This window comes from Juglans regia, chromosome 16 (genome assembly GCF_001411555.2).
Source record: "Juglans regia cultivar Chandler chromosome 16, Walnut 2.0, whole genome shotgun sequence".
Lineage (NCBI taxonomy): Eukaryota > Viridiplantae > Streptophyta > Magnoliopsida > Fagales > Juglandaceae > Juglans > Juglans regia.
The window spans coordinates 5,889,582-5,961,418 of record NC_049916.1 but is presented as its reverse complement, the minus strand read 5'-3'; the positions used below and the strand labels follow the sequence as shown (position 1 = coordinate 5,961,418).

General features: G+C 36.1%; 7 protein-coding genes across 7 annotated transcripts in view; 2 read left to right on the top strand and 5 right to left on the bottom strand.

The window, feature by feature from the left end:
• Positions 1–3,967: 3,967 nt before the first annotated feature.
• Positions 3,968–6,420, bottom strand: LOC109007518 (NAC domain-containing protein 91-like). Its single transcript, XM_018987203.2, has 6 exons — positions 6,117–6,420; positions 5,743–6,020; positions 5,146–5,418; positions 4,748–5,047; positions 4,315–4,647; positions 3,968–4,121 (listed from the first exon to the last, which is right to left on the bottom strand). The coding sequence occupies exons 1-6, from the start codon at positions 6,280–6,282 to the stop codon at positions 3,969–3,971; spliced, it is 1,503 nt and encodes a 500-aa protein (XP_018842748.1). The 5' UTR covers positions 6,283–6,420; the 3' UTR covers position 3,968.
• An 8,397-nt stretch (positions 6,421–14,817) lies between these two features.
• On the bottom strand, positions 14,818–17,518 carry LOC109007516 (NAC domain-containing protein 91-like). Its single transcript, XM_018987202.2, has 6 exons — positions 17,222–17,518; positions 16,823–17,100; positions 16,223–16,495; positions 15,840–16,124; positions 15,401–15,733; positions 14,818–15,206 (listed from the first exon to the last, which is right to left on the bottom strand). Exons 1-6 carry the CDS (start codon positions 17,448–17,450, stop codon positions 15,054–15,056), a joined length of 1,551 nt encoding a protein of 516 aa, XP_018842747.1. The 5' UTR covers positions 17,451–17,518; the 3' UTR covers positions 14,818–15,053.
• A 4,772-nt stretch (positions 17,519–22,290) lies between these two features.
• Positions 22,291–26,649, bottom strand: LOC109007515 (NAC domain-containing protein 62-like). Its single transcript, XM_018987201.2, has 7 exons — positions 26,224–26,649; positions 25,404–25,681; positions 24,544–24,840; positions 24,098–24,424; positions 23,516–23,902; positions 22,930–23,316; positions 22,291–22,844 (listed from the first exon to the last, which is right to left on the bottom strand). The coding sequence occupies exons 1-7, from the start codon at positions 26,387–26,389 to the stop codon at positions 22,545–22,547; spliced, it is 2,142 nt and encodes a 713-aa protein (XP_018842746.1). The 5' UTR covers positions 26,390–26,649; the 3' UTR covers positions 22,291–22,544.
• Positions 26,650–44,578: 17,929 nt separating this feature from the next.
• Positions 44,579–46,741, bottom strand: LOC109007450 (WAT1-related protein At5g64700-like). Its single transcript, XM_018987122.1, has 7 exons — positions 46,548–46,741; positions 46,327–46,395; positions 45,829–45,945; positions 45,449–45,686; positions 45,118–45,276; positions 44,820–44,971; positions 44,579–44,717 (listed from the first exon to the last, which is right to left on the bottom strand). The coding sequence occupies exons 1-7, from the start codon at positions 46,739–46,741 to the stop codon at positions 44,579–44,581; spliced, it is 1,068 nt and encodes a 355-aa protein (XP_018842667.1).
• Positions 46,742–58,868: 12,127 nt separating this feature from the next.
• LOC109007514 (stomatin-like protein 2, mitochondrial) lies at positions 58,869–64,516 on the top strand. The gene is made up of 9 exons (XM_018987200.2): positions 58,869–59,308; positions 59,405–59,648; positions 59,802–59,951; positions 61,716–61,773; positions 61,868–61,960; positions 62,156–62,254; positions 62,748–62,839; positions 63,636–63,695; positions 63,828–64,516. Exons 1-9 carry the CDS (start codon positions 59,082–59,084, stop codon positions 64,092–64,094), a joined length of 1,290 nt encoding a protein of 429 aa, XP_018842745.1. The 5' UTR covers positions 58,869–59,081; the 3' UTR covers positions 64,095–64,516.
• A 1,223-nt stretch (positions 64,517–65,739) lies between these two features.
• Positions 65,740–66,873, bottom strand: LOC109007513. The gene has a single exon (XM_018987199.2). The coding sequence runs from the start codon at positions 66,659–66,661 to the stop codon at positions 66,269–66,271; it is 393 nt and encodes a 130-aa protein (XP_018842744.1). The 5' UTR covers positions 66,662–66,873; the 3' UTR covers positions 65,740–66,268.
• A 4,132-nt stretch (positions 66,874–71,005) lies between these two features.
• Positions 71,006–71,837, top strand: part of LOC109007469 (MOG interacting and ectopic P-granules protein 1-like) — a 1,067-nt gene continuing 235 nt past the window's right edge. Inside the window, exons 1-2 of the mRNA XM_018987142.2 lie at positions 71,006–71,253; positions 71,404–71,837. The exon at positions 71,404–71,837 is cut by the window's right edge and continues 235 nt beyond it. Coding sequence (XP_018842687.1) covers positions 71,134–71,253; positions 71,404–71,742 — 459 coding nt within the window. The 5' untranslated portion in view covers positions 71,006–71,133 and the 3' untranslated portion in view covers positions 71,743–71,837. The remainder of the gene's footprint in view (positions 71,254–71,403) is intronic.

Here is a 71,837-nt window from a genome sequence, read left to right as displayed (position 1 = left end):
TAATTTTCAACAAAATCAAAGAAAAGTATGTACCTTTGCAGGTCATTCATCTTTTCTTTCCATTTTCTTTTAACACGTAATATCTCAGAAGTAGAAAGTAGCATGATAGGCTTTGCACTTATCACGGTTTTCTTTTGAACTATATTTATTAACAAGAGCAACTAAATCAAATTCAAAAGGCCTATTTATCACAGTGAGACTATGATGAATAGGTGCAACAGTTGTAGCCATATCCGAAGCTGTTGGAGATAAAGATGAAGTATCTTCTTCTTTATCAGCTTCTTCCTTTACAGACTTATCATTGGATGTCTCAAGATCCTTAGTAGAATAATAAGCAGAAGTAACCTGAGAGGATGTAGAAATTTCATTCAGTTTTAAATCAGGATTAACAGGTTGGGCTGTTTTAACTAAATCCTCTAGAATTTGTTTGAGATTTTGATCTCTTCTTACTGGGTTATCAGAAACAGAACTAGTAAAAGAAGATCTAAATCCAGCAAAAAAATTTCTTCTCAAGCTAGGAGTGCTAGTCTGATCAAAACTGATTTTAACAGTACCATCCAAATATTGTCGAATGTAATCTAAATTACAATCATCTAGAACGGTTTAAACAGGGGGAACTTCATGTGCCAACGTCCATTATTCGGGAAGAGAAATATATTTCCAATAGACCATCTTTGGAACTTGAATGTTTGCATCCGGGGTAGAACTCTGGATTAAAAGACTTTTTCCCGCAGTTGGTTTTGAAATAGTTTTTGGATTTAAATTCATTTTCAAAAGACGATAGTAAATCCGATAAACAAGAGCAAGAGGTTTGCTTCCTTCTAGCATATTATAGCCAGAAGTTAAAATATTCAAAGTTAAAGCTTTGATAATATTCTTATCATCAAAAGCAAGAGTTAAATCAGAAAAACAGTCAAAATGAACAGGACCTCCAAATAAAGAGGATTGAATCATCCCGAGAATACTAGTTTCAAACTTGTTGAATCTAGCATCTCTCAAACAAAGTAGAACATATGCATTGATGTCTTTCCTTGTTAGAGGCTTGACAACAACTTGAACAAAACTAATATGCAAGTATTTGTAACATTTTACTAAAAAATCTTGGATTAATTTTTTAGTAAACAGGTAACATTTTTCTTAAGATTTTGAAATGGCATAGATTTGTTCAACCGTTCTAACATTAAAAGCTGTGTTGAAAGCAGATTGAATCCAAGAGGTTCGATAGATAGAATTTGAACTAATTTTTAGAATATTCCATTGGTTGAAATCACTTAAAGCAATTTCTTCAAAGGAATAATCTTCTTCATTAACTATGTCAGATGGTACATACGACTTGGAACTAATAGTTGAATTAAATCTAAACATTATACTCATTTTGTCACTAGTCAACACAGACCTTCACACTTCAATGCCCTAATTACGGACATACTTGCTATTAGCCTTATACCAATTGCCCAAACGCTCTCTTGGCAAACGAGTCTTATTTAGGTTCTAGACTCCACAAGAATGGGATGTAAACAAGACAAAGTAAAAATTCATGGTTTGGGTTGAAAGATAACAAAATCAATGAAATGAAGAGAAGTAATTCGATCTACCAGAAGCCAAGGTTCTAGCTGTAATACCGAAAAGATAGCAGAATTGAAAAAGATATAAAGAAAAGCAGTAGAGTATGCACAGTTAAGAGCAGGCGGTAAAACCGACCATATGCATGTATGCAGAATGCAGAAAATAGATAGATACAAATGTAATTAAAATATAATTACAAAATTACAATTGTAAAATCACTTACAGAAGAGCAGGTGGAAGAGATAGAAGATATGTGGAAGAAGAGAAGAAAGGTGAATCAGAGAGAATTAGGAAAGAAGGAAGGTCTTAGAATTAAGCATGTCCTGCTTTGAACCAGAGATGCCCCTTTTACAGATGAAGGGGTCGCCTTTTTACAATAATTGCAACAGTAAAAGAGTCTGTGAGTGAATAGTAAATGAAACTGTTCATTCACGTGAAAGTAAAAAATCATGATGTCTTCAGATAGCTTACTCAGCATGTCTCGCGGGAGCATCTGTCTTGACATAAAGCAATGGGCATCTTGACCAAAGAGGACATCTGTCTTCTTTTGTCTTGTAGCCTCAGCGGAGGATCATTCATCTTCAGATAATCTAGGAGTATCTTCAGAATCATGTCAAAATATATTACCATAAGGATCAGCAACAGAGCCTTCAGATGATGCTTCTGATCTTTCCTCGTCAGAATCATGACCAAAGACATTACTGTATGAAGCCTCTGATGATGCATCTGAATTCTTTTCTTCTTCAGATTCATTACTCAGAGATTTAGACAGTAATTTCTTTAAAATATTGATTAAATCCTTCTTATTAAGTCCTTCAAGAATATCTGTCTTCTTTTTAGACTTAGGGTGCGTTTGGAACATAAACTACTCTCAATTCATCTCAACTCATCATTACAACTTTTTCAAATCCCAACACAAAATATAATAAACAATTCAACTTTTTCAAATCTCAAAATAATAATAATATTAAAAAATAATATTTTAATAATATTTTATCATCTCAACTCAACTCAACTCAACTCACTTCAACATCCAAACTCACCCTTAGAGGATTTCTTCGAGGATGAGCTGGAGGCCTTTAGGAGATGGTATCTTTGGCAGAAATGCAAAGCATAATGAAATTTGCAAGAGTGTCGGTCCAAAGTTGGTCCGACAATTTTTGTAAAATGTTGGTAAGCTGCAAAAAGCTCACCAGGGAAGTTTTCAGGAATTAAACCATACTGGTTCCACCATTGGAGAAACCAAAGAGGAAAAGTTCCTTTAAATTTGATATCAAATTTAATGAACCAGGAGTGGTTCATATCTTGGGTTTGGAAGAACACGAAGCGCTTCCAAGCATCAATATAATCAAAATAAGTAAAAGCAATGTCTGTTTTGGCGAGTCTTTTGGGAGTATGAGGGTTTGTTCCCCATTCTTCTTCTGAAATGACTCGATGAAGATAGGCACTGTGGAAAATGAGTTTGGTGGTATCAACCTTGTCATAAATAGGTTTGATGTCCAAGGAATTTGTGAGAAGCAAAATACTGGAATAAAATTGGAGATTCTTGGAAGAATCTTCTGGAATCCAATGAAAATTAGGAGGAAAATAAGAACAAATTTTGAAATTATCTGTATATATTGTCCTGTTAGGCTCAATATGAAACAGATAGGAAACAAAAGGTTTTTCCAAATACTCAGATTTTCCTTTTGGGAGGAAATATTGAGTAGTGACAATAGATTTTTCCTTTGATGCAATTGCTTTTGCATAGGGATCAAAGGTGGCAGAAATCGTAGACGCAAAAGTCGGCGGTTGGACAAGTTTACCAAGTGGTTGAAACCTGTTGGCAATGTCTAGTGCTGTGGAGATAGTACTAGTGATTGGGGTGGTTCCAGACTCATTCTTGATGAGTTTGGATCTGATAATCATTTAATATGGTAATGAGTTTCAGAACCAGATTCTTTTACAAGATTCTGGTACAATCTCAACATGACCATAAAACTTGAGGGTCTTCCTCAAAGTTTCAAGACAGAATAACCATTTAGTAGGTAAACAGTTTCTTTTTCTGGTTATAAGCCATGGATAGAACTTGAATGTAATACGGAGAAATTGAAATTGGCCAATAATGCATTAGGTTCGTGAAAAAGTAATTGTAGTCATGGACAAATTGGCTGGGGTATTTTGTGGAGTCTGAGACGTGTTTTGGTACGAGGTTTGTGTTTAATAACTTCCAGATTTCCGAAGGAGGGAAATGCTGGTTCAGCAGAAAACATTTTTGAATCAAAGGAAGTATTCCCTTGGAATCAAGGATTGATGCTAAAAAGCATAATTGGCATTGGTTTAAAGGTACTGGAATTGGTTTAGAAACTGAGCAAATTAGTGATGAGTATTCCATATGTTAATACTCATCTTCCAAAGAATTATTAATACCAATAATTCATTGGAGTCAAATCAGATCCTATGATCTGATTTGAAGGCCCAGACCCTTCCATTGATGATATAGGTTCTGGATTTAAAAACCCTAATGAAGACTTTCTTTTGTTGACATCTTCAGAATCTTCATATGTCGGCTCAAGCTGTTGTACACAGGAACAATGCAATATTAGCTATCAAAAGACCAATAACTCTAAAAATAAAAGATTCAAGTTGAAGCCATTGCTCAAGTTAAAATGTATCAACTCACGGCATTCAAGCTGATACAACACACAAAATTTCTTCGCTAAACTTGCAAAACCTATTAATAAAAGGTACCTGAGAGCTTGAACTTACCAGTAAGTCCTCGATTTCCATATCTGACCCACTGCATGATCCATCGTCCCTACTAGAGACTGTGCTTTTCCCAGTCTCACAGCCAAAAGTGAGATTCTTTTGACTGCCAGACATATTGGGAATATAAGGGTACCCATTCAGATCATATTGTAAACACACCCCACCATGACTGTTGTTCAAGTCATTGGTGACAGCGTCTGATATGCAAAAAGGATCTGACTCTTTGTGCATATCCGAGGGTGAAGAGGGGAAGAACTGGAAGGGTAAGTTCCAATCTATTGTCCCTTGTGAGATATCGGACATAGCCAAGCCATCCTCCGATTGCAAGCCACCCTTGATGTTAGGAACAAAAACAAAAACAAATGAGACAAGGAACTTAACTGACCTTGAAATATGGAACATTTTACTTTTAAGCAGGAACTCAATTCCTTACCTCACTAGCTGTTGCTCCTGCCATTTGATTTTTTGCGGCATAAACATTATCACTAATCAGGTTACACTCAGCATATGCAAGGGCGTTGGAAATTATCCCATCATAATTGTCTTCAGGATAACATAATTTGAGGTAATTGTCAGCTTCAGCTGGCTCAGACTCTGCTTCTTTAAGAGAAGATTTAGCTGTTGCAGGGGATGAAACAGCAGGGTTATTGGAGGACGAAATTAATGAGGACAATGGTTCACAATCTAATGGATTCAGGACCCTTCGTATTTCTTCTTCTAGCTGCAAATCATCCTGATAGAATAAACACAAGTGAATAAGATAATTAGTTAATTAATTTTTCAAAGAAACTTAAACAACTTTTTAAAGCTGAAAATCAAATCCATTCTCACCTTAGTAAGTATAACTTCTGCGAAACAAGCACTATAATTGTTGTCATCACTCTCAACAAGTGCTGTAGTGTCAGATATTGTCCCATGAGAATTCTCATAATTAGAACATTCATTGATTGTTCGATTATCCTCAGCTTGCACTTCCGATGCTGAAGCCACAGCTAGATCAGACTCTCCTTCTTTAAGACCAGAGGCAGGTCTAGCATCATTGAAGTTTGGACCTTTGCTACTCTTTTTTTGTTTATCAAATAAACGACACAGGACAAAGGGATTCTGCATAAAGTTAGTCAAAAGAGATGAATCAAGGGAACGTGACAGCATCAGCTGATCAAATACTTAAAATGCGATGCTACAAAGCTGCAAGATGACAATATGCAAATTTGTGTATAATAAGAATGGTTAGAGATCTGAAAATTACCAATTAAGCATATTAAGAAACCACAATAAGAATTTAACAAATAGATTCCACCTGATTTGGGTGGCAGAATGATCTTAGATAAACGCAAAAAGAAACATACACAAAATATCACAAACCAGCCTGTGAAACAAAAGCTACCAGCAAAGAAACATGGCAAAAGGGAAGACCAAAAAACCAACCTGACCAGGGTTCGTGCCGTTGAGTTCCTTCTGGGTTGTCTGGTACTCATGCATTACCCAAGGGGTTCTTATCCCGGTAGGACTACGCCCTAGGTAGAACACCAGAGTCTTTTTCATTCCGATCAAAGTCGAGCCAGACATGATTCTCCGATCTTTACCGGTGGACTTCCAGTACCCAGTTTCGGTTGACCTGTTCGATCGATTCCCAGTCCGATGCTTCTGTTCCGGTGGCGAGAAGAAGAACCACTCCCGATCCTTGGACACTATGCCAGACATATCTACACTCGAAGAAATTAACCAGAATAAGCACAAAGTTTTGAGGCCCAAAGTAAGCAAAACGAAGAGAGAATCTTATAATTGCATATTACAATTACCCGGCAAATCCCAGGGCTCCCATTTACAGAACTGAACTTCGCGAATGAAGTAAATATCTTCATGATTCTTCCCATTAATCTTTGAACTCAAGTAGTAGTCGATGAGCTCCTGTTCCGTTGGACTGAATCGGAACCCTCGAGGCAGTTTCAGAGACAAAGCATCCATCACCCCCACACACGCACACACGCACACACGGGAGAACGTTTAACGGAGAAAACCATAAACTATCCAGAGAGATTAGGAAACAGCAGGAAAGCTCTCTGGAGGAAAAGCGAGTGAGGAAGCTTGGAGGGAGAGTTGTGAATAGCGACAGCATGCAGTTGGTCCAATTTTATACAAGCCAATCTAACTTCTTGACGAAGTTTGCATTTTAGTCCTCCAAGTTTATACTTCTTTTATCAAAATGGTTCTTGCAACACTTTTGTTAACTTTCTTTTACTTCTCAAGCGTGGACTGATTTGGATGATGAGATGGGATTAAATAATATATGAATTGAATAAAATATTATTATAATATTATTTTTTAATATTATTATTATAAAATTTAAAAAAATTAAATTATTTATTATATTTTATATAAAATTTTAAAAAAATTATAATAATAAAATTAAATGAGATGAGTTGAGAATATTTCTTTATCTATAGTGCCTAAATATTCTTTCCTTAAAGCTGGAAAGTGTGGAATTGCAATATTGTTTTCCTTTTATTTGTTTTAAACTAAATTATTTATCAAAACAATATACTGCCTAAACTATCAATTTACATTCCTGGTCATATTAAAAAAAAATTATAATATTCCCTCTTTTTTTCCCTTTAAAAATATGAAATTATTGCTTCAAAATTATAAAAAGAAAGAAGAAAATTGCCTTTTAGTAGATTTAAAAAAATAAATTTTGAATAAACATATTAGTTTGGGATGTGATTTTCAAAATTAATTAATAATTTAAATAATGCATTTGTTGAAGACTTTACAAACTAAACTTTCATCTCATCATAATTACGTCACATTTTCTATCAACTTTTAAATTTTAAGAATATAAAAGATGATTTAAAAGTAATAAAAACTATCATATTTACATATTCCCTCGAGAAATAATTTATACAATTTTAAGAGAATTTAAAACACATAAAAAATCATTTATAATAATTAAACCTTTTTTTTTTTTTTTTATTAAAAGTGCTACAATGATGAGTGCGGAAGACTGAGGACTGAAGTTGGCTTCCGTACAGGATTGACCTGAGGTCAACATACATAATAATGCATTACAACATGCATATGGTTTTAAAGAGAAAAACTATTCTGTCGCCTCAATGGCACTGCTCATATACTGTTCAGAAAATTTTTATTTTTTTATTTTTTTTACTTAGTAATTAAGGAATTGATTTTAAGTGTATTGTTGTAATTTTTTATTTTTTAAAAATATTTAAATATATTAAAAAAATGTGAATAGAAAAAAAAAAAAAAAAAAAACTCAAATGTAAGGTGCAGTCAAGTAGAGCGGGCTACTCTGTACGGCAGAGTAGCCCGACTCCGTTTTAAAACAGTACGTACTTGGGTCCCTCAATGTCCACCCTAATTTCCTAAGGCTAAGCTATCTTCCCCTGTTGGGCCAACTTCATTCTCAATGTTGATTGCCAGATTGGTTCTTTTCCACGACGTCGTTTTGCTTTCTAATTCTACAACCTTTCTTTTCGCAACTTGCCAACCTGAGATTCTGAGAATTACTTTTTATTTGTTTTTTTTTTTAATCTTTTGTCCATAACTAATGATTTACTAGATGGCACATTACTAGTCTGATACAAGAAGAAGACAGTAGACCAACATGGCAATTCACAGGATTCTATAGACATCCCAACACTGGGAAGAGGAGTAGTGGCAACTATTGAAGATGCTAAAACCACCTTGTCCCATGGCTTGGTTGTGCTATGGGGACTTTAATGAGATCCTTCATCAAAAGGAAAAAATGGGTGGAGCAAGTAGACCATACAAACAGATTGAGGAGTTCAGGCAAGCTGTTGATTTTTGTGGCCTTAATGACATACACTCACATGGGCAGAGGTTCACATGGTTGAATAATAGGTGTGGCAGGGACTTCACAAAGGAAAAAATAGATAGAGCCCTCGGTAACAAGGAATGGAATGACCTCTATAATCATGGCTCGTGCACTGCCTTTGCTGCCATAAAATCTGATCATTCCCCCCTGCTCATTGATATACATAACACAAGTGATGGAAAAATGAGAAAACGATGGTGTTTTAGATATGAGATGGCATGGGAACTGAAGGAAGATTGCTAGAAGGTTGTAAGTGAGGCATGGAAGAAAGCTAGTACAACAGGCTATGAGGCCAATTTATTGAGGACAAAACTCGGTGTATGTCAAAAAGACCAGCTGGTATGGAAGCAAACAACCAAGCACCAAGAGCAAATGGATATCACACAGGGGCAACAAAGAATTGGTCATCTCCAAAATACTGGCACAGGTGAGCATTTAGCAATTATGAAACAACTTCAAAAGGAAGTGGTATCTGCCATTACAACAAATGACCTCAGGTGGCACCAAAGAGCAAAGCAGCATTGGCTCAAGCGTGGAGACCATAGTTTAGAATTTTGTACCGTACCGTCTGGTACGGTCGAAATTTTTCGTACCGGCCATTCGGCCGATACAGGTACTATATCTATTTCATACCGGCCAAAATACCGGACGTACCGGCCTCAATTTCGGCCGATACCGGCCAATATTTCGGCCAGTTTTTTTTTTTTTTCATACCATGAACTAGCTGGTAACCGAGCCAGCTGGTTTTCACCTCATGATCTGCCAGTTTGGTCTCTCCAAACAAACCGACCTATCGGTTTCAGTTTGGGCCCAAAACCGAACCAATAGGTCGGTTTTTCAGCCTTACCTCAAGTACTCCTGTCACAATGTGACATCTCGTCACGTTCCCGCTATACCATTCTTACACTAACTTCTCAACCATCACAAGCACGACTGCTAGTAACTATGTCACTTCGTGACATTCTCCAGTCATGCTTCTACTGCGCACTCTTATACTTGTTCTGCTACTTCACACATACTCCCAGCCATAAGTCAATTACGGTGACACCTGTCACCTCAGACTACAGGCCACGTCATAACTATCTCGAGACACTGTTCCACAATTCCCAACACTACTCGTCACGTTCTACGCCCATCCATTGCGCAATCATCCTTATCTCTACGACACGCCACACAGTGTATCGCTTCACCTCATGAAGTACACTCCACGTATATTTCCTTCACACACGCTACGACCCATCACCACTACGGCATACGCGTCATATGGTGCACCATTCCACCACATGGAGTACACTCCACGTGTACTCCCTTCACACACGTTACGCCTCACAGAGTACACTCTACGTGTACTCCTTTCACATTACGCTACGCCACATAGAGTACACTCCACGTGTATTCTTCCCAATCCACACAACGCCACATCACCCATACAGTACAGTCCACAACACCACACAGTACAATCCATAACACTTCACAGCACACTTCACATACATAGCACATCACATCTTCATACTACACAACGAACTCCACAATACTAACAGCACAGTCCACAACCTAACCAACCAACAAATAACGAAAATAACGGGGGATATATGGTTATACCATCAACTGGATAACCTGTGCGTTGCTCGCTGATCGTCACACTCAATGACATCGGAAGGGTTGTATGTGGCGGTTAGCCACGTACAGTGGTTGTCCACCATGTAAAGTTGCAGTTTGGGCTTAGAGCTAGGCTAGGGGAGGTCAAGGGAGGCTGAGGGTGGTCTCATGGTGGCTAGGGTGGCGGAGCACGGCAGAGCCGTGGGTTTTCAAGGGGAATCCATGGGTCTCAAGGCATGGAAATGGAGGAGGAGCTTGGCTGGTCGTGGCTAGCCATGGAGGGGCTTAGGGGGTTGCTGGTAGAGCTATGGTGGTGAGGTGGAGGCGGTACAGAGGCCTACGGCGGCGGATCTAAGCCGTGCTTGAGGGAGAGACCGTGAGAGAGTGGGCATACGTGAGGAGTAGATCGGGGCTATGGGTGGCTGGGGTAAGCCGATGGTGGCTAGATGAGGCTCGAGATAGTAGCTGGAAGCCGTGGGTGGCGACGTACGGCAGTGGAAATGGGAGAAGCCCATGCATGAGGGAGAGAGCCCGTGCGTGTGAGGGAGGGCTATGGGCTTCGGGTCAAGGGAGACCCATGGTGGTGCTTAGTGGCCTGGGTGGCCGCGTACGGCGGCGTTAGGCGCTGTGCATGGTGAAGCCATGTGTGAGGGGCTGCGTGCGTGCATGGAAGAGAGTGGTTGCGAGGTGGAAGCTGGGTTTGATGGTGGGAGTTCGCCAGCGTGAGGGGAAGACGCTAGTGGTGGCGGTGAGACTGGGCGGCTCACAGCGGCGCTGGGCTGGGCTCAGGGAGAATTGGGTGATAGGGAAAGGGGCTTCCGTTGGGCTCAAGGGGAGAGGGAGGAGAGAGAGAGGGAAAAGGGAAAGTGAGGGAGAAAGAGAGAGGACTTGAATATTTAATCCAGGCCTTTCATCTTGGGATCTACAAGATGATCTAACGGTAGGAAATTAAAATACTGATTTGAAAATGCCTAAACATTAACTTAACTAAAAGCACTGAGAGGAATTAAAGTAGAATATTATTTAAATTAAACTTTGGTTTATAAAATAAGATTCCTTCATCATTAATAAAATGATGAAGTCTTATTTAATATCTTTAAGAGAATAAAACCATTTAATTAATTAGAGTTTTCAACATAATTTAAATCTCATAATATTTTAAATAGCTGAAATCATTTTAATAAATGATATTAAAATGATTTTCGACGATTATAATATTTTTGGAGCTCTTCAAAAATATTATAATTATCTTATTTAAAATCAAGTTTAGTTCAATAACACTAGAAATACATCATATAAATATTTCCAATGCATTTAAAACACTGGGCGTACTTTAGAAATCACATAGTTTCTTTAGAAACACACCGTCGAGGTTCGGCACGCTAGAGAGAAGGGGCAGACTGTTACATAATTTCCTTTCCCGGAATTTGCTTATGTCAGAAAGAAAGAGCAGGGTATTACATATACATTGTCAAAAGTGGCTATCACCTTAGCAAAGAGATGGAAAGGGAGCTAGAAGGGGAAACATCAGTCAGAGCTATCTATAAACTGGAGCCTGAGACCTCTAGCCATGCTCTATGGGGATGTAATGTTGCTAAGGATGTGTGGAGTCAAGGAATAAAGAAAGTGTAGAAGCTGTCTATACAAAGTGACTTGGTTTTCAATGTATGGTCAGTCCTTGTTAGCACTCTCAACCCAGGGGAACTTGATGAGGTGGTAGTCACAATGAGGGTAGGGGTGTCAAATCGTGTTAACGGGTCGTGTTCGTGTCGTGTCAAGACATGTATATTATACTATATAGGTCAACCCTAACCCGACCCGTTAAGCTTATCGTGTCAAAATCTCAAACCCTAACACGACCCAATAACATAACGGGTCGTGTCGTGTCAACCTGTTTTGACCTATTTATGTAAATGGATTGAAACAAACCCAAAATTAACCTCCTTAATCTAGTTAAGTTTAGCATAATTTTATATAAATGTTAAAATCACAATATCTATACAAAATATAAAACTAACTACAAGTCCAAAATTACAATCTAAACAATAAAAATATCTAAATTAAAATCTCAACAATTTTATTTTTTAGGTATAAGGGTATAATTGTAATTTTAACTTTCTTAACGGGTCATAACAGGTTATAACGGGTCATAACGGGTTGACCCGTTATCAACCCGTTAAGCTATCGTGTCTTAACGGGTCAACCCGTTTTGACCCGAACCCGTTAAGAGTAAACCCTAACCCTCTTTTATCGTGTCGTGTTCGTGTTGGGTTAATGGGTCGTGTGACATATTGACACCCCTAAATGAGGGGAATCTGGTCTAGAAGGAATGATTTTATCCATGGCAAAGAATTCAAACACCCAAATGCTGTCAACCAACAGGTCAAGGCAGACATCAGCTCTCACAGGGAGGCACTCAAAGAGGATCCATGAACTAATCTCAAGGCTCTAGCAGGGGCTCATAGATGGTCAAAACTTGATGTAGGAAGCTTTAACGTTAACTCTAATGCAACTGTTAAATCGAGGGAAGGGAGGATTGGCATTGGAGTACTCATCAAAGATTATCAAGGTTTTGTTATTGGCGCTCTTCGTGCTAACATATTTCTCAAAGGAACCTCTTTTGATGTTGAAGCCTATGGTCTACTATTGGCAGCAGTTTTCTGCAAGGAACTTGGTTTAAAACAATTATGTCTAGAGGGGGACTCAAAACAAGTAGTGGACTCGCTGAAACACTATACTTTTGGTGGCTGTCGTATAGAAGATGCAAGACACATACTTGAATCATATGTTACTTGGTCAATATCGCATGCATATCGAGAGGCTAATATGGCAGCTCACAGCTTAGCAAAAGCTGTTCTTGAATGTCTAGAGGATGTGTTTGATATTGAGCTATGTTCATCTTGTATTCTGTCTCTGGTTGCCTAAGATATCATGTAATTATATCACTCGTTTCTTTTAGAGTTGATGTAAGTGGTGATTATGATTAATGAGATCAGTTTTTCATCAAAAAAAAAAAAATGATTGCATGTAGCAATATTCAATATATTTATATAGATATGTGTACACAAATAAATTAAAGGAAATACCATATTTGGCATTATATATATTCTTATTTTTCCACAGCATTATATAGATGTTCGATAAGAAAAATGATGGTCCATGTTCTTGACAAGGGACAAATACAAAAATAATAATATAAAAGACATATATTATGGGAGTAGTTGGCTATTAAATAGAGCGATTGTGAGACCCTTTTGACACTGTACGGATTTTCGATATTAATAAAGAAAAGAAAAGAAAAGAAAAGAAGGTGGTCCAAATTATTGATGATGATATTTACAGAAGTGCTTATATTACTGATGAGCATAAACTTGGGAATATATTAGCATGCAATGGATATAGCCATTAAATAATCTTCTAACCCATTTCACAAGCTGGAGAGACGGATTTTCAACTAATGAGGAAGGGCCAGTTAGCATCACTGGAGGCAGAGATGTTAGAGAGGAGTAGGTTGCATACCACCATTGATAATATAGCCGGAAGAGTGCTTTGTCCTCAAGCCATGGGACCAGCTGTGCTCTCCATAAGAGAGAAATGTCAGGGTTAAGTTTTAAGCATGGTGATTGAGGTTTGTGAGTGATTATTGGGGCTGGTGGTGGAACTGTTTAATGGAGGTTGAGATTTTGTGGTGGAAGATGAAGCAGAGGGTGTGGTCATTGAGAAGGAAGAAGGAAGTTCTCACCTCTGTTCTGATACCAAATAAGCAGAGCAAATACAGAAATGTGATGAATTCTGCCTACTCAACATGTAGAGCAGAAGTTTATTATTTTTGCATTTCTGTATAACAACTTTACATGCAAATGCTTATCAACCATACAAGAACGGAGATGATTACTGCATAGACAGAGATACAATCCAACACAATCCAATCCATTGGTAATGGTAAATTATCCCAACATAGGCAGAGAATACAATCCAACATAGGCAGAGAATATATCAAAGAAACATCTATCCTTATACATAGCGAGTAGAGAGTATTGTCTTCAACTTGAGACAAGTTTCAGACCCTTCTACGGTTTCCTGAACTCTTGACCAAAAGAAACTGATAAGGTATTCAAAGCCAAACCCTTCTATCTAACACAACATTATTTACAGTCATATGTCTGTTGCTAAAGTACAAACCAACATTTCTTACAAGCAAAATAAAGTAGCTTAAATTACATTCTTTTCCAATTTTCCATGGTTGTAAATCTTCCTGCTCTCTTACGCGGTGGCAGTGATGCTTTCCTCCCCTCGTAGATTTCTGCAGAGAAATACTCCATGAACTCTTGACCAGTAAGCCAGGTAAATCCCAATCCCACAAACAGACCACGCTATCTTGAATTTGCGCGAGTGTGTCGGTAGCATCCAGTTTACTCCGGTTCCAAACGATCATCAGAACCTCTTTTTTCAGGCTCTCATAGGCACTTGATTTGGTGGCTTCCACATATGATTATTGAACCTCATTTTTATTAGGTTTGTATAATCATTTGATAGGGTAACATCCATATGATTATCAGATCCTTAATTTTAATTTTCTGATAATCATTTAATATGGTAATGAGTCTCAGAACCAGATTCTTTTACAAGATTCTGGTATAATCTCAGCATGACCATGAAACTTGAGGGTCTTCCTCAAAGTTCATGACAGAGTAATTACCACTTAGTAGGGAAACAGTTTCTTTTTATGGCTATTAGCCATGGATAGAACTTGAATGTAACAAGGAGAAATTGAAATTGGCCAATAATGCATTGGGTTCGTGAAAAAGTAATTGTAGTCATGGACTACTTGGCTGGGGTATTTTGTGGATGTTTTGGTATGAGGTTTGTGTTTAATAACTTCCAGATTTCCAAAGGAGGGAAATGCTGGTTCAGCAGAAAACATTTTTGAATAAGAGAAAAGATACTTACAACAGTGAATTATGTAACTGCCGTGTAATCGCTTTGAAAAAAATGAATAAAACATGGGACCCACATGAAAAAAATTAATTTTTTAATAGTGGATCCCATTCTTTTTCAAAGCGATTACGCAGTTACGCACTTCACGGTTGTATGTAGAATTACTCTTTGAATAATTTCCAAAGGAACTATTCCCTTGGAATCAAGGATTGATGCTAAAAAGCATAATTGGCATTGGCTTAACAAAATAATAGTAATTTGGTGTTTAGGTACTGGAATTGCTTCAGAAACTGAGCAAATTAGTGATGAGTATTCCATATGTTACTACTCATCCTCCAAAGAATTATTAATACCAATAATTCATTGGAGTCAAATCAGATCCTATGATCTGATTTGAAGGCCCAGACCCTTCCATCGATGATATAGGTTCTGGATTTAAAAACCCTGATGAAGCCTTTCTTTTGTTGACCTCTTCAGAATCTTCAAATGTCGGCTCAAGCTGTTGTACACAGGAACAATACATTATTAGCTATCAAAAGACCAATAACTCTGAAAATAAAAGATTCAAGCTGAAGCCATTGCTCAAGTTAAAATGTATCAACTCACGGCATTCAAGCTGATACAACAACACAAAATTTCTTCGCTAAACTTGCAAAACCAATTAATAAAAGGTACCTGAGAGCTTGAACTTACCAGTAAGTCCTCGATTTCCATATCTGACCCACTGCATGATCCATTGTCCCTACTAGAGACTGCGCTTTTCCCAGTCTCGCAGCCAAAAGTGAGATTCTTTTGACTGCCAGACATAATGGGAATATAAGGGTACCCATTCAGATCATATTGTAAACACACCCCACCATGACTGCTGTTCAAGTCATTGGTGACAGCGTCTGATATGCAAAAAGGATCTGACTCTTTGTGCATATCTGAGGGTGAAGAGGGGAAGAACTGGAAGGGTAAGTTCCAATCTATTGTCCCTTGTGAGAGATCGGACATAGCCAAGCCATCCTCCGATTGCAAGTCACCCTTGATGTTAGGAACAAAAAAAAAAAAAAAAACAAATGAGACAAGGAACTTAACTGACCTTAAAATATGGAACATTTTACTTTTAAGCAGGAACTCGATTCCTTACCTCACAAGGTGTTGCTCCTGCCATTTGATTTTTTGCGGTATAAACATTATCACTAATCTGGTTACATTCAGGATAAAATATTCCATCATAATTGTCTTCATGATAAAATAATTTTAGGTAATCGTCAGCTTCAGCTGGCTCAGACTCTGCTTCTTTAAGAGAAGATTTAGCTGTTGCAGGGGATGAAACAACAGGCTTATTGGAGGACGAAATTAATGAGGACAATGGTTCACAATCTAATGGATTCAGGACCCTTCGTATTTCTTCTTCTAGCTGCAAATCATCCTGATAGAATAAACATAAGTGAATAAGATAATTACTTAATTGATTTTTCAAAGAAACTTAAACAACTTTTAAAAGCTGAAAATCAAATCCATTCTCACCTCAGTAAGGATAAATTCTGCGAAACAAGCACTAGAATTGTTGTCATCACTCTCAACAATTTCTGTAGTGTCAGATATTGTCCCATGAGAATTCTCATAATTAGAATACTCATTGATTGTTCCATTATCCTCAGCTTGCACTTCCGATGCTGAAGCCACAGCTAGATCAGGCTCTGCTTCTTCAAGACCAGTGGCAGGTCTAGCATCATTGAAGTTTGGACCTTTGCTACTCTTTGTTTGTTTATCAAATAAACGACACAGGAGAAAGGGATTCTGCATAAAGTTCGTCAAAAGAGATGAATCAAGGGAACGTAACAGCATCAGCTGATCAAATACTTAAAATGCGATGCTAGAAAGCTGCAAGATGACAATATGCAAATTTGTGTATAATAAGAATGGTTAGAGCTCTGAAAATTACCAATTAAGCATATTAAGAAACCACAATAAGAATTTAACAAATCTAAAGATTCCACCTGATTTGGGTGGCAGAATGATCTTAGATAAACGCAAAAGAAACATACACAAAATATCACAAGCCAGCCTGTGAAACAAAAGCTACCGGCAAAGAAACATGGCAAAAGGGAAGACCAAAAAACCAACCTGACCAGGGTTCGTGCCGTTGAGCTCCTTCTGGGTTGTCCGGTACTCATGCATTACCCAAGGTGTTCTTATCCCGGTAGGACTACGCCCTAGGTAGAACACCAGAGTCTTTTTCATTCCGATCAAAGTCGAGCCAGACATGATTCTTCGATCTTGACCGGTGGACTTCCAGTACCCAGTTTCGGTTGCCCTGTTCGATCGATTCCCAGTCCGATGCTTCAGTTCCTGTGGCGAGAAGAAGAACCACTCCCGATCCTTGGACACTATGCCAGACATATCTACACTCGAAGAAATTAACCAGAATAAGCACAAAGTTTTGAGGGCCAAAGACCCAATGTAAGCAAAACACATAAAAGCAAAACGAAGAGGGAATCTTATAATTGCATATTTTACAATTACCCGGCAAATCCCAGGGCTCCCATTTATAGAACTGAACTTCGCGAATGAAGTAAATATCTTCATGATTCTTTCCATTAATCTTTGAACACAAGTGGTAGTCGATGAGCTCCTGTTCCGTTGGACTGAATCGGAACCCTCGAGGCAGTTTCAGAGACAAAGTATCCATCACCCCCCACACGCACAGCCACACACACGCACACACGGGAGAACGTTTAACGGACAAAACCATAAACTATCCAGAGAGATTAGGAAACAGCAGGAGAGCTCTTTGGAGGAAAAACGAGTGAGGAAGCATGGAGTGAGAGTTGTGAATTGCGACAGCATCCAGTTGGTCCAATTTTATACGAGCCAAGCTAACTTCTTGACGAAGTTTGCATTTTAGTCCTCCAAGTTTAAACTTTTTTTTTATCAAAATGGTTCTTGCAACACTTTTTTTTTTTTTTTTCTTTCTCAGCGCATTGATATTGAGTTTATCAAAAGCTTAATCAAATATAAAATATGATAAAATAATATAAAATATGATAAATTTTATCAAAATAGAACTGCATTAGATTAATCAAAAAGATATGTGAGAAGTTTTGAGATACAGTAAATAGATGAGTTTCTTCAAATTTAAAGGGTTACTATTCACTCATTAAATTTATTTTTTATTCACGTTTAATCTCTAACCATCTTATAATAATAATGTAAGAATCAAATTAAATTATTAATTACCTTATGATTAAAGTAATTGTAAAATATTAAAAAAAAACTATTAAAAAAATATTATTATATTATTATTTTGATGAATTGAATAGCTAATTTAATATTGGATTATGGCTATGGAGATTTTGAATTTATTGAAATCATATATTTTTCATCAGATTTTAGAGATAACTTTGATGAAGCCAATGTCAATGCTGTCAAGCATCTTAAGCCTTATTTATTTTCAGAAAACATTTCATCTCATCTCGTCTAATCATTACAATTTTCCTAACTTTCAATACAAAATAAAATAAACAATTCAACTTTTTCAAATTTCAAAATAAAAATAATATTAAAAAATATATTATAACAAGACTTTATTCAATTTTTTAACAATAATTTCAACTCATCTCATCTCATCTGCGAAAACAATCGAGCCCTTAATGGATTGGTTTGGATGGTGAGATGATATGAGATTAGATGATTTTATATGAATTGAATAAAATATTATTATAATATTATTTTTTAATATTATTATTATTATAAAATTTTAAAAAAATTAAATTATTTATTATATTTTATATGAAAACTTAAAAAAATTGTAATGATGAGATGAATTAAAAATATTTCTGTATCTAAATAGTACCTAAATATTCTTTCCTTAAAGCTGGAAAGTGTGGAAATACAATATTTTTTGTTTCCTTTTAATTTTTTTAAACTAAATTATTTATCAAAACAATATACTGCCTAAACTATCAATTTACATTCCTGGAGATATTAGAAAAAATTATAATAATATTCCCACTTTTTTCCCTTAAAAAATATGAAATTATTGCTTCAAAATATTCCCACCTCTATTTTTTTAGTAGATTTAAAAAAATAAATTTTGAATAAACAAATTAGTTTGGGATGTGATTTTCAAAATTAATTAATAATTTAAATAATGCATTTGTTGAAGGACTTTATAAACTAAACTTTCATCTCAGCATAATTTAATTACGTCATATTTTGTATCAACTTTTAAATTTTAAGAAGATAAAAGATGATTAGGAGACGTTTGGATTCGCAAGTCATCTCAGCTCATCTCAACTCATCTCACTACTATTCAACAACTTTAACTCACAAATCTCACTATTATTCACAACTCATCTCATTATTATTCACAATCTATCTTAGCTCATCTCAGCTCATCTCAAATCATCTCAAATCATCTCAAGTAATAAAAACTATCATATTTACATAATTCTACGAAAATAAAATAGAAGAATAGTAAATATCGTTAGTTTATATTTGCTTCTCGAGAAATAATTTATACAATTTTAAGAGAAAGTTAAATCTCAATAAAATTAAATAAACCATTTTAAATAAAAAAATTAAATTCTAGTTTTTTTTTTATTATTAAAAAAGTTGAGTGTGGAAGACTGACTCTGAGCACTGAAGTTGGCTTCCGTACAGGATTGACCTGAAGTCAACAGACAGAATAATACATTACAACATGCATATCGTTTTAAAACAGTACGTACGTGTGGGTCCCACAATGTCCACCCTCGTTTCCTAAGGCTTAAGCATTGCCAGATTGGTTGTTTTCCACGACGTCGTTTTGCTTTCTGTTTCTACTACCTTTCAACTTGAGATTCTGAGAATTACTTTTTATTTGTTTATTTTCTTGATCAACAAGGGAGCCAAAAGTTCTGTGCATAGTCATACACTTTTGACAAATGCTATCTACATCATAGTTTCTAACCGACAAAAAACATTTATATAAAAATAATTTTATAAATTAACATAATTTAATATGATTTTATGTAAAATATAAAAAATATAAATTATTTAAAGAATTTTTCATAAAATAAGTTCTATCCGATCATGTAAAATAATACGTAAAATAAAAGTTGATATATTAATCTGCTACATGTAGCGGATATTGTTCATCTTTTAAATATTTTTTTTATTATTTACACTTTATTTACTCTCTTATTTCCTTTTACTTTTACATTTCAATACAAATTATTTTTATTATTCTTCATTTAAAACACCTCTATTTTAGTTTTTTCTAAAAAATATCTTGAAAATATTATTTATCCAATTTTCTCATATTTTGATTTTATTTTTAATTTTAATTGGCTTATATATTTTTATTTTGTATGTATAGGACTGAATTATATTACATTGTATATAATAATATGTTGCAAATATAAAAAAAAAAATATTGATATTACAAATTTATTGGTAGAAAGGAAATGTTTAAAAAGAATAAAAAATATATTATTTAAATGATACGAAGAAAAAATAGATATATTAATGTATAATATATTATAAAAATCAGTATGTAAAATAAAAAAAAAATAAAGTTTGATTTTGTATTTTAACAGATAAGATAAAAAAAAAACCATTATAAATGCTCTAATTAGATCTGATAAAAAAAAAAAAAAAAATCAACATACACTATCCTCTTGTCATCTGTTCTCTCTTACCTTTTATTCTAATGGACGGAAATTATGAATTTCTTTTCATTTTTTTTTAATTTTATTTTATTTTGAGAATATGCTAAACAGATCGAAATAGTGCATTGAAAGAGTGTATCGATAGTATATTCTATTTTTACTTTTAAATATTAAAAAAATTCAAATAAAATATATTATCGATATATTCTTTTTATATATATGTAGCAACTCTTTCATTTTATTTTTATATTTGGTTGTGAAAGGGAAGAATGGCAGAAAAGGAAAAGTAGAATACATAGTACCTACCTATTTTTTTAAAGCATTCTTGTTTATTTTTCCTTCCCCCTTTATCATTTTTCTGTTCTTTATTCTTTTCAATTTTCACTGTTTTCAATATATATATATATATATTTTTAATTCTCCCATCTCTTATTGCTTTATTATCAATATTTATTGTTTTTTTTTATATAATATTACAAAACACACTTTCTTCTTACTCTTATATCATTATGTAAAAATGTGACATTTTTATCACCTTTAAAACATCATTTAAAAAAAAAAAAGTAAAAGTTGATGGAGCATACCACTTATAATGTGGTATTAAATAATTAGAGATTATTTATTATATTTTACTTATACATCAATTATCAAATATCAGATTAAGAGATGCTGAGAATATGATAATAAAAATAATGATAAATAGAAATATGTTTTTTTACAAATATTAACAAAATCTAATGAGTTTAAACAAATGATCATAGCCTTGTGACACTATTAAGATTGCATCGTTTGTTTTCATAACTCTTTTCAACTCAACTTATATCATCATTATAATTTTTTTAAATTCTTACATAAAATAAAATAAATAATTTAATTTTTTAAAATTTTAAAATAAAAATAATATTAAATAATATTTTATTTAAGTTTTATAACTTAAATCTCAATTTATTTCATCTGTAAAAACAAATAAAGCAGAACTAGAACACTCACTTTGTTTCAAGAATCATAGCTATAAAGATTTTGTCTACTTTTATGACTATCATTCCCTCTCTCCCCACTTTTAATGATCCTTTATTCTCTCTTCTTCAACCCTTTCCTTCCTCTTTCTTATCACTTATCACTTAATATAAGCCGTACACCACTCATTTTAGCAACACCGCACCCTCAAAAAACTATGTCCTGATCCCATGAATGCCTGTGTCGGTCTTTTTCTTTTCTTTTTTTTTTAACCTTGCCAATGATGCTTTTTCTCTCACAAAAAATTCCGAACATCATGCAAGTAGAACATATTTGCATTATCATGACACAAATCCCAACTGGCTCTAAACATTATTTGCATCCAAGGATTTGAACACTAGACCCGAAGAAAGTACCACCAATACCCAAACCCTTTATCACTTGAATCTGTCTTTTTTAACTGAAAACGCACCTTCTCCCAACATAAACGATGTCTGGCCATGCCCACAGACCATCCAACAATCTCCACCATGAGCAATCTGTAAACATCCCCACAATTGTACCCTTCTTTTGGTTAAGTATCATAATTGTAAAAAAAATTATGAGCCTAACTCATCTTATAAAATCGATTCTATAAGAGAAGATTGCTCATTCCTTATAAACATGTCCAAAACTTCGTCTACAGGTAATGTGTGATTATCCTCAACACCGTCCCTCACGTGGAGACCAGTATTTTTCCAGGTCCTTGTCATGCGCAAGTAATATGGACTCTCATTTGTCCTGTGACAGACTCTGATACTATGAAGAAAATCATAAACCTAACCCATCTCATAAAACTGATTCTACAAAAGAGGATTGATAATTTTTTATAAACATATCTAAGACCTTGTCCACATGCAATGTAAAATTATTCATCAACAAATTGTAGTTAGCCGCACTACATCGACATGTTTAAAAGCACATCCTCATCAAGAAAGCAAAACAACTCTTTGCATGTCCACATGCAAATTAAACTTTAATATCATATAATACCAAGAAAAAAGCCGCGTGTGAAGGTTTATACATATACAAAGATGGACATAGTTTAAGCATACATCAACTTTTTTTTTTCTTTTCTTTTTTTTCCCTCTTTTTTTTTTTTAACTACTAATTACTAATATCAACAAGTCTAACAAACTATCCCGAGATAAGTCTATATAGTTACCCCAGCCCCAGAAAGAAATGTCTCCAAAGTAGCATCAAAATTTAAGACATTTCCATACGCTGGCAAAGATTCCGAACAATACTATAACCACCACTACCCTGAACACCAAAGCAAATGACCAGATTGAGTGACGAAAAGGGGTCTCCGAAAACACAGAAAGGTCATTAATGCCTGCCAAAGTTTTGCCTTTTGACTTCAATAGAAGTGGCTCCTCTTGAGAGATCTTACTAGAATCAGGAAGGACTCTTTGTGGTTCACTAGTAGAACAGACAATAGCAGCAGCAGCAGCAGCAGAACCAGCAGCAGGACCATGCTTTTCTGAAGCCTTTCCCTCCTGCACATCAGCCTTTTAATTAACTTCACAATCCGTGCATATAACATCAGAGATTTACAGTAGTTTCACATAACTAGCTCCTCACCTCTGTAGCAGCAGCTTTTAATTCATGGTCTTCAGGTGTGCTCCACTCTTCAGACATGGGGCCAAATTGAAGTGGCTGCACTTGAAGTTTACACTGCAATCGCAATCTTCTTGGAGCACTTCCCTGTGCAGAGTTTGCAATAGATGGTTGATTCTGTGGTTGGCGAGTCCTTATCCTGATGCCAGTACTAACCTCACCACTAGCACCAAAAGCTGAGAGAGCTCCCTGCTCGATAGACTCAATTTGTGGCAAAGCCACATTTCCCTTGTTCTCTTCAACATCATGCTCGAAGGATACATTACCATAATCCTCTGGCATTGTTCCAACCGGTAAAGAAGCCTCTCTCTTGATGATCTCTTCAGAGCACAGATAATCTTGAGGCTCTAGCTGTCATACACAAATTCATCGTCATTATGGAGAAACAGACTTGGTTAAAAATTACGACACTAAAAATTGTTTTGAATACAAATGTATCCAAATAGAACCACAGCAAATTACGACCTGCATGTTGGCCTTTTAATCAACTTCACAATCCGTGCATATAACATTAGAGATGCACAGTAGTTTCATATAACAAGCTCCTTACCTCAGTAGCAGCTATTTTTAATTCATGGTCTTCTGGTCTGCTCTGATCCTCAGACATGGGGCCGCAATGAAGTGGCTGCACTTGAAGTTTACACTGCAATCGCAATCTTCTTGGAGCACTTCCCTGTGCAGAGTTTGCAATAGGTGGTTGATTCTGCGGTTGGCGAGTCCTTATCCTGATACCAGTACTAACCTCACCACCCGTGCCGCCAGATGAGAAAGCTATCTGCTCAAAAGACTCATTATGTGGCAAAGCCACGTATCCCCTGTTCTCATCAACATCATGCTCAAAAGATGCATTACTGCAATATTCCGGTGTTGCTCCCACCTGTAAAGGAGCCTCTCTCTCGACGAGCTCTTCACAGCATAGAGAACTTTGAAGGTCAAGCTGTCATGCCCAAATTCAATGTTATTATGAAAAAACCAGCTTAGTTTAAGACACTAAAAACCGTTTTGAATACAAATGTATCCAAACAGAACCACAGCAACTCACGGCATGTAGCCATAATTGATACTAATCAAAATATAGTGGATAAAATTGCAAAACCAATTAATAAATTGTATCTTGAGAGCTTCCACTTACCATTGCATTAACCCCGTCTGTATCTGACCCACTGTATGATCCATTGTAATTAACCGGTTCTGTTTTTAGCGGAGTCTGATCTTCATAAGCCAGATTATTAAGCACAGAAGCCAGGAACTCATCCATATGGGCATCTGGCTCACTAGAGCCATGGTGAGACTGCACCCCAGTATAACTATTCTTCAGATCATTGGGGGTAGCATAATATGTGCAAGAAGATCCTAGCCCATATTGCATTGGTGAATGTATCGGGGAGAAGATTTTGTCATCTAGTAGCCCCGGTGGATCATAGAACATGTTAAAGCCTTGCTCCAGCAGATGATCAACCTGATGTAAAAAACATGAGCAAACAGGATTAATACTTAGTTACCCTCACGTCTCATTTCCAAGAAAACAAAACGTACAATTTTTAACACTGCAATTCAGGTTCTCAATTTCTTTCTCACCTCAGAAACCGGTGAGTCTGTAAAATAATTTTCTGCACCATTGTTGCTTTTACAATTGATAGGTGGGACAGTGTCAGACGTTGTTGCATCTGAATTCTCAGCAGGAGAACAGTCAATAATTGCAGGATGGTTTTCAACTTCCCCTCCCACAGATGGAGATGCTATTTCAGACTGTGTATCTGCAGGAGAAGATTTGGCTGCAGTAGGAGTTGAAACAGCTGGTTCCGCTTCATCACCATTTGAACCTTCAAGTCTCTCATCCAATTTCTTGAATAAACGACAGAGGACAAAGGCACTCTGCATAAATTGCATCGACAAACTGAGTTAGGGGAATGTAACTAATTGTCTAGGCAAAATTCTAATTGACTAGTATATGAATGCGTGTCGACAGACAACTAAAAGAACTCTAAAGACGGGAAAAAAAATGCAGGAGGTTGTTCACCAAAGCCATTTGACGTATAGTAGGTGTTTAAGGAAGCACCTTTTATAAAGCCGACTCATAATAAAGGCACACTTAAATTTCAATCAAAAGAATCATACAAAAAATTAAGGAGATAATAATAACAAAGAAAGAAACGGAAAAAAGAAAAAGAAACCAGTGCATGCTTCTTAATTGTCATTTGTTGGCCAAATGCACAAAATCTAGATCCAAACCACGTGCTTCCTTGCAAATTATCTGTTTCACATTTTAAAGGTAAGATGAATCATCCATCCAAGTCACACTAGTGATTGAGTATTCTGAGATCATAAAAAAATTGCATGATACCACTTTTTACGGGACGTGCACTAACAGCCTCCCTCTTAGAAAATAAGAAAACCTCGATTTACTCAAGAAGAAATCTCAATTCAATATCACTAACCTGACCAGGGTTTGTGCCATCAAGCTCCTTCAGAGTAGTACGGTACTCATGCATAACCCAATTGGTCCTTTTTCCGTTAGGAGCACGCCCAGTGTAGAAAACCAAGGTCTTCTTCATTCCGATCAACTTCTTTCTGGATTTGATATTCCGATCCTTGCCAGTTGCCTTCCAGTACCCAGCAACCGTTGCCCTGTTCAATCGACGTCCGTTCGGGTATTTCAGGTCTTGTGGACAGAAGAAGAACCACTCCAGATCCTTTGACTTTACCACCGATAAATCTACCCCAAAGAATGTAAGCACCAAATCAATACCCAGAAAGAGAAAATCAAAGGGAAAAATTATAAACCACTGAATTAATAACCAGTCCTGCAACACCTTAATATACCAAAAACTAGTAAATTGAATTTCATTAAAAAAAAAAAAAAAGACTTAAATTCGTTCATCAAATACAAGTTAAGCTCACATAGCATAATAATGTTGTAGAAAACACTAAATTTGTCGAAATTCAAGGTCCAGAAAGAAAAAATAAATTGTCGGACGAACTGTTGACAAATGACTTAATAACTCTTCGAAATCCCCCACTATTTTTTAAAGTACCAGATTGTTCAGATATGTTACTCACACAAAGGTTCTCACGTAGACAGACAATAATTATGTCTTCACTCCTAAGGAAAAAAGAAAGAATACCAAATTCGATCGATACAGTCTCTTATTCAAGAACTCCAAGACTTTTAACCAACCCAAAAATGAAAATATCAGAAATATTAAAAATAAAAGAACATTGGCGTGCGATCATAGCAACAGAGGACAAGAATTTTACCAGGCAAATCCCAAGGCTCGCATTTGCAAACATCTAACTCACGAATAACCGAAACATCTTCATTGTTCCCATTAATCTTGGACCTCAAGTAGTAATCAACCAGCTCCTCGTCCGTCGGCCGAAATCGGAACCCCAGTGGCAGCGAGTCCAACGAGATCACAGCCATCGCATACGGCGCGCGCTCGCGGAGAGAGAGAGAGAGAGAGAGAGTAGGGGAGGGAAGGAGGGAGAGCAGAAAATGAAAAGCGAGCTCTTTTTTGTAACAAACCACAGGAAAGTGAAAAAGAGGGTATCGGAGGAATCAGAGAGATTCAATTCGGGGTTGGAGCCTGGATGTCGGTCTGGGCCATTGGTCTTTTCTTTTGTGGGTTAAGCAGAGCACTGAACAGAGAGAGAGAGACAGAGGGAGAGTTGGTGACTCTAGCTCGACCCCAGCAGTTTTTATACACACTTGACTGCGTTCGCCGATGGTTCGTATATACCGCGTGAGAATGATTGCCCTCGTAATTACTGATAACTATGATAATGCCGAAGTAGTAAGGGTGGAGGATTGTGTGTCAGAGTGTCGACCTGTAGGGGGTAGAGTGGGAAGGCGTGGCAAGAAAGTTTGCGTATGCGGATTGTCAACAAACAAATGAGATCTCGCCACGTGGTACATGGTGTCTAAAGCAGAAGTGGGGCCCGCCCAGGAAATCAACGCGTCCGAGGTGCCCCGAGTTCGGAGGGGGGCTCAGGGATGAGGATTCTGCTACTCAGCGAATGATATTCCGCCACGTAATAGAGTGGTGTCTGCTATAGTGGTGCGATTTGAGCAGGAATGCGACGCGTCCGAGGTGCCCCGAGTTGGTTTTTCGAGTTACCAAAAAATAAACAGAAAACCGAACGTCGCTCCTCGCTCCCAGTGTCCGTGTGTTTTTTTTATTTTATAATTAATTTATTATTCAATAATTATTATTCATTCTCTTACTCCATACTTAAATTACGTTTAAATATTAAATTAAATTAAATTGAAATGATAAAATATTATTAAAAATATATATATAAAATATCAAGAAAAAAATGTAATTTTTTTTAAAAAAAATCTGAAATATTTACTTAGTGTGAGAAATATGAGTAAATATAACAATGAAAACCATGCGTGCATAGTACGTACATGCATACATATTAATGCATGCTAGTATTAATGGAAGCTTTGAATAATTTTAACAGATTGAGATGATCTGATTCTTTTATTTGTTTTTTAATTAAATTAGATAATTCAATTCGAAAAGAGTACTTGAACAAAGACTCAAATATTTATTTTAGGGTTCATTCATATTCAAACATTATTTTGTTGTTGTGGGGCATTGTTACTTTGCAGTTTGTTCTCTGCTAGTAAATTACACCTATTTTCCTTCCTTCCAAACAGTGTGAACACGCAAAAAGAAAAGTGCTTGTAAAAGAGGTTGAGTCTCGATAAAAAAAAAAAAAAAAAAAAGCAATAAATTAAGAATCTTTTCCGCTTTAAATCAGGTTGGGGAGGACATGAGGGAGGACCCATCTGTACTATGGGGTGGTTTGTTGTCGTTTATGCAAGCTAGCACTTTTCAAGTAATATCTTGGGTCACTGTTGTTATTGTAAAATAAATAAGGTAAAATGAGATGTGTTAAAATAAAAATTAAAAATTAAATAAAATATTATTAAAATATATTTTTTAATATTATTTTTATTTTAAAATTTTAAAATATTAAATTATTTATTTTATTTTATATAAAAAATTTTAAAAAATTATAATAATTAAATGAGATGAGATTTATTAAAAAGATTTATAAAAACAAATGAAGCGATGAGCTTTTCTTCTTTAAACAAAGAAAAGTTAGGCAATTGATTATCCTATTTTCTACTTCAGTACTTATGTGTCACAATTGCATTGGCTAAAATATTATTTAATATGTAAAGTTGGCCTCTAGCTTTTAAGTGCTGCAAGTTGCAATTATTATTCTATCAAATTACCCTAGAAAAAGTTAAAAGTTCATGTAAATAAAAATACCATGTTGGTTAGCCTTTTAAACCCCTTCTCTTTAGCAATTAATTTTTATATAACTTGATTGATTATTTAAAAAAAAATATAGTATCAAGTATGATCACGATGGAGTAGTTGATCAAGATTCCAATGACCCTTGATTTGTCTTTTGGAGGCGAGGGGATATAACCAGCTGATAATTATTATATATGGGTCCCTCCTCCCATTTGAAGAATAATCCATTTTCCACAAAGAGTATATAATCTTCTCCAAATACTGCGATTTGTCATGATGTGATATAACATTCAAGTCATTATAATCTGTTATCAACTCCACTAACAGTCTAACCCTGACCCTTGTTTTGACCAAGAAGTTATATATGGTGCTTGACCTGCATGCATTAAGGGCCCGTTTGTTTTCAGAGATGAGATGAAATGAGATGAGATGAGTTGAGATTAAAGTTAAAAAATTAAATAAAATATTGTTAAAATATATTTTTTAATATTATTGTTGTTTTGGGATTTGAAAAAGTTGAATTGTTTATTTTATTTTGTGTGGAGATTTGAGAAAGTTGTAATGATGAGGTGAGATGAAATGAGATGAGATGAGATGAGATGTTTTTGGAAAACAAACAAGGCTAAGAAGATCATGAGGCTTGCCAAGAGAGTTTCCTAGCTAGCTTATATATATTTATATATATATTAGAAGGTATATTTGATCCCACAATTTTAGTTAAGAGATAAAGTTAAGAAGGAACTCAAACTCCTAATGATGACTCAGATTCTTAAAAGAAAAATACTTCAAAAAACAAATTAGATTCTATCACTCTAAGGAAATAACCTCTATAAATAACCTACAGGAAGTAACAAATTAATTTTTCACTTGATTTATTGGTTACTTTATATACTTGCTCTCATGTTGCTATACTGACTTTGGCATCGAAGTGTCTCCAGAACAATTAGTGTTACCCTTTTATTCGTTACAGGTCATCTATGTGGTTGGTGGTGTGGAACATATCCTTTACATATACATACATACATATATATATATATATATATATGTTGTTGTTGTTGTAGTAATTTGAAGCAGGCCACAGCCTTGGGATGTGTATTATAATTGACTATTTTGTAGTGTTTTGCTAGTAGAGATTCCACACCACCAACACACGTGGATCATATACATCTAGAATAAGCTGGGGGGGGGGCATATAACTTGATATAATCGAGTATTTCATGTGAACGTGGTACTGGCCAGCCAGCGCACAGGACCCATGCATGCATGCATATGCCAACATGAATAATGGTACTGGGTGGGGTAATGGGGCTGATTTGAGAAATCTAAGGCTAAAACTGCCAAGGATTTCAAAGATGTTGCAAGCGCCTGTGGCTGAAGATCATCAAATATTGGTAGGGTTGAGTCGGTATGTGACGCACACTGATCATGACGTACGCTCGGCCAAGGTGATGCGTGAGTTTCATGCGCTAGTATATCAATTGGTGTTGCTACTAGCATCTTCAAAATCATTGGTTTATATATATAAATATATATATATATTCAAAATCACATCTTTTAAAAACTAATTTTACATATTAAAAAAAAACTCTAATGTGACTGCATGTAGCACCAATTACTATCTTAATAATTTACCCAGTGTGTGTGAGTTACTCCTATTTGTCGGATATGCTATAACCTACGAAATACTAGTCAATTTGAAACTTCCCACCAATCACTTGTTAAACGCTAGCTATTTCATCTAGAACATGGGATTTAATGCCCATGAGGATAAGGAAAAACTATCTCAAAGAGCTCTTCGTATTCTTTCATCTATCATCATTTTTCTTTTCATTTTATTACTCCTACCTACCTTCACCCCTCTCTATCTTAATTACCTACGTCTCACTTCTACAACACCACCTCTACTACTATTACCATTATCAACCTTCAAATTCATAACTTCCATAGCTCTCAAGCAAACTCAAGATGTGATCCTATACAGATTTTATACAATCATATCATCACAAAATTACACAAATTTTACACAATTATATAATCAAAAATTACACAAATTCAAATTTTCTATTTTCTATTTCCACTGCCAAATTACACAGAATTAAACTCAGAGACAGAGAAGACGAAAGGAGAAGAGGGTTTGGGTTTACCGTGTCTTCAGAAGAGAGAGAGGACGTGTTGACCCTAGTCCCCTGCGGAGGTGGTTGGGGAAGCCGTGTGGCGTACTACTAGCACCCGGGGGGGGATTGGGTGAGGACCGTGAGGTCCACAGCATGTTGAGACTCGGGAGCCAAAGAGAGAGATGAGAGTTGGGCGGCTAGGGTTTTTTGAAGGAAAAGGGAAAAGGGAAAAGGGTGGCTAACTGGGTGAGGAAAATGGAAAAGGGTGACTGACTGGGTGAGGTCGCACCGGGGGGGTGGAGCTTGCTTTGGGTGACATCGCGACAAGGGGAGAGAGAGAGAGAGACAGAGATGAGAGTATTGGGAGAGGGGGAGAAAGGAAGAAGGGAAAAACCCAGGGTTTTAATTTTATTAGCTTTTACGGTAGGTTATTATTGCCGCAAAAGCTAATAACCTTGACGCAAGAACTAATAACCCACGATAAAAAAAGTATTACTGGTAAATTTATTTGCGGTGACAAAAAATTGCCGCAAATACGTTCTTTCCGCCGCAAAATTTTTTTCTCCACAAAATTTTACTCGCCAGCATAATCTCGTGGTAAAAGACTTTCTTTTTTTTTTTTTTCTACGGACAGCTTTCGTCTCATCCGCTAATTATTTACCACCATAGTATATCTTGGGAAAAAAGTTAGTGAAAATAGACCATATTTCTTGTAGTGGGCCTTGATAAGGTCATTCACATTAATGATAAAGTTATCGAATGTTGAAGGGTCCTTTAAAAGAGATTGCAAAAGTGATAGGTAGAGTTAAAAAAAAAAAAAAAATTATAAGTATTTGTTAGTACTTTTTCTTAACACACCTTCTGTTGTATAGTCCACATAATATTTAAAATTTTGGTATTAATTTAATTGCCATATTAAATTGTTTAATAACTTTTTCATAATAAATACCTAGCTAAAACGATAATTTTCATACTAACTTATAAGTAACTAATAGATAAGCCCTTTAGTGTCACATAGTTATATATATATATACACTCGACCATGAATATATTTTTTCATATATAAGAGTCAATTAATCTATTGAATTTTTAAAAGGTACTTTCTATGTCAAAATATATTTTTTCTCACCATAAAATTATATTGTAAAAAAAAAAAGCTTTTTCGGATGGATCATGAATTAATATTTGGAAAAAAAACAATATAAGTACTCGACCATGAATTTTAAATCTGTACACATAGAATTAGAAGAAGATCACATATATAAAAGACAAAAATGCAATAAATTGTCTTAATTTGGAAGTTAGTAGTACAACGTATATTTGAATACTATGTGTAAACTCAAAGAAACTAATCCTACAAAACAATATCGATCGGTTGTACGTAGTTGTTTTGTTGTTTAAATACGTGCATAGTGTACATCACCATCAAAATTGAAAATGAAGCCCAAATATCTTTGCATCATCCATTTGCTTTGCATATGAAACAATCTTGTTAAACTGTGTTTAGTAACCACCAATTTCAATCCACACTGTGTGCCTGTAAAAGAGATGAATGTGGTTGGTCCAGTGTGTCCGCGACACTTCCGATGTCAAAGTCAGAATATATTTAGTGCTGGAGAGAACACAAGAAGAGTAGAGAATGAGTTCGGAGTGATTTAGCTTTTCCATTACCGGCTTCAGGCTATTTATATCCTCCTCGTTAGAGTCTTGTCTACTTAGACTGCTATACTACAACATTACATGCGATAATCACTTGTCGGCAATAGGTTCTTTTGTGGGGATTCCATGTTCGCACTCCATGTTGGCGCATTTAATGTAGCATGACTTATCTTGCATTACTTGGGCTGGGGCCTTCTCCTCGCGATATTGGGCTATATTTTATCTGCACAATCCCAAGATCAAAGACGCTACGGACATAAGCCCGGTCATATGAGGGGAGACATATCCCTTCCAGTTACCTTGCTAATTTTTACAATGTGAGCGGTGTGAATTATCCTTTTTGTCCCGCGACGTTTCCATACCCTCACATTCATGGCCCACACAAGCTCGCACTCCTACGCCTAGGGTAACATGCAACGATTCATCTTCCATGTCCCATCGTGCAGCGAGAGTTATGGGCCTTGTTCCTAGCGCCCCCACCTTGTTTGATACATGTCATCCATCCATTAGAAGTCGTCCAATTAGTTTAGAAGACCTATTTATATCCCTGACCCAGGCTAGCAATCTTTCCCTTTTTGCATCATCTTTTCTTCCTACCCACTCACTCTTCAATGACACTCAAACCCTAGGGAATAGCCCCCAAACATTATTCTCATGTATCCTCCCTAGAATCACATTTGCCACGTCCTGAAGCTCCCCTTCAAGATTTGGGATGCACGTCCCACAATGCTTCACAGTATTTTGATGGGTACCACTGGACTACACCCACCTCTCACTTAGACCTGAACGCCATTCGCAACTTGTTTGGGATATCAACCTACATACTCCAGAGGTGTCGGAACCCATTCAAGGTGTCGTGGACTCGAAGGGGTTTATCGAGAAGGTGGCCTTGTATCCCATGATGTTCTCGAACGGGTTGCAACTTCCTTTCTGCCGCCCCGTTCAAGATGTTCTGGATTTCATCGGGTAGCCCTGTCGCAATCGCAACTTCATCACAATGCTTGGAGGATACTGATGTCTTGCTGCATTGTTTGGCACAGGGTGTTGTGCAATAGGGGTGAAGAATATCTTGACCTAACAGCTAAAGAGTTTTTCCATACCCACTAGATATAGGGTGGTGAGGGCAGCGTGTGTAGTTTCAGGTCCCGACCTAAGTTTAGGGTGGCCCGCCTTGAACAACGATTTTCTCGTATCAATACTTCATACCACCATTTATAATTAACCATATAGTATGTAACCTAATTACTTATGCCTATATATTGAATATACTTCATAGCTATTTTATAATTTGTACAATAGTTAGTCAGTAAGATTTAATAATTTCATATACTAGTATGTAGGAGTCTTATATGAAATGTTGGAAATGTTGATATATAATATCATATTATATATGTATTGGTAATTTATGTAGACATATAATATATGGTTATTATGGATAAATATCAACTAGTTACATATTAATTATTTATAAACTTTTACAATTTTCTAATTCAATAAAAATTCTACTTGTTAGTTGTAAAACTTCCAATAATTTTTATTTTTTTATTTATCTAATCTCTTAATTATTAAATTTTATTCAGAAACTGAAAAATAAACAATTATGGCTCAAGTCAGCTTGGCTCGAGCACGTTTTTGGATCAGTTCGAGTTCAAGTTTAAGTTCAAGTTGAAAACTTAGCTCACCAAGTTGAGTTCGAACAAAGACTAGATAAGAATCTCGAGCTCGAGCTCAAGCACAAGTTTTTTGAGTCGAGCCGAGTTCGGAAATCCAAAGATTGACTTGGCTCGACTCGATTACAATCCTCATTTGTTAGGGTTGTATGTCTATCATAACTGTAATTTTCCAATATTGCTCTAAATAGGACTGCAAATGAACAAAGTAGTTTGTGAACAGCTCCAACTAGGCTTGTGTATACTCGGTTTGAACTCGATTCATTTAATAAATGAGAAGTTTGTAAACACTAATATAGGTTCAAATATTACATGAGCAAAACTTGTATAAACTCGACTCGACTCGATTTAGGCTCGTGAACAAAACTCGTTTAAGCTCGACTTGACTCGTTTGACCTCGTTTTGAAGCTAGTAATATGTTTTATATATGCATATATTATATTTATTACATGTTAGTTATATTTTACATACTTAATTATATGTTATTAAATTATTTATAGTACCTTATTTAATATATATATATATATATAGATATATAGATATATTATGTTCCCAAAGTGTGTATAGGATAATTTGTATAATAATATATCATATAACTAGAACTTTGGATTTATTATATTATCTATTTGTATTAAATACTTTAGTTTATTACATTTATCTTATGTATTATTTTTTTAATTTATAACTACAAGTTATTTTATAAAAAGTCATACCATAAGATAAGATTCAAAAATTAAAATAAAAATCGAGTTAGAGCTCAAGTAAAGTCGTTTGTTTATTTTTAGTCGAGTTCAAGTCGAATTCAAACAACATTAATGGTTAACAAATCGAGTTCAAATAAGAATATTTGAGTTTTATTTGAGTTCGAATGAGTAAACATGTTAATCGAGATGAGTACCCTTGTTTGAATTCAACTCGACTTGGTTCGTTTGTAGCCCTAGCTATATACCCAGCTTGAGGTTCAAGTAGTACTACAGTTTCGAGAACTCAAATTGGTCAAGTACTACTTGACATCCGTGCATTTGAAGATAGCAGATCAAGAGAACCACCAACCACGTGATTACTACATAACTTCCATACTTTGCTCATTGTATCCTTAAAAATCCTCTATAATCTCCTATTCTAGGCATGTACATCACACTCTTTCTTGATTTGTTCTTTTTACATGTAAAGTCAACCTTGTATCTTCTCTATATATGTAATACAAGATCTCTCTCTGTTCTCATCGTGTGACAAAATTCTCAAACTTTCATCTTCTACATGGTAATCAAAGCCTTATGGTGATTGTCAGAGAGAGTTTTATTTTTGGCCACCCATTCCTCTTCCCTTTCGACTCACAACCGCTATTGCTTATCCCTGTCCTGTCAATCATAATGTTACCAACTTCGTTTCTCTCCATCTCACACCTACGAACTTACTTTTATGGAAGACCTAGATGCTCAACATCCTAAAGAGCTATGATCTCCAAGGGTTTTTTAATGGTGAAATTCAACCACCATAGATCTCCATTGAGAATGGCATAACTAGGTCCATTTACAACCCCGATTTTGTTCAATGGTGTAAATATTATCAGCTTGTTAAAGGTTGTATCACCGCCGCTCTCTTGGAGGAAGTTCTCATCTTGACTTTGTTGTTGAAGTTTGGCATGCTTTGCTACATACATTCGCTATGACTATTCAGATCGCAGTCTTGCTCTTAAGCAAAGGCTCACCTCCATACCCCAAGGTACTGATTATTTATCAGCATAGCTCCAACGTTTTAAATCTATTTGGGATGACCTCTCTGCCATTGGGAAACTTGTCTCGGACCACCAAAAACCTGGTGGCTTCTCAATGGATTGGGCAAAGATTATCAAGTGTTTACAACCACCATGATGCGTCTACCCATGCTCTCATACTCAGACATTGTCAGCCTTTTCGAAAGCTACACTGAACATCACAATCTTGATACCCCATCTACCCCTCAAATTGTTTACTACATTTAGAAAAATCACAAGCATAAGAAACATGGCCAGTCTTTTAACTCCAAAGGCCACGGTTTCCACCCCAACCATTCTTCAAACTCCAAACATACTCAAGGCACCTCTGGCTCCCCCTTTACACACAAACCCTCCAAGGATGATCTCCCTATTTTTTAGATATGCAACAAGCGCAGTCATACTGCCCTTAAGTGCTTCAACCTCTTCAATCATTCCTTCCAAGCTGATAGTGTGCCACAGGCACTTGCCGCCATGAAGATTGTCGAGTCTTAGGATTTGGACTGGTTTCCTGATACTGCATCTACTAACCACGTCACCAACAATCCAAGTAATCTTCAAATCTATCATGGATCCGATGGCCTTATGGTCGGTGATGGCACCACTCTTCCTATCACTCACACTGGTAAAGCTTCTATTGGCTCCCATATTCATCTCAATGATGTACTTGTTGTCCCTTAAATCACCAAGGAGTTGATTTCTGTTAGCAAACTTACCATTGACTATCCTCTCACGGTTGCATTTGATGGTGATGGTTTTGTAATTAAGGAGAAAGCGACGCAACACATTCTCAGTTTTGCAAGGCTGAACCTCATTGGTGCACTCCCGTATTGGCCACCCTCACCAGCAAATTTTGGATATCCTGCACTCAAATAAGAAGATTTTATTCAATGTGTCACAACTTCCTGTTTCTTCTATCTATGTTAGTTGTCAATTAGGCATGTCATGTAGGCTACCCTTTTTGTCAAACAATTATGCTACATACAACCATCCATGCGGAACAGCGTGCAACTGGTTGCCACGTCAACACTTAACAAAAATTAAAAAAATAAAACCGAGAGAAAGCATTGGTGGACTGAGTGAAGCGTAGCCAAGCAAGACAGAGGAACTGTGTAGCCAAGGAAGAAGAAAGTCAAGAGAAAGCAAAAAATCCAAGAGCAAGCTGTTCGTATTCCCCAAAATGGCATTTTATGTGGACGAAGAAGAGGTTTGGAATTGCCCAAAGCACCCCTCCAAGAGTCGCTGTAGCGGGATTTGCCACGTTTGCCTTCGTGAGCACCGCTCCATCCGTTGCCCCGACTGCGTTAACGTCCGGCCCTACTCTTGCCGCGCTACAGTCGCGACGACTTCGTCTTCTTTGTCCTCATCTCCGCCTTCTCTCGCTTTTATGGTGAGGTGAGAAGGAAGAAGGAATCACTGAAAAATGCATTTATGTAGAACCCATCGATTTATGCAAAGTGAAAGAAAGAAGCACATCCTTGTCGCCCAAACCCATTTTTCAGAGCATTTCGAGTGGCTGAAAAATGCCCAAATCCATTGTTGCAGAGCATTTTGAGTGACTTAAAACACCCAAACCACATCTAACTATAGTGCATTTCGACTGAAGCGAGGTACCATCAGTAAGAAATTTTTTTTTAGAGCATCTGACTGCAAAGCATTTCAGAGATGGCTGCCACCAAATTTTTTTTCTTAGGGGAGGTAGGGTTTAATCAAAGTATATTAGTAATGGACTGTTAATTTCCAGTATGGCATGGATTTACAACCATCTTCCCCAATGGGGGATATCTGCTTCATGAAAATAGGCTAAAGCACCCATCCAAAATGACCAAGAGAACCAAGAAGGCTGGTATTGTTGGGAAGTATGGCACTCGATATGAAGCAAAGTAAAGGAATGGAAGTTGGTCAACATAGTAAATACTTCTACTAATTCTGCGGGAAGTTTACAGTGAAGATGGAGGTTGTAGGAATATGGGGTTGCAAGGATTGTGGAAAAGTGAAAGCAGGAGGTGCATATACTTTTTCATCTTTCAAGATGACTTTTTTTTTTTTTTTCCCTAATCCTAAAACAACTGGCCACGTGGGACACAGTGCCCCAACAGTTCCCCTGGCCGTTGCAAATAGACTTTTTCTTCGTCAAAAGATAATAAAATAACAACTCCCTTCCAAAAGTTTCACTGTGATGCATGGGGACCAGACCCTATGAATTCTAGAGAAAAATTTTGCTTTTATGCTATTTTTGTGGATGAATTCACTAACTCCATGTGGTTTATATCACTAAAATTGGACTCACCATGATGTTCCATGCCCATCTTTTAGCTCAGTTTTGGGTAGATTGCTTCTCGACTACTGTGTTCCTTATCAACTGTTTACCTTCCAAGACCTTGCACATGGAGTCTCCTTTTTTTCGCCTTCATGGTTGTCGTAGTTTAGTATATGATAGTATATATTATAGTATATATACTATAATATATATATATATATAAATATAAATATGATAGTATAATTATGCTTATATATATTAATATTATAATATATGATAATATATATTATAATATATATATGTGATAGTATATATCTTATAGTATATAATATATATTATGATGTACTACCATTCGAATGGTAGTACCTTACGTTCGAACTAGAGAGGAATATTTGAACCTTTTTTTCAGTGGTGAGCCATGTTTGAACGATGGTAAAATCTCTAATTTCTACTCTTTATAATCTATATCCATGCTTGTTCGTTCGTATTGTCCATGATTTGTGAGGTTGTGTTTGTGAGTAATCACTGTATTTTGAAGAGTATATTTGAATGTTGTTCTGCGTTCGACTGTGCAAACATGGCTGCAACCGTTCGAACAATATCTATTACCTTTCGAACGTTCATTCTGCATTCGAACGTACATTATATACGTTTTAACGTGTCATTACAGAGTACACAGATTACTCTAATTTAATTAAATTTTAAAAAAGTATTTTAAATTATCACACAATAGAACATCATAATAATAAACATAATGAGAGTATAATTAATACTTAAAAACATAATAGACAATAAGAGGTTAAATATCATAATAAACTATAATTAATACTTAACAAATATGCACCCAAATTGTGGTGCCCTCGACCCCCACGTGTGATTTGGTGGAAGCATTGGCATCGGGATGATAACCACATGGATCACGCACCCCAACAATAAATGCTCAGAGTGTGTGTAACAAGCAACAAGTGTACAATTATGATAATTGCAGCAGAGAAATGAAATAGGCATACGTACTAAGTACCAGAAAAATTAAAAACAATACTACAACAAATGTCCTCCAAGAGGATTATACAGTCATCTGATAGGAAAATAAATAAAGGAAGAAAAACATAACATGGGGAAAACAAATTCTATATCACCAAAGCAACATAACATCAGCAAGTCATGGCTCCGGCGGAGCCGATCCCTCTCATACTTCGTCTATATGCCAAAGTCTACGGTTCCATAAGACGGAACTGTAGGTGGAAACACCATAATGAGATTATGAAATCTTAGTAGGTAAGCAAGCAAACAACATTCAAGAGATTAAAGCATATTAATACAACCAACATGTCCAAATCCATACAGTAAAACATAAATGAACAAATCCACCAATTTTTCCCAAAAAGACACATTTAATTACTCATGCCAAAAACCCCATTGGCCCAATTTTAACCATTTATTTTATTAAGCATTCGCCATGGTCTCCCCTATGGACCATCCGCACAACCTGTCTCTCATCGTCTCACCACGGGTAACGTTCGTGCATTTGACTTTGTAATGAGCGATGCCCAGCTAGTACATGACCAAACATTCTCTAGCCCCACCATCAAAGGGCCACAGAGTCGGCACGAGAGCGTTACCATATCGTCCTAGCCTGTAGTCTCCCGACGACAACCAAGGGGACGTCACATCAGTTTATTACGCTTCCGAGTGATCAGAAAAGCTCCACCGAGATAATGCTCCATCTCGACTTGGGGTCGTGATATGCATACACCCACACAATATAACAAGCACATTTATGCAAACAGTTTGAATAGTAATAACATAAAATGCGCATATGCATGGTAAGCAGTATATTGGATGACATGGCAGATCACTAAACAAACATGTACATAAATCACATAAATCTCAATCATCCAGTTTCACAATTCACAATCACACGTGTTTTCCCATCCTCCGTTTCTGGCTCAAGGCCCAAGCCAACCTCAACTACAGTTTAATTTTCCAATGCTCCACTGGGCCCAAGACCCAACTCAACCAACCAAACTGCAGAAAAGCATTAGTGTATAAATATTATTCTCATCTCAAAGCGGTTGCATTGGAAGATTACTTACAATACGGTCGGACAAAATTCTGGAACATCACGCGTAAGGTCAATGAGTCATATGTAACATCAAGGGTGCGCATCACGAGGTGCCACCAAAAGTGGCAGTACAGTGGGGGACAGCAGCTGCACGAGGGCAGATTAGCGGCCAAATATGGGTTTCTGCAAAGGGGGCTTCAGACCTAAGCGTAAATGGGTGGAAGAGGAGGTTTACTATGGTTGAGCATGGCGGCAATTGGGAGGAAATTTCTCTAAAGCAATGGGAAGGGAAATTTAAGGGTGAGGAACACAATGAGACTATGATTGAGAGGAGGGGATGTGATTTTTTATGTGATTTAGGAGGAGAGAAGCTCAAACTATTTATAGCCCGAGTTGAGGGGCTTGGTCATCGCAGCACCAGCTGCGACTAGTGGGCTTGGGCGATGCGGGATCTCCACTAGTCCACTACGTGGCACTCCAAAGTAGCCACATGCAGCGGTGAGCTGCCACAAAAGAGAGAAAGGCTAGGTTGTAGAGGAGAAAGTGGGAGACAACAATGCATGGCTCACGGGCAGGGGAAAAAATGAACGGTGGTGCATGCTGGAGTGGAGAGGTCTCATTGCGTTGGACGCGTGGCGTGGCGGTGAGATGACAAAACACAGTGAAAATGGAAATGCCGAGGGACACGGGGAAAACCATGGAAGCTCGGAGTGAGATGAACGAATGCGGTGGCAGATGAAGAGGAAGAAGTAGCTCTGCGTGGAAATGGTTCTATTTGAGGAGGTGGGTGACATCACTGGTTCAACATCAGGAAGAAGAAGAGAAAATGAAAAGAGAAAGGAAGAAGAAGAAGTGGGTGTGTGGCGCAGAGGGAGATTGTGATGAAGCCCTAAGTGCTGAGCCAAAACGGTGTCGTTCCAGCAAAGGGTTGGGCCCTAACTCACACACACTCGGCCCAAATAGAAAATAAAATACACTCAACCACATAACCCACGAATCTAAGGCCCATTCATAAAAGACATGAAAATAAAATTAAAAGGCACATCAGAAAAATACACAGAAACCTAAGCCAAACAAAGTAAAATAAATAAAAACACAAGAAATTAAAGATCTCACATCCTCCCCGCCTTAAAAGAAATTTTGTCCTCGAAATTGGCAAGCTGCCAAGCTCATCCATTGATTCCAAGACATGATACATCATAAAGCTCAAAACAAGCTTGAGAAAGAAGACAAACACTTAATAGTACCCAAACAAATAAGGGTAAAACTCTCTCATATCTGTCTCTCTCTCCCAAGAGAAGTTCTGAGCCAATGGATCTCCCCATAACACCTTAACCAAAGGTATCGTCTTGGATCTCAACTACTGCTCCTTCCAGTCCACGATTTGAGTCAGTGCAACTTCATAAGTGAGGTCAGGCTGAAGTTGAATGCTTTCCAGGTCAACGAAATGCGGCCCTTGCTGGCCAGAGCTCTACTTCAGCTATGACAAATGGAAAACATCATGAATATCTCCAAAATAGTCTGGTAAGGCAATTCTGTAAGCGACAGGCCCAACCTTCTACAAAATCTAAAAAGGGTCAACATACCTCGGGCTAAGTTTTCCCTTCTTGCCAAAACGCTTAACGCCTTTCATGGGGGCGACTTTGAGGTACACTCAATCACCTACCTCGAAGGACAGATCTATTCTTCTTGGGTCCGCATAACTTTTCTGACGACTCTGCGCTGCCGCCATCTCTTCCTTTATAACTTGAACCTGATCTCTCATCTCTTGAAAAACTTCTGGCCCAAGTAGTTTCCTTTCACCAACTTCATCCTAAAACAAAGGCGATCTACACTTCCTTCCATAAAGAGCCTCATAAGGGGCGATTTGAATAGACACTTGAAAGCTGGTATTTTATGCAAATTCTATAAGCGATAGGTGATTTTCCCAACTTCCCTTAAATTCCAAGACACTTGCCCGTAACATATCCTAGAGAGTCTGAATGGTGCGCTTTGATTGACCGTCGGTCTGAGGAGGATATGCATTACTAAATTTTAACTTAGTGCCCATTGCTACCTGCAAGCTCTTCCAAAAATGGGACGTGAATCACGGGTCCCATTCTGACACTATACTCTTGGCGAGTGGTATAAAAGTTTTCTCCATGAAATATATATGATGCTATCCCGGAGGTGGATGGACAAGATAAAGAAGAAGATGATCTCTTAGCTCAAGAAGCATACAAAGAGATTTAACCTATCTTTAATTGTTTTTGTGGATTTGAGCCACTATGAGATGATTTCATTACATAGGAAAGATATTGAGGCTAAAATTGTTGATTCGGCAGTTGAGCAAAATGTTGAGTCATCTGAAGTATCTACAGATAATGAGAGCGAATGGTAAACTGAAACTGATACAAATGATTGATCATTTTGTGTTCACATGACACCTTATGACAAATTTTTTATGTATGTATCAGTATTTTACAATTTTGCCACCGAAGAGGAAAGAAGTTCGTATCTCATCTCCACCTATTCTTAGCGCTCTCTATCTGACTCACCACTAGATATTAACTCTACAGAAGAAGGTAAAAATCTGATAGTCATGTTATTTTAATTAAGGTAATTCATACATATTACATAATTTCTAACCATCATTTACTTCGTTTCTACAACGAATATTATATTCTTTAGAGTTAACAGTAAAATCTCATCAAGGTCAAGGCACCACTAGAAGTGTAACGTTGGAAAAATATCGTAAAATGTGTAAGATTAAGGTTAGCATTACTGACGAACATACCGAAGGTGGAGGACAACCAACAACTTGACTTGCATCGCATGTGGATGCTCTTACACGAACTTATGCACATTTGGCTACGAGTTCATGGCAAAAAGTCCCCCAAGATGTGAAAGAGCTTATCAAGAAGCGCTGTTTGGTAATATTTAAATAATTTATTTATAATATTATTTAATATGTATGCAAAATGTAGAATATGCAAGTGATAACTTCTTTGTGTATATATATTTTTTTCAAATATGACTTCGAACTAAATTTTGGTCGGAGATGGAAGTGTAAGACTGTCGATGAGCTTATGTGTAATACATTCCTCAAATATAAGGTGATGTGTTATCAGCATTATGATAAGTTCGAGAGCAAGGAAAAGGCACGCCAACATCCTTTTCAGGATGCCCGACCTTCTGATTGGGAAAAACTTTATAACATGTTTCAAGATTTATCATATAAGGTAAATTAAATGACTTGTTTTACGTGTCCAATTTATAATTTTTGCTTCCTAATATTTACAACTTCTATGCAAGTACGAAGTTCTATAAACAAAACAAATAGATCGAAGTTGAAGATTCATCATCATGTAAGCTCAAGATCTTTCCATCGTCTCTCTAAGAAATTGGTAATGCTATTTTATTTTTTTATTGTATATAGTTTGTTATTTGGATGTATTGTAATAACTTTATATCTCAACAAATGTCTCTTATAGCAAGAGTTAGATATTGTCTCTCTAAAAAATTGATAACAAGTGTTTTTTCTAATAGCAAGAGTTAGATATTGTCTCTTACAACAACAAATGTCTCTCTTGTAATAACTTTTTTCTCTGTCCATTTAGTTTCAATGTAGGTTTTTTTTTTTTTTTGGCCGAATAAGGGAGGATCGCCGTTCGAGTCTTTCCAGCCATCACATCTCTACACGCGCCCCACTGGTATGACGCCCAGCCGCCGATCTTCAAGACCTCCAAATCCGGCGTCCATCGGAGTGGCGCGTAGCCCGCACGCGAGGGACGAAATTCCGGACAACGTTGGCGCGTGGCCTTCACGCGCCACCGAGGAGCCCTCTCCCAATACCACGCTCGGTTGCTGTGGAACCTCTGACTTCGGGTCTTCTAAGTCTGACCGTCGGCTTTCCTCCCGGCGTGAACAATTTCTGCACGAAACAATGCCGATCATTGTGTACTGTTCATCCATTTTGTATTTTTTGTTCTGTTTTTTTGTTTCGTTTCTTTGTTGTTGTCCGTTTCAGTGTTTTGTAGTTGTTTTGTTTCTGGTGTTGGTGTTACTTTTGTTGACCCAAGTGAGGATTGGGCCTTTAGATCGGACGTAATATAGGGCAAGGCTTTCGAGAGTGATGGGCAATGCTACGGCCGGTGGTTATACAGCCGAGCTGTTGTGGTCCGTATGTACGCTGGGTGCTTGTTCCACCATGGCTCGAGATGACGATGCTTGCGGTGGGCGTGACGTCTGGGGTCTCACCAGAGTTTGTGGTCTTGTAGTTGTTAATGTGGTTATTTGTAGTTGTTTGTTAGTTTAGTTTTTAATAAAATAGGAATAGACTATAGGATTTGATGTCCATAGCAGTGTCCCGTACTCTTCTTCCCTGTGAGGATAGAGAGGGCCATTAAGTTTTATTTTTACAGAGCGCTTTCTCTGTTACGAGAGAGTTTGATTAGAAATTAAGATAATATCCGCCACAAATGTATTTGTGTGTGAGAAAGCTCCAGAGCTGTTACGTTAGTTGGCTTATAGACTGGATTTTCTATGTATTGAAACTTCTTGTATTGATAAGTCACATTTGTAACTTCAGTTTATTAATGAAATGAGTATGTTTCATTCAAAAAAAAAATCCTACAAAAGCAAGATCATTCATCGATCGATAGTATATATTATCTAAATTACAAAGCATGCAACTGGTAACTACATGAACATGAACGTCCCATCATCGATATTAGAAACCATGCATGCATATGGCTGGGCATGATGATCTGAAATTAAGTATCTAGCTAATTTCCCAGGACTGCTGCTGCTGCTGCTGCTGCAATTCTCATGTTCAAATGATAGTGATTGATCCCTCGCTTCTCATCGAACTTGAGGCAATATTTTGATCTAGCGAATCACGTTTCATTTCCATATTTTTGCCCCACAAGAAGGAGTACAACCCAATAATAATCACAATCATGCCTAGAATTCTGCAATAAAATAATAATAATAATAATTCAGCCAAAAATAAGGTTGTTAAAATTAATTAGAAAATTAATTATAAATACTGCATGCACATTATACGTACGTACATTCCAAGTTTGATCTCTTCACCGAATATGACGGATTCTAATATGGTCACAAGTATTTGTGATAGTGGGTTGAAGATTGGAGGATATGTGGGGCCTCGGATTGCACTTGCCCAAGCCATCAAGCAGAATGATGCAGCCGTGTTGAGTGCTCCCTGCACGTATAAAAATAATTAGCAGCTTGAATGACTTAATAATTCTCCGCCATGATCTTGATGATGACCATGAGCAATATATATTATATGACGAAGATGATCATGATCAGATGGTCATGATCAGTAATATTCAAAGTAGTACTTACAGAGTAAACTATTGTAAGAAGTTTGAGATTCCACCCTAACTTCCAGGCATCCTTACTTCTATCAACGCACACTCCTATCACCGTTGCTTGGATTGTTGCTATGACACATGTCAGCATTATTGCGCAGTATTTGAATGGAAAAACCTTGAGCAACTTAACCTGCATGCAGTTTGCAAACATATAATTGCGTATACATGATGATTATCATGCAGATTACACGCATATAAATTAGTTGGATCATCCCATTAATCATGATTAATCAGACAATCAAAGATCACGATTTCTATTCGAAGAAACTAATTAATAATTATAGTGGGAGATAGATAGATACCTGAACAATGAACCAAGCACCCGTGGACAAGCAAAAGCCAGTCAGCAGGAGATTGCCACGAACCCAATGATCCTTGGATGACTTCGCATGATGAGCCCAACGAGAGTGAGGACTAAGATGCCTGATATGGAAAGCTTTTCCATCACAAAGACTAGCAATAAGTACTCCTGCTACACAAACAATTGCCCCCATTGCCTTTAATTTACCTGCCCTTGTATTCAGCCCCAACTTCTCAATACTACACATATGCACAGTATAATGACACCCCATTCAGAAACAAATTAAAGGTCTGATCTGCATATAATTGCTTAATAATTTGGTGATTATACAGAACAGAGGCATGTATATATATATATAAAGTAAGTTTCATAGATTAGTACCCTGCCAGTATGGAAAAGAGGAAGGCACTTATTGGAACTAAGTTGAAGAAGTTGGTACCGTATGTAGCTGTCGTGTCTCGAAGACCATAAGCGTACAATCCCATACACATTGTTATCCTGTATTTTTTGTTTTTTGGAAAATTCAATTAATTAGGAAAATAATAATAAAGAAGAAGAAGAAGAAGAAGAAAGTCGACAATTAATATAAGCTAGGATTAAGAAAACCCTAATGATATCAGCATTAAAATATTATGCTGTGCAGAGATGAAGCCATCTGGTAGCATCAGGGAGGCCAGACATCCCTCAATAAGTATATATAAGTATTAATGCATATATATATATATATATATATATGTATATATAGTTTCATAGGAAATTAGGAATGTTAATGCCTGAAGCACCCAAACTGGTCATCATGTTAGGTAGTTTCGAACCTTTTTGATAGTTTCATATACAGATCAGAGAATGAAGCATACACGTACAGCATGGCTGGCTTACCCGACTAAGGCGTTAAGAAAGAGCCAGAACCAAACGGACCAGTACTTGAACTTCTTTGGACTAATTCCCCTGCAGCAGCAGCAGCAGCAACCATGGCATATTGCAGTACGATTCAAGACGGACAGACAGACGGTCATTCAAAGTACGTAGGTAGGTAGGTATATATATATGGGGGAAAACAAAAAAGAAAACTCTAAAATATTAATTGACGATGCATGCACCTTTCGAAATAGAAAGCAAGAGGAGCAACACATATAGCAGCAACAGCACTACGGTATGCAATGTATTTGAAAATAAAGGTGCCCTCACCCAGCATCGCCCTCATCAGCAGCTGCATCCCTGTTACAAATAGCTGCACCATTATCATGGCCGCCCCCACCTTCGACCCTGCAAACCATTTCTTCACTCTTTCCATCTCCCTCTCTCTATATATGTTTTGCCTTTCAATATGTATATATATATACATATATACATAAATATGTGGGTGTGTGTACACACTACACACCTACATGCACATATATATATATATATATACATATATTGGCGCGGCCTCCTCTGCTAATTGACAGGAGAAAAATCCTACTTTTACACGTACTCTTCTTTCAGTAATATGAGTTGTAAAACAGCTTTTTGATGATCTGTGAATTCATGAGGTTGCGTTTCCATGGCCACACTGATCAGGCCCCCATTAAAGTTTAATTGTAATTAGTCTGATCAGCCTTGACCTTTGATTACCTCAAAATCAGGTATAGGTATTTACAAATATTTATGAATCTAATTAATTAAGCATAATTATATCGACAGCTTATTGGGTCATGACGTATATAGGCTTTATTTAAATATTACTTCTGCATGCAAATATGCTATTGAATTGGAATTATTTTCTTTCTATTATTTTCTTTATATTTACTTGTTATAAAGCTAAGCATAGGAAAAGGAAGAGGTACTTCTGCAAAAACAATTTAGTGTTTATGGCTTGCGGTTGTGTGTGCATAGGGAATATTGAATTAAGAAAAATTCTTCTCATCAGCTACTATTCACCATCCCGTACCCTACATCCTATAAAAAAAAAAAATTCCGCATCATGTGTGGGGACGTGTGTGATGTGAATAGTCGTTGCTTATTTATAGCAAAACTCTTGAATTAATTAGTGATCATTAATAATTTCATAAGTACTGTTCAGTTTCATTTCTTTTTTCAGCAGGTAACTAGTTTTTGGTAAAATCTTGGTGTCCTCTTACCTAATATTTTCCATATTAAATATTAGTCCAATTGGCTTGAAATTTAACCTCTTTTTAATTAGTTTTGTTATATATACTTAGCTTTAAATTAATCATCATGATACTTTTATATACATACATATATATATATATATATATATATATAAAGAATTTGAGTGCACATTCTTGACAAGAATTTGAGATGATTTATGTTTATCTTTGCTTGGAAAATATAATAATGATCATCATGATGGTGAGATGATGATGATGATAAAATAAGGATTTTATTAACTGGTGTTGATATTCTCAGGGCACTTGTTAAGATCAAAGTATATTGTAATATTAGGCTCGAAACTATCTGCATTTTATGCATCTAGTGGAAAAGAATAATTAGCTAGCTGGTTACCGTCTGGAAAATAACATTTAGGGCTTTTAATATTAAGCCAATGTATTCTTTTCTTCTTAAAATATCCTACTACTTTCCTTTCATTTCATGTTCTGTTTTGTTTCTTTTCTAAATTTTCTATATAAAACTTATTTGATTGTTTGATTTCTTCCATAAATAGAGTGGCAAATTTTAAAGACTGATGATCATGACACTATCGATAGAGGTAATTTATTTGCCGTATATTTACATATCGATCCCATGCATTTTGCCGTGCGTAAATAAAATTAATTAATTTGAATTTTGGTTTTATGTGTAAATTATATTCACAGTTTCTCTAATAATGACAAAGGAACCACACCTCAATCTAATGGCCTGGTGTCTGCGTTGTATCCTCTACTCAAAGTGGCACATGAGCCCTAAGCGGCGCCCACTATCTAAACTCATAGTGCCAACCACACCACTTCAATAGATTCTTTGGCCTCATAACCAACCATCCACGCCTTTCCATTGCTTACATAAGAGCCTCACGTGCTGGTACAATTCTCTATATATGCTTCTTGAGTATATACAAAATTGTGATTAGTTCGAGCCTTTGTTACTGTTTATCTTACCACTTGCTCTAAAACTATTAACCAAACTGAGAATATGATTCATAATTTCATGCCAATTATCATCACCCTCATGAACTGACCATCTGGCCATTTCTACCTAACATAACCCACTAGCCCAATTACAATTTTACAAGTTAGCCCTATGCACGAGAGCCATACTTATCAATAATAAGAGAGAGACTAGGGGCCGGATGCAGTGGATAAGGGCTTTTACACCCTCCAATAGAATTTCAACACATAAGCCTTCTAAGATGGGAATAATGGAATTGCACACGAGGCAAGCAAATCCCATACAAACACCCCCCATTGCTCTCTCTCCTTCTCCTCTCTCTCTCCCCCCCAACAAGCCATCGCAGCCTCGAATCTCTCACTTTCCTACATATCTATTTTCGGCCCACGACCCTCAATCTTTTTGCGTCGCCAATTGATCTGGTTATGAATATGGTGTTGAAATGATCAACTTGATGGTAATTAGGCTATTGAGGACGTGTTCCTCACACCTACAACTATTCCTCGCAATCTATGATTAGAAAGGGAAAATGGGTTGGGGTTTAGGCATGGGATACCTCCGATGGTTAAGTCAATGGAGTTCAATTGTTTTACATATGTATATTTAGAGAGAACTCTATGATGTGCACCTCAGTTTGCATTTGTATGAAGTGGTTGTTTCAACTTGGTAAGGCTCTTCTTTCAGCTTGACTTTCCACTCTCAGTACATGGGTTATCCAGCTTGACTTCCCTCTCTTTCTTTAAAGGCTTGTGTCTGCTCGGCAGACATTGAAGCTTCTCATGCCCTTTCATGATTATTTTTCTTGGACAGAATAATGTATGTCGGTCTGCATCCCCATATTTCTTCATGCAAGGCATTTCGAGGGATTTGTTTGACTTGCCTTCACTATCTGGGAAACTTGTCGGTTTCCTATTTCCATCGCTTGCCTAATCACTGATATTCTTCTTAAAAACTTGGTTCTCCTCCCTGGCATATTGTGTTTTGTTCTTTGCTTGCGGTTACTGCAATTATCCTTGCCTCTCAAATCTTCCTAATCTCCTTGCTATCAATGGTCTCTCGCAACACTTCTTGTTGTGGCTCTCAAACCTCTCATTCCTATGGTTCTCCGGACTGGTGTGGCAATGGTGGTTCCTCTCAACTAGACAGGTTTGAGGGGAGTTATTGGTCTGCCATTACTACTCAAGCATATTTGGATTCGGTGTGGGACTTGTACGGGATCCCTTACTCTGTTGACATCATTTTACCAGGTACCCATGTCGCATCATTGACTCTGAGGGGTTGACTACACATGTGAGTTTGTACATAAGTATGTTTCTGACGGGGTTAAGGCTCCCTTTTTGTTGCCCTGTTTGCAATTTTCTAGATTTTCTAGGTATGACCCCAACCCAAGTCCTTCCCAACCCTTGGAGAATCCTGTTCTCATGTTGCATGGAGTGACAACTGGCTTTGGAGCCCATAGGCGTGGAAAATCCAGACTTCACAGCTTGCGAATATTTTTACACTCATGGTATTTGTACGAACTGGTTGTCTCAACTTGGTAAGGCTCCTCCTTTGGCTTGACTTTACACTCTCACCTTTGGTACATGGGCTATTAGTATTCAAGACGACCTTGAATCATGTCCCCGTGAGGCAGATATCTTGCTGAGATACGTTAGTATCTCACGTTATCCACCCTTTCATTAAGACTGCACCTCAATTAAGAATGCTCTAATCATGAATACATGTGCACAACAATGCTTTCGAGTTGGCGTGTCCGTTGCACTTCCAACCTCTATAAAGCATGGAGGCCTATGGGCCCTATTTAACGTCATTTCTTACCACACAAGGTTCGATCCACCTTTTAAGTCGGAGATTGGGCCTAGCATAGTCTATTTCGATCGATGCAACGTCATACCTAATTCAATTATGGACTTTCCTAGAGGCTAGTAGTATGAAGCAATAAATCAGGTTCAAGCAGTATATATGCACAGTTTCAAGAATACATGCAAAATGGCCAAGAACTACGTACGTACGTGCGCAATGCATAATTTCTTTCAATTTATAAGGCTTTCAAGGAGATGTTCATTTTCCATATCAAAGTGGCTGGGGTTTCGAAGGATCGGATCTAGTAATCCATATCTATTAGGAACAAGTCTTCAGAATAAATATTTACTATACAATCATTCAATATATATATATATATATATATATATTTAGAGAAAAGATCTGGACATGATTTAAATTATGTGGGAGATGTAGTAATACCATATATGAAAATTCTGTATTATTTTTTGTATTTTGTTTGAAAGTTTGAGAAATTTATAATGATTAGATGAAAAAAATTCAAGATTTGAAATTAAAAAGTGTTTTATGTTTAAATGATGTTTGTGACAAAAATTATGAGAAACTTTGAGATAAATGAGATGTTCTCAACTCATCTCACTTCCTAAAAATGTCCTAAGTATCGATGTTCATGTTTATTTCATGAATCCATTTTTTGTCTAGAAATACTTTTTTTTTCTTTGTCCGTTTGAATCCTCATAAACCATGACTTCCAAAAGGCTAGAAAGACAATTTCTTATTTCTTCTTGAGAGATTCTTCAATGTTTTTCATCCTAAAAATTTCTACTAGCTCTCCTCATGTATTATTCTCTTCATATCAATCTATAGAAAGCCACCAAAGTTCCAATTTTTTCATGAAGACTATCTACATATAAAAATGTAAGAAGTTAGATATGGAACTAATACAATGAGAGGTGAATGTGTCATTTGCTAGAGTTGCAAATTAAGTCTTCAAAAAGTACAAAAGTTTGCAATGCAATGACAATTTGTAAACTAAGTACTTGTGGTTGCATTAGACATTTTTAGCTACCAACCGTTGTCATAGAATCACTTTTTCTAATGAGCTAAAGTATTTCTGCATGACCAGTACTTAATTGAGATCAACTACCAATATGGTTAATGCTTCCACATCTTCCACCTCTTACACTCTTGATTAATAATTGCATGAAACCAATAAAAATTTGCACATTTGATCCTATAAGACAATTGTTACTCCTTTCTTTGTAGTTCCTTGAAGATTGCCCCATCCACAATTAAATTGAAAGCTCTAAGTCCTCTACCAAATTATAGTTTAATCTTTTCCAAATTATTCTTTTGGTAATGTATTTTAATTCTTTAAATTCTTAACCAAGTTTCGTGCTCCCTTAACCACTATTCTTGGATCAAGAAATTAATCTAATAGGCGAAAATATATTTTCTACACAATAAACCACATGCTATCATGAAAGTCGTAGCAAAGTCCAAAGTATGATAGCATTTCTTGAAATCTCAAGCAAAAGTTTCAAAACTAATTGATTAATTAGTGGAAGCATATATCATATGGGTATGTTGTTTGCCATACTTTGTTAGAATTCTTCAAGCCCCAATCAAAGTTCCAAATCATGTACGCATGCAATCAAAGCATGAGAACAATTATCCAATCCCTTGTTACATAGATTACAAACATCATTTTGGAGGATACTTCTCTTTGCTAAACCCTAGCTATTCTGTTGGCAAAATATCATTACAAATCCTCCATACAAGGTTTTTAAGTTTGTTTTGAAATTTGAGGTTCCATACTACTAGCAAAAGTCTTATACAGTCGAGGGCTAGTGTTTTTTTTTTCTTCTCAATAAGAGGTTCCTTGGCGATTCCATGGCAATTTCAATGGCGACTCTATGAACAATAAGGGTGTTTCATTTCAAAGTTTCCATGACGTTTTCGGTGATCGATTTCTGGAATTTCAGTAATTGGGAGTTTTTGTTTCTTTTCTATTACAAGCATTGATTCCCTTTGATAGGGTTTCACTTTGTTCTTTTCAAATACAGTTATGGAGAAGTTGTTAAAACGGTGGAGGAAATTAACATTATCGACGGTAGAGACCAATGAGATTGTGACTTCGGGTATTTTTTTAGATGCCCTCTGTAGTTCCCACATAATGTTGGTTCCTTTTTAGGCTTCTCACTAGCAAGTTTTATAATAAGGAAGCTTTTAAGATGGTGATGTGCACTACCTGGAGTCCAGTGAAAGGGGTTCAGTTTTTTGAATTGGGGGAGAATATTTGCTTATCCAAATTTTCTGAGAAAAGTGACAAAGAGAATGTGTTATGTAATGCTCCTTGCTCCTTTGATAGAAGTTTAGCACTTTTGAAGGAATTTGATGGTGATATCTAGCCTTCTAAAATTGTTATGAACTCTGCTTAATTTTCGATTCATTTATTTGATCTTCCTTTGAGGGGATGGCTACTAATGTTGTCAAAATTATTGGTGAATCAATTGGGGAGGTTAAAGATATTGAGTTGTCTGAGAATATGGCAGGGTGAAGTGAGTTCTCTCAGGTACAGGTCCGATTAGATATAAATAATCTTTTTCCAAGGTTCAAGAGGGGTATTCTTGGGGGGTCAGATGTGTTGTGGGTTAGATTCAAATATGAAAAATTATCTACTTTTAATTATTGTTGTGGTAAATTAGGTCATGTTGATCGTGATTATTCATTATGGTCGAATAGTCAGGTTGTTTTTCAGAAAGATGGTTTCCCATATGGAGCATGGTTGAGGCTAATGGTGGTATTAATAGAAACAAGAGTTGCTTAATCACCAAAAGTGGTCCAATGTAGGGAGACTCCGGTGTTCCAATTTTTAGTGAGAGATTATTTGCTAATCAGATTCTGGCAACAGAGAAACCAGTTGCTATGAAAGACAAGAAGTTGAGTGACATTTCCAGAACAATTGCTTTAACAATTGAAACAAAAGGTAGTTTCTTTACCCAGTTTATTTCTAGATTCGAACAAGGAGATTTCAGTAGTAACTGTCAAATCCTGGGAGTCTAGGCTCATCTCATTTATTCATTGGACCTAGCCTAAAACAAAATTTTGGGTTGCACCAGGTGCGTATTAATTCTTCTGCTTCAGTGGCTTCTTCTTCTAAGCAGGGACATAAGAGTAGGCCCAGTGGTATAGTTCTAAAGGAAAATAAGTATTTGAAATAGTGTTTGATTCCTTCTAAGCGCTTCCTGGAGTTTATTTCTGTGAAAGATAAATCCATCGTGATTGATTCTAAGAGGAAGAAATCCCTTGATGATGAAAATTTGGTGGAGGTTGAAGTGGTATCGGTGGACGCTGAGTTTCAAACCCGCTAACAGCCATAGGGGTGTAAAAAAAAAAAAAAAAAAAAACTAGAGAACCAGTTGAACAAGATCAGACCGAACTGGTGAGTTTAGTCCGATTCATAATCGGTCTGGTGTGGTGCCGGTTCTTTTAGAACCGAAACCATTCATAAATTGGTTCGATACTAGTTTTCATATTTTGAAAACTAATTTGAACCGAACCAAACTGGTATATATATATATATATATTATATTATATATATTATATGTTAAATTGCTAATTAATATAACATGAGATTTTAATTCTATTATTCAAGTCTATTAATCTCACTAATAAGTTAGACCCTACATATACTATACTAGTATAATTAGACACTAATAAATTAATAATTGTTAATAATAAATACTAAATTATAACTATTAAATTTAGAGTTGAAAGAATTATAATAGTAAACTTATAAAGTGTCATACGTGTAAACGGTAAATTGGAAAAATCGGACTAGACTGGACTAAGATCGAAAAAACTAAAAGTTCCTGTTTCGGTGATAAACCAGTCCGTATCAATTCTTCAATTATCAAAACAGGTGTATATCGTTTTGGTTCCAAAATTTGTCCAAAACCTAACCAAAGCGAACCAATCACACCCCTAGACAACCACGAAAATATTAAGTTAGAATTCTCGTGGGCTTGGGAACCCACGGGGCGTTCAAGTTCTTCGTGACTTGGTTCGAATAGAAGTTCTTGATGTGGTATTTATTCTGGAAACTGAGGTACATGTTTGTCATTTGGAGATGTCGAATTATATATTAGGTTTCACGGGGTGCTTGGCTATGAATTCTAAGGGCAAAAGTAGTAGGATTGGGCTGTTATGGAGCAAAGATGTAGATTTGGAGATTTTATCTTATTCAAAACATCATTTTGATGCATGAATTGGTGATAAAGATGATAATTGTCAGTGGAGGGTCACAACTGTGTATGGCCATTCGGAAGCTAATAGGAGAAAGGAAATGTGGGATTTGTTAAAATGTCTTTCTAATATGTTTGAAGGACCTTGGCTGTGTTTTAGGGATTATAACGAGATAATTTCAAATATGGACAAATGGGGAGGTCGATTACCAATGGAATGGCAGATGCAAGCTTTAGAGATGTTCTTAATCATTGTCAACTTAAGGGCTTGAGTTCTGATGGGTCTCTTTTTACTTGGAGTAATATGCCCAATGTGGGTGATCATATTAAAGAAAGGCTAGACAGATTTTTGGCTAATTTGGCATGGTTGGCGATGTATTTGCATTATAAGGTTAGGGATATTCCTACTCCCTAATCTGGCAATAATTGTTTGATCATGTCTACAAATGATTTTGCAAATGAGACATTTAGAGGCAAGAAGGCTTTTCGTTTTGAAACAATGTGGGTTGGGGCTGGTGGTTGTCAGGATGTTATTAATAATTCAAGAAAATAAAGCGAGCAATCTGCTAGTGATGTTGGGTTAAGTAGTGCTTTGATTAATTGTCAACGTAATCTTGTGGTGTGGAAAATGCTTCTTAACTCAAAACCCCATAAAACATCTTAACTCAAACTATTTCACTACTATTCACAAATTATCTCACTACTATTTACATATTTCTCATCTCATATGTGTAACCAAATGAAATCTTTAGCTTGTTTTGCTTCAAGTAATTTCTGATAGTCAGTGTGCTTGTGTGCCAAGTAGACTTATAATGGATAATGTTCTTGTGGTTCATGAGATTGTCAATTCTATAAGGAGAAAGAGGTGAGGACAAAAAGATTTGACTTCCATTAAAGCTTATGATTGGGTGGAGTGGTGTTTCATTGAAAGGGTTATGATTAAATTGGGTTTTTATCAAAAGTGGGTATCTCTGGTAATGTCTTGTATTACTTCATTTTTCTATAAAGTGCTACTTAATGGATTTCATACTTCATCTTTTAACATATCAAGAGGTTTGTGACAAGACGATCATTTATCTCCTCATTTGTTTGTTTTGTGTGCTTATCATCTCTTATTCAAAATGCTGAGAGGCACAAGTTGATAAAGGAATAAGGGTTTGTAATGGAGCTCCATGGATTAACCATTTGTTTTTTGTTGATGACAGTCTCTGGTTTTGTCAAGCTACTAGATCTGAAAATGTATGTTTGTAATAGTTATTAAGGCTTTATGATTTGACCTCTGGCCAGGAAATAAATATGGAGAAAACTAAATTGTTAATCATTAAGAATGTTGGGCAGCAGAAGGTTCATGATATTTGGTTCATTTGGAATGTACAGTCTTTAAAACATCATGATAAATATTTGGGTCTCCCTTAATTTATTGGAAGATCTAGGACTCGCACTTTTCAGGATATAAAAGTCAGAATACGGAAGAAATTGTAAGGGAGGAAAGAGAATTTATTATCTCAAACTAGTCGAGAAGTTCTTATAAAGACAGTTGTTCAGGCTATTCCTACTCATACAATGAGTTACTTTAAATTACCAAAAGCCTTTTGTAAGGAATTAGAAGCTATGTTTGCAAGATTTTGGTGGCAACAAAGAGGTGGCGAGCATAATGTGCATTGGGCAAGTTTGAATAAGATGTGTAATTCAAAGTTTAAAGGAGGAATGTATATTAAGGACTTAGAAGTTTTTAATCTGTCATATGTCCTTACTTGCAAAACAAGGTTGGAAGGTTGACTCATGATACTCATCCTCTACTATTTCGAGTTTTTAAGGCTAAGTACTTTTCCAAGATAGATTCTTCGCATTCGAATGTAGCTAGAACTCCTTCCAATGCATGGAGAAGTATAGGTGCAGCAAAATCTATATTGTCAACTAGTTGTATTTGAAGGTAAGGAAAGGCAATCACATTAATATTTGGCATGATAAATGGCTACCAAATTCCCCTTTACATAAAGTGATATCTCCTGTTTAGGTTTCACAATCAGATGCAAAAGTATGTGAACTATTGGACCAGAGTCATTTGGATGGAATCAAGCTTTGGTTAGGAGTGTTTTTATTCCTTCTGAGGCTGAAAATATACTGCAAATTCTATTGTCCCCACATATGACAGAAGATCTACTTATCTGGATTAGCCAAAAGAATGGTATTTACATAGTCAAGTCAGGTTATCACTTGGCTATGGATCTTAAAGTTCAAATCTGAGAGGAAGGAAAGCATTTTGGAGGTAGTTGTGAAATCTGAAATTGCCAAATAAGGTTAAAAATTTTGCTTGGAGGGCTTGTACTGAAACTTTGCCTACCAAACAAAATTTACTATAGAAAGGTATTATATCCACAAGGATATGTGGTCAGTGTAACTTGGAAGTTGAGGATAGTGGCCATGTGCTTTTTAGATATGGGAAGAACGTTGTAATTTGGGTGCTGATTTTTCAGATAATAAATTTGGTTTTGATGTTATGGTTTGGGATTTAATGGATGATGCTTTGGATATAGTCAGCTACTTTTCTAACTATTTCTTAGGGTCTTAGGAAATATAGAAACTTCATATGTTTTCATAATTCAGACTATGTTCTTAAGGAAGTCATTGATAACTATCTCACTTATGTGCGATGGTAATATCTATGTCCAAACATTATTCTTGCTAAAGTTATAATAGATGCACTAATGTAATTACTTTTTATTGTAATTGAATTTTTATGATAAATGATATATGTCCTTTTATAAATAAATAAATTATACATTCACCTGAATTAGAACATTCCCTAAAGTAGTTCTTAACCTATTATTGCATTAAACCAATCTAATTTGTGAATTTTCTTTCTATAATTTTAATTATTTGTAGATCTAACACTTGTCAATTTCATATGCCGAATGATCCCTTTGTAACTCCAAGTAAGATTTCTTAATTCTGAGAAAAAAAAAACAAATAAGAGAGATCTTCAACAAGATTTTTCATTCTCCCAGCCAATTAAAATCCAAAATGCATATTTGGAAAAGAGATTTGGTGCTTATCATCTCCACATATTATACACTACACTTATTTTTATTTTATTTTATTTTTATTTTTTTAAATCTTTTTTTATTTTATTCTTCCTAAACTAATTGAGTTCTTCTACTCATTATCCAACACTACATATTTGATAAGAGAAAAATAAAAGAAGAAAAAATTATGTGTAATGTGAGTAGGGGTGTAAATTCAAACCGGAAAACCGGACCGGACCGAACCGGATCGGTTTTACCGGTTTTGAACCGGTCCGGTCCGGAATCGGTTTTTAAAACGTAAAAACCGGCCTGTTCCGGTTCGGTTCCGGTTCCAGAATTTTTTAGACCGGACCGGACCGGTTGATTAAAAAAAATAAAAAATAATATTTTTATATATAATTTTTATACAAAATATTTTATATATATTAAATATTAATATATATAAGTTTTATATATAATGTATAATTATAAATTTTTATGTGAAATTTTATATATAACATATATATTCATATATGAAATAACTTCTTATTATAATTTATAAATTATTATATAAAATGTTAATACTAAATCACTAAAAGTTTATAACTAATACTAATATATAATTTATAACCATATCAATAGTCTTATATTAATACTATTATATAGTCTAATATATTAATAAAAGTATAAAACAGTTTTTTTAAATCAATTTTTTTTTTATAAACAAATTTTTAATGACAAATTGTGAAATTTACATTTAAAAAAAACCGAAAAACTGGACCGGACCGGACCGAAAACCGGTAAAACCGGAAGTACCGGTTTAGGAGGGTAATCGGCGCGTAATTGGTTTTGAAAAATACAAAACCGGTACATACCGGTTCGGTCCTAGATTTTATCCAAAACCGGACCGGACCGGACCGGTTACACCCCTAAATGTGAGGATGATAATTACAATTTTTCTATGGGAAGACTGAAAACTTCATCTAAGGTCTCGTTTGGATAGTAAAAGTGTTTCTTTATCTCATCTCATCATTACAATTTTTTTAAATTCTTACACAAAATATAATAAACAATTCAACTTTTTCAATTTCTAACATAATAATAATATTAAAAATAATATTTTATTCAATTTTTTAACTTTCATTACAATTCATTATCCCACACCTATCAATTAAGAATTGCCCATAGAACAGAACTTGAGAGAATTTGGGCCTGAAATCAAATGCCGAAGGCAGCCCAGCCCACCTTATTTAACAAAAAGCCAGCCCACCCTCACCTCACACGTGCACAGTTCTTCGTCTCAAAACTGCTTGGACAACAAGCTTAGCATGACTTTGCAGAGGGTGTCCAGAGAGAGCAAGAAGAAAACCACGAGGAAAGGTTTTACTAGGGCTTTACATTCCCAGGGAAAAACCCTCAACGCCTTCCATTCCCCCCACCAAAGGAAAACACCGAAAATCCCAAGGACCCTGAGAACCCAGAAAGGTAGAAAATGAGTATGTGGAAAGCAAATTCACTGAGATCCCTTAGATACCTCCGCCAGTCCGCCATTAACGTTAGCGACTCCATCTCTAGACCTCTCTCTACTTCATCTTCCCCATATTTGATTCTCAAACAAACCAATCTTTCTTCTGTAAGGGCTTTTCCGCTTCCCCAATCCCCTTTCTCCTCCGCTATTCCAGTCCGCTTTTTCCGCACTGGTCGCGACCCAGGCATCAGGTAACGCATATACATACATGGGTGTATATCTACTTGTTGGATTCTTGTGTTTTTTTTTTTTTGCTTAATTGGGTTATTATTTTTTGGGGGATGAAGTTATGAGATTACGCCGCCGGTGAATTGGGGGATCCGGATAGTGCCGGAGAAGAAGGCGTACGTCATCGAGAGGTTCGGAAAATATGTGAAGACTCTGCCTTCGGGAATCCATTTCTTGATTCCGTTGGTTGATCGGATTGCCTACGTGCATTCCTTGAAGGAGGAGGCTATTCCTATTCCCGACCAGTCTGCTATCACTAAGGATAATGTCAATATTTTGATTGACGGGGTGCTCTACATCAAGGTACCTGTTGAGATTTTCTTGACTGGGTCTTTTTCATGTGTTCAAGTCAACGGGTTACTGGCTTTAGTGTATCAGTGTTGAGTATTTTATCCGAGTTTGTGTTGTTTTGTTTGTTGGTTAATGGGTTTCCCGGTTCAAATGCTTTTGATGCAGATTGTGGACCCTAAGCTGGCCTCTTATGGTGTTGAGAATCCCATATTTGCTGTGATTCAGCTTGCACAAACAACAATGCGTAGTGAACTTGGTAAGATCACTCTCGACAAGACGTTTGAGGAAAGAGACACGCTGAATGAAAAGATAGTGGTTAGTTTGATTTGCTCAAGTTGTTCCGTAGATTTATCATGAAAACTAGCATTTTTCTACTTTGTATTTAGACCAAATATTCTAATTTGGTTTCCCTATTTTTCCGTCTTTTTGGTTTAAAACTTTTGATTCAAATGGAATCAAACGTGCAAAGCATATCTGCTGATTCAATTGCCAAGTACGACATATACAGAGATCTAACAACACTTCCTTCTGATACCCCCAGTCAATCTGAGGACACATTGCAGTTTGGATCTTATGACTGATATTCTATTAGGGAACAAAATTAGGAGGGAGGAGGAATGAAGGAAGCAAGTACCTAGTTCATGCCCATCCCTAGTTTTGTTATGTACTTGTGAATAATACACAAAGATTGTAGAAAAATATTTCATTTAATCGTATGATACAAGAGATGTAAAGAGACGTAATTGACATTCTCCCTTTATCTTTTCTCCCCACTTTCCTTCCAGATTGCATGATATTTCTTTTGTGGGAAGGTGATGAAATAGGGCGCTGGAAGATAAATTATTTATCTTTTGCTAATAATTTATGAATGTATTTTGTTTGAACTCATACCTTTTAGGGTGCGTTTGGTTGATGAAATAGGTTGCTGGAAAGGAATAGCTATTTCTTTTGTTCAGTTTTCTTTCTAGAATAAGAAATAGACATTCCTCAACATGAGGAATAGTTATTCCTCCCAAAGATGGAATGAATGACTATTCCAGGGTATTAGTGAATTTTTTTTAAATATTTTCATAATTGTTTTTAGAAAAACTTCATTGGCAAACTGGGCCACCACTTTTGGTGGCCACCATTGTGGCCATTAGGGGTGGCCGGCCACCATCTATTTTTATAATCTCTAATTTTTTTTTATTATATTTTTAAACCTTTTTTAAATCAAATTTTAAATTTAAACTTTAAAGTAAGAACAATGGTATTTTTGTGAAAAAAGTTGGATATTTTAGGAATTCCACTTCAATTGCATTGAGATATTCATCTTTTTTCACCAAACAAAAGAATAGGAATGCCCGTTCCGCAAACCAAACATGTCCAAAGATGTGTTATAAAACACCTTTGGTTATCAATCACAATGTATGGTGGAAATATGGTTGAAGTTATACTAGGAAAAACCTAAAGTGGGTTTACGATGATGAAATATCTTTTATGTTTTGACAAATTGATATATGGATGAAGGCAATTATCCTGATCAAGTTCAAATTAATTTTTTACTACACCAACCTCATATCCCCTTCTCCAAAAATAAATGAAAAACAACTCAAGAACATTTGTGCACTAACAAGATCATTGGTAGAATGGGTGGGTACCCATCCCAATATATCCCATGATTCGAATAGGATTCCTATCAATTCTCATCCTAAAAGGTTACCTCATATTGAGTTTCTAGTTTGATACAACAATTAAATCTTCAGATATGAATTGAGATTTTAATGACCATGGATATGCCTGCCATAGACATGGTAATTCAACATTGTTTTGACCTGAATTAAGTAAGGGAGAAAGCAAACTGAGGGGAGAATGCTAGAACAAGTTATTCAACAATATGGTGGTTTTTCCCTTCAGTTTGCTTTCTCCCTTACTTAATTAGAGGTGTTAGTGCTTTCTAATATGTTTTATCACAGTTATTATCTTAAATTAGATTTGAATTGAATTTGGGTTTTCTGGAGCTTCTATATTTTCTTATAATTTCATGGATTACTTCGGAGAAAGGAGTAATAGCTCTTTGTAATGGTAAAACTATTGCAGGAATCTATAAATGTGGCTGCAAAAGACTGGGGTCTGCAGTGCCTCCGTTATGAAATACGTAAGTCATGTTTGGCTTTTGTTATTGTATCAGACCTTTGTGCTAATATTTGTATGGATTCTTTTGTAAATGCTTCACTCATTCTTCTTTTCAGGAGATATATCCCCTCCTCGTGGAGTGAGGGTAGCTATGGAGATGCAAGCAGAAGCAGAACGCAAAAAGAGAGCCCAAGTTCTTGAATCTGAAGGTAATAGATTCAGTTTGATGTGTAAATTTTTTCTGCGTGGTTAAATAATTTACTTAACCTCTAGGGGTGTGCTGACAAGTTATTAGCCCTTATTTCCTTCCCTATTCCTGAGTTTGATTTAGCTTAGCACCATTCACCACTGAAGTAGGTAGCCTGATGCGTACTTGGAGATTAATCCCTCTTTATGATTTACAGGAGAAAGGCAGGCCAACATCAATATTGCTGATGGAAAGAAGAGTTCTGTAATCTTACAATCAGAAGCAGCAAAGATGGATCAAATTAACAGAGCACTAGGTTATTCATTATTTCAATACAAATTTATTAGCAACAATATAAAAATATTGTTTCCTTACATCCTAATAGTGTTAGTTCTGATGTCTCCAAAACATTATCTGCTATTATGTACAAGTATATAATTTTAGCATGTCCTATAATAGGATTCTTAAATAAGAAGATTTTTGGTTTATATTAGAGAGTTTTAGTTAGTAGAGGTTGTCACAAACACATGTATGCTGTGTATTAAAAAACATTATGCCATGTATTTCATTGTGAAAGGAAGTTATGGATGTGTTGAACCATGTCTGACTGAAGGGGATTGTTCATGTGCTCTTGTATGGCTTGTCAATATCAATTTTTTTAAGTGCTATGCTGATATTGTTATCTTGACCCATGTTCTTGTCTAATGTAGACAGCACGAATTGAAGGGACACCCTAAATCTTGATGATGATCCTTTACTTTCCCCATAGACATTTTTCAGTCTTCTTACCAACAATACTTCTATATCAGGTGAAGCAGAAGCCATCCTTGCTAAAGCCAGAGCAACAGCTGAAGGACTTGCCATGGTGTCACAGGCACTCAAGGAAAATGGAGGAGTAGAGGTGAGGTCCTTAGATGATCTTGAGTTCTTGCCTTTCGGGTGGTATTCTAGACATTGTACCTAGTGCATGCCAACTACATTGTTTGATATTGTTTTCTTCCAAATGGAAAAAGTGGAACTCATATATGTTTGAGAGTCCAAAAGGTGCTGCCCATTCCATTTGAATTTTTATTTAATTGGGTTTCCACCAATGGATGCTAGTTCTGCCAATATGTTGGTTTGCACTTAGTTATGGTGGATTCAGGTTACAATGCTTCATTTTGAATGTTTTAAATTTTAGAGCAATCAATTCATTCTACCCTTTGAGCGAGATAGAGCTTTACAACTGAATATCTCATACCTTTGCTTGTCCTGGCATTTGCTGAGGTTTGGAAAGAACTTATTTACGTAGTAGTCGTAAAGTTCCATGCTACATTTTTAAGGTGCCTGCCTGTGCGCTCAGCATATGAGCTAAATTGGCAAGGCGTTGTGGGTTTTCTTTTCATTTTTTGGCGAGAAAAATTTTTCTGACAAGTCTAACTTTCTTATCTATCCAAATCGATTTGAGATGCATAAGATCTTGATTTCTTCAATGTTCATTGGCTGCATTCAGAACTTCTTTGAGATAGATGGCAATGTTCATATGTATTTTCAATAGCTTTCAAGTGACGCCAATTAGGATGAAGATCTGCTTGCATGTTCCTAATAGTGTCTTCCAATGACGGCATATTTGGCTCATAAATGAAAGTGCTGGTCTGGGGCACATGAAAATATATTATAAAGACAGTTGGCAACTAATGCTATGATGTGGTTTGCAGGCAGCGAGTTTAAGAATTGCTGAACAATATATTCATGCATTCAGTAATATTGCCAAGGAGGTGATGTACATACTTCATTATATGCAAGTATATTCTTTGATATGCTCAATTCTTTCACTAAACCTCTCTCTCTCTCTCTCTCTCTCTCTCTCTCTCTCTCTCCTTTTTTGTTGCTTTCCTCTGTTTTAACAGGGCACAACAATGTTGCTTCCTAGTGGAGTTGCCAATCCTTCCAGCATGATGGCTCAAGCACTCACCATGTACAAGAGCTTGATCGGAAATGTTTCCAGTGATGGATCGAATGAAACATCTTCCCCTGCGTTGACAATAGGTGTAAAAAGCGATGCTTCCGCTGGAGATGAGAGTGCCGCCACTGCTAAAACTGCTGATAAAGGTCATCTTGGCGATAGCAAACCAAGATTCTCACTTCAGAACCCTGATAAAGGAGCACATAGTTGATCCCACCAAACTTCTTGTGGAATTAAACCAAACTGTGTTATACTTGGTTTTGTCAATTTTGTGGTTGTTCCCCTAATCTGTTTGGCGAAGTTTCTAAATGATTTGAGGAGAGGAAAGTCTATTATATTAGACTGATTCTAGGATGCCTACTCATTCGGCAGATCACTTGCCATGCCATGTGGCCAATTAGGATAAAATTTCCTTGGTGAAATCAAAGGATTTCAAAATTTTTTGGTCAGAAGCTGTGGAACATGCATTTCAAATTGTCGTTTCTGCGTCAGTCTATGCATGTGCCTGCAAATGGATTATGTTTTATTGATTCTGACTATAAAAGTTCCTATTCAACATGATTGAAATTGGTTGGGTCTAATTTGTTTCACATGGCACCCAAAATGTAGTACGGGAGGATCAAAGTCAAACCCTTTTGAGTAGGAACAGTTGCAGTTTCTTCTTCTTGATGCTCAGTTTCCTTAAGATGTCCCTGCATTGCTATGAATTGCAACCTTTCTGCTGCATTCCTTCAAATCATCTCCCGTAATGCCTATGTTCTACCTGGTACACAATTGATGTCGTTGTCCACATAAAAACATTAAATTATAAGCAAGCCTCAAGCGCATCATAACTGGGATGCATGTTCGATCTATTGCAAGTCACCCATTAAATATCAAATGTGGGCCATTTTTTGTTCAATGGTGAGAGCAAAGAAAACAGCTATGAGAGGAGGTTCCCAAAATTTGGAGCCAATTTAATAGGAACCATCTAGAAGTCAGCACATACGTCAATTTGAAAGGCATTCCAGGTTTTCTTTCCCCACGATCTATTTAAACAGGCCAAACATGATGACTGTTTCTTTTGACAGTACTAACATCATTTTGTGTCTTTGACAGTAGTGATATTCCATTGTATGATAGGATAGAACCTCTTTTTTTTAAAAAAAAAAAAAACACAAAAACAGGGAATCAGCTTCATTGATCAAACTGAATTACAATCATCAGCCACTATGGACTGAATATGTGCAGGAATGATTCTAGATTAACTAAATCTGCAGTCAAACTTGCAGCACTTTTTGCTAGGCAATGAGCTACTTGGTTTGCTATTCTCTTGACATGAACCACTTTCCAGTCTTGCATTCTTGTTAAGAGCATTTTACAGTCACGCACCAGGTGACCAAATCTGCAACTATTTTACAGTCACTTTCCAGTCTTTGCATGTCCTTCAAAAATTACTCTGCAGAAACAAAGCTCCGATGCAAATTCCACTGCAGCATAAATACCCCAAGTTTCTGCCACTACTGGATCTGGATAAAATATCTTTGGAGTCTGTCTTGAGGCCAGAACTTCTCCTTTACTGTCACGTATAATGATCCCTACAACCATCATCCTGGTTCATTGATTCAAGGCAATATCCCAAGTAACCTTTACAAAACCTTCTTCTGGAGGAAACCACCTTGTGGGGTAGTTTGTCTGTCAGGGCCCTTACGCAGTTCTTCTTGCAATGCTCTATGGAAATATTTAAGGAACTCTCTTGCCATTTTAACAAGCGTACTTGGATGCTGAAAAACACCTTCAAATATGAATCTATTATGTCATAACCTACAGATTACCATCATCAGTGCCATCTCCTCTTCACTACATTTGGTTAACAATTGTGAGAAAACATCAAAGAAACATCTACCTACATTTCTGTATTGCCTTTGAACAAACGTTCCATACATCTGCAGCTGAAGGACAGCCCCATAAAATATGCTCTGTAGTTTCCTCTAATAGATAGGATAGAACTAAGAATACTCCATTCCCGGAAACTAATAATTTTCCTTATTTTGCCAACAAAAAAGCAATCTTAGACTGGGTCAATTAACTTCAATCCTTCACCGTTAATCCATAATAAGAACGTTCTGATAATCTCAATAACTCCTACGAATTTAATAATAAGAAACACAGAAGGAAAATCAAACCCACATCCATCACGAAAGAAAAGAATGGAGCTTATATATAACAAAAAGAATATTGGGGAGAAGACAAACAATAGCCGTATATGTGCCTCTATCATACAGACAAAAAAATATGCACCGAATACCGCTCCTCTCACCCACGAACTCTCACAAAAAAATGACTAAAAAGAAAAACCTGAGCAATCAATCCGTGATATGAAGTCCCTGAAGAGCCCAAAACCCTTCAGAAAAGCCCGAACAAGACGGAAAAGCCGAGCACAATCAGCCATACGATATGGACCAGAAGGAGGGCCTGGCCGGAGAGAGGGCCCGGCCCGCCATTGCCAACCTCGCAGAATCCGAACTTGGCGACCTTGACGCCGGCGCACAGAGCTTCGGGGCAGCCGCACCAGTAGGTGACGCCGTCGACGCCACAAACTGGGTCGGGCCGGAAGCACTTGATGGGGCAGGAGGCAGGCACGGATCCTCCGGCGCAGTTATTTCCGTCATCTTCGGATGGTAATCGGATGGCCGAGGAGTGGTGCTCGGATCGGATGGTGGGGAAGGAGGCGATGGTGAAGACTAAGGTGATCATGACGACGATGAGAGAGGATCTGGATTTGGCGAATGGGGCCATGATTCGGAAAGGCGAGCTCCCTTCGGAGGGCGCGCCTTAGGGAATTGAGAGCCCAAAGATGAGAAGCCTATGATTTTGAAGCTGATTGGAAAATCATTCGAATCCGAAATTAGCTGAAACCCAAATATGAACCCTAATTGACCAAATTAGGATACGTGCAATTATTTAGGAAAAAGAAAAGAAAAGAAAAGAAAAGGTCCGAGGCCTGGCTCGTCAATTCTTTGGGTCCTGACTCGGTCCATTCTTTTTAAAAATAAAATATATATTAAAAAAATCCCTTAAAATTACCAGTCAAATTATGAAATTATTAATTTTGACAATTATTTTCAGAAAATTAAGATACATTCCTTTTTGAAAAAGATATCTGTAAAGTTAATTTAAAAATAACAAAATGCCTTTCTCAAATTCAAAGTGAGTAATTTTCTAAATAAGAAATTACTTTTGATTAAAAATATTTTCTTACAAATTTTTTTAAAAAGGAAATAAGATTAATTCAAAAAATCTAACACTCACAAGTCTTTTCAAAAAATCTTATTAAAAAATATATAGACATTTTACATAAAAACGAATATTTCAGCTTAAGGTTTTAATAAAATCATCATCTTTTTAACTCAAAATTTGATTTTAGTAAGTTTCTAAAAGTCAAAAGATGTTTTTTTTTTTTTAAGAAAAAAAACCAACAGCCAACGTACAATTTTTTTTCTATCACCTATTGTTCCCATCAACCTTATTATTGTTCTTCTCTATGCTTTATATTTAAGGAAACTTGTCATCATTCATTTATCAAAAAAATTTACATCTATGATCGAATACATTATAGAATGTCTCTATATCAAACATGACATCATAAATTAAAATAATGCATTTGGAGCTCCACCAGTATACCATTTCTTTTTGTGACTGATCTAGTCTTCACTATTGTTGATATTCTTTACAAACAAATATCTAAGAGACAACAGTCTCTAACTAAATAGAGACTCAACATCTACAGACAAACATCTGAGAAACAAACTATTTTTTTATTTTAATTAACAATAAGGAAACCAAAAAGAAAAGTAGTAAGATAGATGCGAAAAATGACAGATTACAATTTGAACTAACTTCGACAGATTTCGAAATCTGTGACAGCCCGTAAATGTAACACACTTGTCTCTTTTCAACCACCAATTAAGGTCAAAGTTGAAATGTCTGATGGTGGCGAGTCCGGTAATCTGGCGCGGGTGTCGAGAAAAGCTGTCGGAAGGAGTGGCGCGTGAGGATCATGCGCAGATGTGGGCAGCGCGTAAGAATCACGAGTGATGATTTTTACAAAATCACGACTTTCCACCTAACGATTTTCAAACTGTGAATTTAGTTGTGCTGCACATGTCTCTCAGTTGTTACCGGAAAGCTATAGATCTTTATTTTTCGACTTTGAAGAAAGTAAAATAAAACTAAGTAAAAGAAATTTTGATAGATAAGATAGGTAAATGGAGGAATGAGAGGGAGGAGGAGGAGGAAGTTAAGGCCTCTACCCCCTCCAACAAAAATTAAATCTAGAGCCCTTATTTTTTACACGAGGGACGCCTCCTCTTGCTTATGATTTTGTTTGTTAGCAGACACAAAGAGATTGTACAAAGTAAACTCACAAACTGATGTACTTCATAGAATCTATTAGATTTACATTATAATAAAAATAATTTTATAATTTGACATATCACATCAATTTATTAATTTACTTTTATGTAATCTATTTGTGATTACTGCATTTTCTTAAGTTAAAGTTGCTCTTTTTTTTTTCTATACTATATCATCATTACGTATCCCTTTTTACATCATCATATATGACAGGAAATATATTATACACGTAGCCCCACTCCCCAAAAAAAAAATTGCCCCACCACTAAATATATATATATATATATATATATATATATACATACATATACGTATGTATGTATGTATATCTACGTATAATAGAAATTAGGTAAAGAGATATTCATGAAAAATCAATGTTTATTTGTTAAAATTTGAAGATAAAGTTGTAATATATAATATCAAGAATTCATTTTGTAAAAATTAAATAGTTCATGAACAAGTTGGAGATTGGTCGAATAATAAATAAGCTATTTGTGAATTTAAAATGCATCTCAATAACAAATCGAGCTCAACTCGTGTTAGAATACAAATTAATTAAAAGTATTTTGACCACCGACTCCTACTTAAACTCGACTTATTTACACTCCTAATTATGATCCGAATATTAATTGAACAATATAACTTCATACTTGATTTTATTACCGTGAAGTTTCACAAAACGTGACACTTGAAATGTAGAAGAATATCTTTCTTCTTATTTATCTAAGAAAATAAGGGCATTTTGACCTGTAACCCCTATGCTTTTATGCACATTTCTTGGAGGCATAACTGTTAATTTTGTGCTAAAATAAACTTGAAATATGGTCCGTCTATTAAAAAAGACCTCCATGTAATATAATGAATATACGTGACATAGACACATTGAAAATTTTATTTTTTTTAATAATTAATTAAGAAAAAGAAATGAAAGAAGGGGAGGGGATCTACCCACCATGGGGGCCGAACCCGGCAGCTCGGGTCCCCGTGTGGTGGCACAAAAAAGTAGTGGTTGTTTCAGGCCACCAATGAGCCAAAAAATACCATGGTGGTGGCCCTTTTCTCGGCCACCCGTAGACTTATGCCAGGGCCACCATTGGGTGCTGAAAAACGTGGAGGAACTGCCTTCCCGCCACCTTCTCTTTGTTTTTTAAAGAAATAATAACTTTTTTCCCTTTTTAATTTTGGTTTTTTAAAATAAAGTTGTTTTCAAAAAATTATAGTATAGTTTAAAGTTTTAAAAGATAGAATTTTCCACTTGGCAATCTTATATGTTGCCATGTGTATTTGTTAAGTCAAATGGATGGGATTTGTAATAAAGGGATTAGATTTCAAGTTTGTTGTAGTACTAGAAGAAGTTATTCCTAAATAAAGCACAGAAGATGAGCTTCAAAAAAATAAAAAGCACAAGGAGGTTACTAGCCAAATTTCCCTAGTAATAATAATAAAAGTTTTTCTACTCATTATTTTTACACCACACTTGATTTTTTTTTTTTTTTTTTTTTTGTTCTTGTTAAACTAAAAGAATTATTCTACTCATTATTCATACATCACATATTTGATAAAGAAAAAAATAAAAATAAAAATAAAAAAAATCATAGGTAGTGTGTGATGTACAGATGATGAGTATAATTTTTCTAATAATAATAGAATGGGCTACAATAAAAATAACTAAACATTAGTATAAATTTATGAAACGGTACAAATTATTTAGTCACTAAATATATTTTATATGATGGTTCGAAAAAATTATTTTATAAAGTTAATCATGCACATTGTACCAAATTTGAGTAAGTTGATAGAAAAATAAATAAACTAAAATTAAATATATATTTAGCTCGATCCCGAGCTTTATTTTTGGCTAGTCTTGAAATCAAATCAAATGAAAAAAAAAAAAAACATTTGATCCATCAATGATACTTACAAATAGAACTAATAAAACCTTTTAATTCTAAATAGAAGATCACAAGGTACTATTAGATTATAGATTATTCCGTACTATCATTCTCTCACAATATATCAATTAATGTAATTAAAATCTTTTATATTATAAGCACTAATTGAGTAATATCCTATAATCTTAAAAGAGTATAATATGATCATTCCCGAGATGCAAGATTCAACGTGATAGGTAGCAATTTTGTTGGTTTTGCCAGAGAAAATGAATCGCCGGTAAAAGTATTTTCCGTTCTAGTGAACGTGTTAACAGAATGTGCAATGAAGCAACTCATAAGATTGATAGATATTAGATCATATGCTTGGAATGTGGATGATATCAATGTATGGTTGGAATCAATCCCAGATTTTATTCAGCAAGTCATCTAGATTGATAATTATTTGTAATTTTTGAGTTTGCTTAATGAAATTTTTTTCGACATTAAAAAAAAAAATTGTATTCTAATAAGACCAACTAATATTAATTAGTTTTGGAAAAACCATTTTCCCTTTATTTTCGAGAAAATGTTCTAAGTTTAGAGCATTAATTAACCATGTAATTAATTAGTCTAGGTAGCTAGCTAGGCTGCCAACCATGAAATTCATGACTGCCATAATTAACCAAATACAACAGTTACTACTACGCAACCATGCATGCATCATGAGAGGCCCTAAAGCAATTAACATTGTTGTCGGTATGAACAAGTCACACAGAGATTTTTGGCCTATGATTTGCTACATTAACTAACGTGCTATTGCATAACCATATATAGCTCCTAAATATATGCAATTGTTGGCTATATTACCCTAATAGCTACCACTTCCTCCCCTTTGTCCTGTAATTCCAAGCTTCAAACGCTCTCATCCTTAAGCAGCATTCTCAATCTTATTTCGGTCTTTCAGCCACCCACCTTTATCAATAAATGGGAGGCTGTGCGAGCAGGCCCAAGGAGGAGTCTGATATCCTTAAGGTGTCACTCTCTAATGATGATGCTGTTGCCCCTGAGAAGGCCGAAGGCGAGACTGTTCATGCTGATCATGAAGTACATATATGCATTACGATTCTGATCCTGTTGCATGCACAGTCTTGATCAGTTTCATTACAGAAAAACTCATGGGTTATTATTTTATGATAATGTTTAATGGTATCTTATGTTTTTTTTTCTCTTCCTTTCTCTTATATGCGATTGTAGGGGACCATTAACAATGTAGATGAGATTCAGAACGAAGCACCTTTGATAGACCTCTCCAAGGAGGAGGATGAAAACTCATCCTCTGAACAAAAGAGTAGTACTATTGTCGAAGCAACACCAGTTTCTGTGGAAGCACATGAAGAAACCGCCAAGATAGCAGAAGACAAAGTTGAAGAACCTACCAATGAATTGAAGGACGTCAAGGTTGAGGCTAATAATATTGAGACTAAAGAGCCGACAAAGGAGGAGCAAGCTGAGGCCAAGATTGACAAATCAGATGACGTTGCTCCGCTCAGCTCTGTCGGAGATAAAAGTGATGCACCTCTTACTACTGCATGATATATAACACCTTAAAGCTTATAACAAAAACAATAAAGCTAGCTATAAGTTTCCATCAAGCTTTATCCATGGATTGTTGGGAGTGCATGATCATG

Coding starts and splice junctions, on each gene's coding strand:
- LOC109007515 (XM_018987201.2), bottom strand. CDS start 26,389: ATGGCTGTGATCTCGTTGGACTCGCTGCCACTGGGGTTCCGATTTCGG. Junction 24,425..24,543: donor CAGACTCACCGGTTTCTGAG/GTGAGAAAGAAA, acceptor TTTTTACATCAG/GTTGATCATCTGCTGGAGCA. Junction 23,903..24,097: donor CAGACGGGGTTAATGCAATG/GTAAGTGGAAGC, acceptor TGGGCATGACAG/CTTGACCTTCAAAGTTCTCT.
- LOC109007513 (XM_018987199.2), bottom strand. CDS start 66,661: ATGGCCCCATTCGCCAAATCCAGATCCTCTCTCATCGTCGTCATGATC.
- LOC109007516 (XM_018987202.2), bottom strand. CDS start 17,450: ATGGTTTTGTCCGTTAAACGTTCTCCCGTGTGTGCGTGTGTGTGGCTG. Junction 17,101..17,221: donor GGAGCCCTGGGATTTGCCGG/GTAATTGTAAAA, acceptor CTTCGAGTGTAG/ATATGTCTGGCATAGTGTCC. Junction 15,734..15,839: donor CAGGAGCAACACCTTGTGAG/GTAAGGAATCGA, acceptor CCTAACATCAAG/GGTGACTTGCAATCGGAGGA.
- LOC109007514 (XM_018987200.2), top strand. CDS start 59,082: ATGAGTATGTGGAAAGCAAATTCACTGAGATCCCTTAGATACCTCCGC. Junction 59,952..61,715: donor CGCTGAATGAAAAGATAGTG/GTTAGTTTGATT, acceptor AAACTATTGCAG/GAATCTATAAATGTGGCTGC. Junction 61,774..61,867: donor GTGCCTCCGTTATGAAATAC/GTAAGTCATGTT, acceptor TCTTCTTTTCAG/GAGATATATCCCCTCCTCGT.
- LOC109007450 (XM_018987122.1), bottom strand. CDS start 46,741: ATGGAAAGAGTGAAGAAATGGTTTGCAGGGTCGAAGGTGGGGGCGGCC. Junction 46,396..46,547: donor CTTGCTTTCTATTTCGAAAG/GTGCATGCATCG, acceptor CTGCTGCTGCAG/GGGAATTAGTCCAAAGAAGT. Junction 45,946..46,326: donor TTTCTTAACGCCTTAGTCGG/GTAAGCCAGCCA, acceptor CAAAAAATACAG/GATAACAATGTGTATGGGAT.
- LOC109007518 (XM_018987203.2), bottom strand. CDS start 6,282: ATGGATGCTTTGTCTCTGAAACTGCCTCGAGGGTTCCGATTCAGTCCA. Junction 5,419..5,742: donor ACGGCACGAACCCTGGTCAG/GTTGGTTTTTTG, acceptor AACTTTATGCAG/AATCCCTTTGTCCTGTGTCG. Junction 4,122..4,314: donor TGGAAATCGAGGACTTACTG/GTAAGTTCAAGC, acceptor TGTGTACAACAG/CTTGAGCCGACATATGAAGA.